Raw genomic sequence first — 72,089 nt, forward strand, 5'->3', positions numbered from 1 at the left:
AGTTTTCACAGGGTCTTAAAAATTCTTTCATAGAACCTTGTATAATTTTGAAATATATATATATTGAAATATATATGGGAAAAACTTGTTGGAAGTTTTAAAGTATTTCGTCTAACACATTAAGTGCTTTTTTTTTTTTAACAATGTTTATATTTTAAAATGCTATGTAATTAACAATGGAATATTATATTCTCTACATCACAGGTGTCAAGCTCAACTGGAAACTGGGGCAACAAGATGTATATAAGGATCCCCGTGGGCTACATATTGACTTAGAAAACCATATATTAACATTATCTATGGTCTACTGTATTTTATTTATTTAAAAATATTTCCCAACTACATTTTAGTTTGGTACCGGTCGCTGAGTGTTGTAGGCCACCATGCTCCTCCCCCTATACCTCTGTTCTACATCACCTCCTCCTTATCTCACATCAGATGTCTTCCTCCACTATCCCTTTTACTCCTGTCTCACGTGAACAGATAGTTCTCCTTGCCAAGGCAAATTCTGAGTCATGTACAAGTGATCTGGTTTTCTAGAATAGATTGCCTAATCATCCTCACTCTCACCTTCTATATCTGGCTACTGGCTACTTCCTTGCTATCTATAATTATACCTGTTCATTTCTCCAATCTCAAAAAAAAAAATCTGTGCCGGATTTCTCCCTCCTGTACATCACCTCTTTCCTTCCTTTCACAACCTGGGAATGCTATTATAAGTATTTCAACTTCCCTTCCTCTCTCAACTCTAGTCCGTTCAACTGAAACTGCTATCTCCCAAGTTACCAATTATCTCTTAACTACCAAATGTAATGGCCTTTTTCTCAATCCACATCCTTCTTGACCTCTCTGTAGCTTTTGCGTCAATCACCCTCTTCTCCAAGATGAGACTGACTTCTGTCTAGGTTTTTGTGACCCTACTACTTCCTAGTTTTCCCTCCCAGACTTTTTTGCTGAACCTTCATGCAGAGTGCACCCACTACCTGGTTATCTCTCAAGGTTTTGTCCCGGACCCTCTTTTCCTCAACACAATTTTGCCTGATCTAGATCTTCTTAAAGCACGGGACTGACCTCTCCTCCATCTTTTTTTTTTTTTTTTTTAATAAACTTCAGTACTTTCCTATTACCTTTAGGATCAAATATAAGTTCCCGTTTGACTTCTAAAGCTCAATGGTCCCTTTCTACTTTTCCAGTCTTCTTACACATTACTTCACAGACCATGATAATGACCCTGACCCCCTTGCTCAAGACACTATCACCTCTTAACTCTGTTGTGCCTTTTTATTGGTGTCCATGCCAGGAGTGCTCCCTCATGTGTCTTCCAGAAAGTCTCAGGAAAAAAAAGTCCACCTTCTACAAGTTTTTTTTTGTTTTCCTTAACGCTAATGGCTTCTAAGATTACCTCAAACTTATCCTATATAAATTTTGTTCTTACATATTCACATGCTCTCATTAGAAAGAGTTCCTGAGACCTGGGCCTATCTTTGTATCTCTAGCACTTCGCACAGCACAGGACTGTAATGTTAATGTAAGGTTAATGGTGGGGGTGTGGGGAGAAGAGTTAAAGATCTTCCAGGTTCATTAATAGGCCTCACACACCTTTTAATTTCTAATGAGGCATGGGGTCATAAAGGTCATGCCCCCCAGCCCGGAAAAAAGTATATACGCTCTGAGGTGAAGTTTTGCTTTGGTGTTTATTTTTTGGAAGGTTTATGTGCCAGATAAGAATCTGGGCAGTCATTTCAAAGCCCCTGGGCTTTTAAAACCCACATGTTGGTGCTTCTGTCTGGTAATGATGTATTGTCTACTGTCAGACAGTTGGAAGCCCTGTTTGTTATTTATGTTTGTTTTTTCTCTGAAGTTCAGGGTGCTGACTTTTTCCCTTGTACTAAATGAATGATATATGTGCTTGATTAAAATAGATTGTTGACCCCTCAAAAGTTGCTTTCCTTTTAGAAAAGCAGATCTAAAAAGGTGTACAGCAGCTCTCATGTGTGTCAGGGTCCTTGCTGATGCAAGGGCACACAGTAAAGGCTTAATGAATGCTTGACTAGAAAACTATGTTTAGGCCAATATGGCTGGAACAGAGATACAATACGTAAGATATCTGGAAAACAAGAATGTGGCCAGATGGCAAAGTGCTTTAAATGTCAGAGGAGCGTATATTTGATCTTAGTGAGAATAAGAAGCCACTACTGGAGGCTGATGAATGGAGAGAAAGGGAGGGGAAGGAAGGGGAAATTTCATCAGGTAGAACAGTACTTTGTACTATAGACTGTGTGAGAGGGTCAGTTCTGCAAGAAATATTGTGGAGTTATTAATGACCAGATTTGGCAAATGCTTGGACGTGAGTGAAGAGTTGAGGATGCTATACTTTTTCTATGAAATGTTAAAACACAAAACAGAAGATAGTGTAATCACTAGCACACTGGAAAGAGCTTCTGGAATACTTATAGGTTAGGATAACCAGAAAATATGTATAAGCTGAGAAAAGTTTCCAATCTGTACCATAACAAGCACATACTACATACAAACACTTTGAGGGTTGGAAAACAACATTTTAAAAATCAAATTGAAATGGTGCTTAGATTTAACTATTTTATTGCTAATAGGTTTTACGTAAAATTATTTTTCACTTCGCCATTTATCGTTTTAAAAGGCATAAAAATTTCAAAGATTAGAGATGCTACTCCTTTCATTATAAAAATCAGAGATACACTCTTTGGGGAAAAAAGCCTGGCCTGCAAGGTGTACTAGAAAGGATGCTGGATCTGAAGTTATGGGGCTGGAGGTCAAGTTTTAGTCTTGTCTCTTACTGCCTTTAACAAGACTTTAGAACCTCTGTTTTCTCATCTGTAAAATTATGAAATTGGAGTAGATGATCTCTAAGTTCTCTTCTTACTTAAAATGTAATATACTAAAAAAATTCACATTATGCAGCAAACCTATCAAAAATAAGGTATAAAAGTATTACCAAAAAAAAATCCCAATCCCAATACCAAGTAGTTATGATTATTTAACACTGTAGCTTAAAAGACTAAAGGGAAAAAAGTCAGTAGAGTTTGATCAGACTTGATTGCTACACACATTCCATCTTCCATATTGCTGAGTAGATATATAACATAATAATAATACAATATAATTCTTTGTAGTTTAGCTTGTGCCTCATAGCACCCTATGGGAACTGCTAGCCTTTAGAAATAAATGTCAATAGTATATGTTAAAAGTGGGGAAAAACCCAAAACCTAAAACCACTTAGGCATTCTTCAGTAACTCTGGCCTGTACTGCCCTTTGCTGCTTCTCAATTATATCTCACATTTAAGCATTATATCTTAGCTTATTACTCCGTTTTATTGAACAAGTCTCATCTCACCAAGATTATCAATTCCTGAAGGGACTATGTCGTATGTATGACTCTTGTAGCCATGGCACACTTTTCTTTTTTTGGTCCCCAGCTTGAGAAACACACTAGGTACTTAAATGCTTAAGTTTCTTTTCCTAGTACATTTTAACTTTTAAGAACAGCCAAGAATATGAAAATTCTAAGTCTTTGTATAACAGATATTCCTATGATTTATATATTAAATGAAATCTTTCTGACAAGTCATAATTAGCTGATATTTAAAATGATATTTTGCTCATAATTTCTTTCAATAAAGTGCATTTCATTTAATCATTCAACTGTGAGGATAAAAATTATCTTCAGAATTCATTTTCAAATATGAGTCATGTAAACTCTACTTTTTATTGCACATAATAATCACAAAAAATAGAGTAAACCATGTTAAATGCTATAAAGTACCTTTTAAATACAATGAAAAATGAAAATGGACTCAATACAGAGAGCTTTACAAAAATAAATTTTTATTCAAAGCCGTAGAGTCTGAGCAGGAAGACAGTACAAAGAATGTAAACATCACTACGTTCAGCTCAGGCTGATTGGACACTGTCAGAAGACAACACAGCTCTAAATGCTAGCGACACTCTAGCTGCTTTTACTAGCAAGACACAGTAGAAGGTTACATTGTACAAAGAAATTTTCTACTTTCAATTAAGAAAAAGTAATTTATCGAAGTCTATCCCAGCGCCAAATGCTAGCATCATCACAAACAGCTATAAGAATACTGCTATCCCTGCTAAAACTGGTTTGTCTAATGGCAGCGACACATTTTGGATGAGTAAGTGTGGTACATCTGTGGAGACAAAAACAAGAACCGTGACTGAAGGTTAAACCAGCACACAAAATACTGGTAGTGGCAATCATCATTAATTATTACGTCTACAATAAAACCACAAAATGAACAAATGTTTAACAATAAAATAAAAAGTACTTTAGTTAGACAAATCACTTTTATTCTAAGGTAATATAACCACTTTCACAGTTGAAAATTAACCTTCCATAAAACTTAAGGGAAATTATCAATTAAAATAAAAATAAGTTTTTAAAGAATCCTTATATAATCATAGTTCAACAGAAATAAAAGCACATTTATTTAACCTATCAATAGCGCTTCAATGTAATAATGTTTATGGACATCAAACATAAAAGGTTTCTTAAAGATAACAACGTACTGTTTACGGGTTCCTAAATTATTGGGGAGATGGGAATAGGAAGGATAAAGAGAAATTACGAATACTCACTTGGCCTTATGAGGGTCTTCTACTTCTAAATCCCAAACATAAAGTTTGCCAACTTGATTGCCCAATGCAAGCATCTGAAGAAATAATTATAAATACATAAATAAAAGTTTCTGGGTAGAAAGCATCCCTGAAAAGTGTAGAAAACCAGACAATTTATAGTTTTTTTTATTTTAGAAAAATATCAGCATCTTTCTGTGATTGTATTCTCAATAATCTGAAATTTGTTACTTGGATTACATGTTAAAAGAATGGCAACAAAAACTAAACAAAGTGATTCTTTCACTTTGTCTTAGTGAAAGACATTTCAGGGTAATTTGTTGCCAACAGTTCTTAGCAAACTTTTATTATGTTTAAATAATTAACATGTTTCTCATCACCTCCTCCTCTACAATTTCCTCTCAACTGTAAGAATTTTTCAGGCAAAGGGCAAAAAACTGCTAAAGAATAACCCTTTAATCTTTAGACATAATAGCTTAGTAACAGAGGTTATCTGAACAAAACTTAATACCCAACTGCCAATTTCACTCATAATAAACACTGCAGATGGTATGTAGACCCACAGAGACAGCACCAAATATCCTCTGTAGGTAAAGAAAGGAAATCAATCCACATACCCACATGAACATTCTAGATAAAAAGATCAGAGGCACAATAAAATACAAAATGCACTACAATTTTCTAAACATAAATCATTTTAGAAGTATGAAAACAAAGTATTACCTTCTGCCAGAAATCCATTGAAAATCTCATGTACCAAATATCACACTGACTATAATCAAATCGCCCAAGAATAGTCACATTTGACTCGCTAGGTTTAATTTTATCTATCTCATCTTCCATTTTGCCAGGTTTCCAGCACACAATGGCATTTTCACAAGACTGAAATACAGAAAGATGATAAAAAGAAAAAAATTTAAAACAAGTTTTTTTCCCTCAATTATTACCTTAAATTTATAGAACTGTAAAATTTTCTAATAAGATGGAAGCTTAAAGCTAGTTCAACCCCTTCCACACAGCAAAAATTCCCTCTACTGTGAAAAGTGACTGAAGTAGGAGATACAGAAATTAACTGATTTTGAAGTTCCATAATATTTAAGATATCTCATACCTTATATCATCTGTGATGTAAAGTATGAGAAAATGGTTATAAGTAGTCTGCTTTGAACCTCTGATAATTCTCCAAAGCCAAAATTTTTTTTAAGTGGGATAAACTGTAGTGACTGACAGAGCCATCCCTCTGCGGCGGTATCTGAACTGCAACCCTAGTTTTGATATAAATTGAATGTATTCAGAAAGACTTTCACAGTCCCTAAGTGAAAACAGTAACACTTTATGATTCTATTTTAATACTCATTAATATCCACAATTATACTACCACATACCTTTTCCATGATCCTTTGGCAAAAATCCACCATGTTTTTAAGACTGACTTAAAATAGATGAGATTTTAAAACAGAAAGGTTATGATCTAAAGAAGGTTCCTACAAAGGGGCTGAGAATAACTAAAGTTCAATGCTCTGATGTTTTCTAAAATAATTTTGCAAACTTAAAAAAAATCAAGGTACCTGGGACAAATAAGTAGAAAAATAAAAGAAGTCCAGCAGAATACTTGCTAGTCTTGACAACCATCAAGATTAGTTAAAATAGAAGATTATACTTTGCAAAACCAAGTATTTGCTTCTGGTCAAATAAACTTCCTATTTTTTGGCAAAGAAAGGGACATGGCATTTATAATTTGGAGACTGTTATACAATTTGTCAAGATTTATAATCAAACTAACTGTATTCAATTGGTGAACTCCCTAAAAAGGAGACCCAACACACACAAAAAAATACAGCTTAACAACAGCTACTATACCTTGGAAAGTATCAGATCTCCTAACCATCGCACACAATCGACATAATTCCTATGTATGTCTCTGGTTGAAAAGTCAGGGAAATGAACTTTCTGAGAAATAAATGGCCTGCAGGAAGAATGGATATGTCAAAACTCAAAAAAGGAGAACAGCAGTGGCACATTCATTTTCACTGTTTAGAAATGTAAAAGTGTGAAAAATAAAACACAAGAGGAATATTAATTTCTCTTTGTTCTGGCATTCTCCAATGGCCGAGTCCTTACTCCTTTCTACTCATGGGGAGATGCCTCATTAGTATTTTCAGTTTTTATACTCTATTTTCTTCTTTCAACTTAATATTTTTGAAAACCAAGCTTGAAAGAAGTAATTCTCTTTTCTTCTATTTAAATCTAAATAGCTTTAATCTAAATCTAAATCTAAATACCTTTTGGGACAGCCTGAAGAATTACAAATGTTACAGCTAAAAATTTAGTTTCACAGCTTTTTGAATAGATTGTGTAGATTTACTTTGAACAATAATTGCTATAAACAAATCCCAGACAGTGATTAAAAATCTAAAGGTATAACTATTTCATTTTAGGAAACTATGAATAGTGTCAATTCCCTAAAGTCATTTTTATGTTATTCTTACTTTAGAGAAGATTAATGTAAGCAAACCAAGAGTAGACTGACTCTAGCATGGAGGGGAGGGCAGTTTGCCTTATATTTTTAAACCAAAAATGTTGGGCCTTCCGGGTTTTTTTGGTAGTTCAAACAAAAGAAACTACTATTTTTGCTGCTAACTACTATGTGGATTTGTACATGTCACATAACATCTAAGACTTTTAGTTTCTTCCTCTGTAAAATAAAGTTATTTGCAATGTCATATAGCTCTGTGATTCTATGACTCTTAACTCTGATATGATACCATGTCAAGATTAAAGGCCAAGTCTATCCTCACAATGCTTACAAAGAGCTGATATATACAAAAACCTGGTTTTTATGTTATTTGTCAAAATTAAGTAAAATGCTTTTTTTGGCAAGCAAATTAGGGACTTACTCTTACTCTAAGTTTTCATTGAAAAACGACCCTAACTAAAAATGGAGCACATAATTTTAAGTGAAATTAATTTTTCCTTTACTTCCAAAAATATAATTTATTGATAATATTTCTAGTTTAATTAGGCAGATGTTGCTACTCCCCCATTCTTTAGTTCTGAATTAAGTAAAGTTATTGTAATTCTTTAGGCCACTAGGAATTGAGAGACCCACACTAGCTGACTCAACAATCAAAGAGAATTTAAATTCATGTTCTTTAGCACCTCTAGGTCTCAGTAAGATATTATGTGAAAATTTAATACAGATAAAGGATATATACTCTCTACAATGGAAGAGTCACATATAGCCTTTCTAAGTGAAAATAACTCATTAAGAAGTTTTGACAAAGAAGAATAAGGAAAGGTCAACCCCTTCCCATCTGAATTCCTATGGAATCTCTTCTGTTTTACATCTGGCCCAGTCTTTAAAAAAATGGGAGATAATTTGGCGTAAGTCAATAATATTTGCTAGAAATTGAGACCTAAATATAAAAACCATGGACTGTTTTTTTTTTAAAATAATGCTTTCTATGGTATATGGTTTACACTATGCATGCAGACATAATGGAAATAAACATTTTTAAAGTAGTACTGGAAAAACTTATTTTGAACAACTATGTCCAACATGGTATCCAAAGTCTCTAGACATTAAAATTAAAAGTTTAAATAATACTTTTCCCTCAGACCATTGTTGAACAGAACTTGAGATTTTATTGACTTATAACTGATGATCCTTTTAAATTTCTGAATTGCCATTTACTGTCTCCTATTTCTTGTCAGCAAATAAAATATGGTAATATGAAGGTTTTGGTCCTTTATTTAAAACATCTAAGGACAGAAAGTGAAGTGTGATATCTAATTAAACAAAATTTTTTAAAAAATGAAAACAAATTCTAACAAAATAAATTGAAGATGAATAAAAAACATGAAATAAACCAGACCAAACAAATTATTCCATTAATAAATTATTTTTTAAAAATTACTTTCCAAATTTGATTTTTTGAAATGTTAAAAATGATTTTGTGAAAGTAACAACTATCACCCATACTTGTTTTACACGACAACAGTATTGTTTATTCTTAAATAAAGGTCACAAAGGTTACCTGTTAGTTTTATTTGGATTATAATCATAAGAGTCCTTAATTGCATTCATCATTCTTTTTGAATTGATCCTCCAGAGTTTGAGGGAATGATCCATTCCACAGGACATTATTTTTTCACCAAGAAGATCATAATCCTATACAGTAAACAGTTTAAATCAAGAAAATAAGTCACAGGATCAAGTTACACCATTTATCCAAATTTACCTGATGATATTCAAAATAATATAAACTACACCACAAACTGTATTTCTATGGCTAATTTTGGGGGGTCTTTTTCCAGTTTAGTAACAAATTATAGATATGCCCACTAAGGGGATCATTCAACCTTTGCTGGAAGCCTAAATATGCCTTTTTGCAAATTCTGTCCTCTGGGGCTAAGCAAAACAAGTCCAATCCCTATTCTATTTAACCTTCAAATACCTGTAGTTGTAATGTCACCATCCCCAACATTTTCTTATCTCCAGGTTAAGTACTAAAAACTCAAACACTATTACTTCAGCTGATCCACATACAGCATGAACTTGAAACCCTTCACCTTCTAGTTGTCCTCCTGTGCAGACTCTCATGCATTTTCTTCCCCTCAGATGCAGTCATACCAAGTAAGTTCAGCAGGCATTTCTCCTCGATTCTTGGGAGCTAGTCTCTCTTAATGCAGTCCATGATACCATTAGCTTTAGCAGTTATGGAATCACACTAATGACTCCAAAACCCATTTAATTGTTTTAGACAAACTGCTGCCTTTCTCCCTCTTGTACTTAAAAAAACCATTTTTTCAACCAAATGTAAACTTTTACATTTATCACTTTAAACTTAATTTGTTATATTCAGGACATTTTAATCTGTCAAAATATTTTGGAAACCTAACAAGGGTATCCAAGAAACAAACATTTATTAGGCATCTACCATACTAGACACTATGCGAGGCCCATTACAAATAGTATCTCATTTCATCTTCACAACCACCCTGGGAAATAGGTGCCATTATTATCACAACTTTACAGCTGAGAAAACTGAAGAAGACAAGAGGGTAAGTGATAGTACTACACTGCTGCTAAGTGTCAGCCCCAATTTGAACTTGGGTTCTTCTCACTCCAGGCCTAGCAGTCTATCCATTCCAACACTTAGCTGCCTTTAGAAACTAGGAGTATATATTCAAGGGCAATTGTATCTGGTATCTTAGTTATCACTTCTAGCTTTGTGTCAACTGCAAATATGATAAGCATGCCATCTCTGCTAAGTAAGTCATTAATAAAAGCGTCAAAGAGAATAAAATCATACACTGATCTTTGAGACATGAGACATCCTTCTGATTTTACTCAAACCATAACCCTGCCAAGTCCAGTTACTTGACTATTTCCAAATCTACTTACTTGCATAATCATCTAGCTCACATATTTCTATCTCTATGGTAGAAGAACAACATAGAACAACATTTTGCTTTGCTAAAGTCTAGGTAAGTTTTATCTACAGTTCACCTCTGAACTAAACTTAGTAAGGAAATAGTGTTGCATGAGCTGCTCTTGATGAAAAGCAGGCTAATCTTTGTGATCAGCACTTCCTTTTCTAGATATTCACTGAAGTCTCTTTGCTAAACCAAAATCTTTTCTCATGTGACAAGCATCTTTTACAGAAGAAAGTAAACGATGAATTTTCATTCATTTCTGTGTGTTATGAGACTCTCACTAATGATGCACAACTGTGTACTTAAAGAGAAAAGTCAATGCTTAACTATGAAGATCAAGAAGGTACAAATACACACAAAAAATTTAAAATAAATTTTAAAAAACCTGTAAATTCAGAATCTTCCATTTTATTTCCTATTAACCACATTTAAAGTTATGAAATAACCAAACTGACTGATATGACTCAACTATTCTGCTTTTCATTCTCACTCTGGTGGATTGGAGATGCTAAAGACATGTCAAGTGGCTGCAAAACTACATTCATGAACAACGGGTCTGTGAAGAAGTTATTTCTAGTAATCTGCTACGAGTTCATATCTTTACTAAGATTACTGCTGGGATGAGGGAGCAAAATTATCACATGCTTATGGTTAAAGGTTTGCTTTTTTTTTTTCCAGACAAGATATCTGAAATCAACATAACTTAGCATGCCGTTAATGATTACATACTGGTACAGAAATAGCATTGCCTGTGAAAGATTAACAGATTAAAAGATACATTAACAGGTATCTGCACCAAAGGGCCAAAACAACAACCAAATCAATGCTAAATGCTAACCTTAAAGATACTAAAAATAGGTTTTCCAAATAATATGTTTAATAAGAACTTCAATTCAGAATTTTCTAATGAAGAGTTTTCTATTAATAATACATTAAAAAAAGGGGAAGTCACTGGTTAAAAAATAAACACAATTTCATGTCTATTTTATAGCATGAGACTGTTGCAAACATAGTGACAAACCATTAATTTCAGAAATAAGTTGCCTGGGTTAATCCTGCCTCTTAACTCAGTTCAAAACAAAGCAGTTTAGGAGTTCAAGAACTGAAGATTTTGCATCAATTTCCTTCTTTCTCATCCATTTACTCATATGATCTTGTAAATTTTCAAAATATCAAGAGAGGTGACTAAGTTTCAATGGAACAAGACTAAGTTGACAACCGTAAAAACAAAAGAAAAACCTTAACAGGTTACTTTTTTCATTTTAAGCACTACATTCTTAAAAAGCTGTAAATAGTATCTCTCAGACTAAACCTGAAATCTAACAGAGTCATGTATACTTAGTTTTTTCCTAATGTAAATTACTTTTTTTAATAACAGAAATGCACCAAGTTCATTGCTTATTAGTTGCAGAGATGAAAGCATGTCAAAACATGTAAATCAAAAGTACAATAAAGGAAAATTCTAAAAATATCTTATTACCCACTCAAAATGCCTATGAAGCTGGCCTATCTGCCTGAAGTTGTCACCATCACCCCCAGGTTGCAGTCTACAATTTCAGCATATCATGACAGAAGAGCCAATGCCAAAACCAATTTTTAATAATCCTGATACTTCAGAGAATCTTTTTAAAGCATCTTGGAAAAATGAAGTTTCTCTTGCTATCAAATAACTATTTCTTCAAAGAACGTTACTTCCTTAAAATTACAGGATGGAAGAATTCTTAATTGGATGTTCATAGAAATGTCATAGTACTTAAAACAAGACACTTCAATGCTCAGAAAAACAAAGTAGAGCCTTTCTTTTGAGAAATAATTTCATAACCTACACTAAAGAATCAGTCCTGTAAGATGAGCCACAAGCTACTGCAATCCAAAAAAGTAAAACTTTAGTATACAAGCCTGACTGCTTGGTTTCTAATTGTTTTACTTAGGAAAACTGTTATCAACAAGGCATTCTTCCTTAGCTAGTAGCTCTTAAGTTATGATTCATGACTTAGGGTGCTAGCAGCTTGGGTTCTTCCATGTTGAGACTACTCCACAGTTCTGTTGCCACCTCCAAAAACCTTTTGTATGATTTGTGGCTGAGTGTACCTGACTTATAAACCCGAGTTAGGGATATTAATTATGTACCTGATGCCTGCACTCTCTAAAATCCAGTTGTTTCTCACAGAAGCATTAGATGGGATAATGTTGTAATTACTCCAAGAATTATGCCACAAAGTGACCAAAATCAAATTAAAAATCATAATATATGAAACAAGTTTTTTTTTAAAGTTGAAAACTGTTTTGAATATGTTAAAACAGAGAACAGCACCATATGTGCTCTGCAGAGACTGGAAGCTACTATATCCCTAGACTCACAGAGACATATAATTCACACAGAAGAGCTGTAAATAGTCTTCTCTTTACAACATGATGGCAAACATGATGTTCTCTAAATGTAATATAAAAACCAATTGTTTGAGGTACCAGACTTGTGATTTCATTGGTTCAGGGAATTCCCTCTGAAGAAACTTCTTCATCAATCCACATTGGCACCTGCTGTGCAACCGATAGTATTAAAGAGCTGCCTGGGTCACTGAGATGTTAAAGTGACTTGCCCAGAGTTACACAGCCAGTATGTGGCAGAAGCAGTAATTGAACTGAGGTCCTGTGGATTCAAAGGCCATTCTCCATCCATTAGGCCCATTCTATAACCTCACAGAAGATAGAAAAAAATAAGATTCATTAGGTAAAACCTATTCTCTTTTTTGCTTTCTTTCATTATTTTCTCAAGAGTTATCCTAACACAAATGAAGAAGCACCACAAGTATTTGCTTCATTCAACCAAAAAAATTAAAGTATATATTATGGGTAAGTGAAATGATGGCCTGAAAGGCTATATCATAGAAACATATGCTTTCTTGTAAGTAAAGCTATCAGTGGTAATTATTTACAAACAAATCTTAAAGTCACAAATAAATAAATCACTGCCCTGTGGCTTTCTACTTACAGCACTTAAAACTTCATCTCTGTGCCCTTCTACACCTCCAAATATTGCAACCAGTGTGTCTGTCTGGATGTTCCACAGTCTCAAAGCATGATCTAGTGTAAATGCAAATAATTAAGATTAACCTTTATCATTTATAGTTCTGGTCTTTTAAACCTATCCTATCTAACAACAGGCAAGAACTTCTTAAGGTAATTATCAAAATCAGACTTGCATTAGGCTTTCCTTGTACAGTTAAAGACTACTTTAAGAATGGGAATGAAGACTGTAGGCTCAAAAAACTTCATAATTTATAGACTAACACTCCTTTTCAATTTCTTTTCTCAGTGTCATCTTAAATCCTGATGAATCTGAACAAATTTCATTATATGACATGATAATGCTTACTTATTGAGCTCGAAGTTTATCTTCAGAGTAAGTTACTTATCAGCTCACTTGTTCTGAGGTACAAAGTGAAGAATGAAGATCCAATCACATTTCTGAGTTATAGTTTTAATTCTCATAGCTTACAAACTTTTTTCAAAAATAAAATGGAGACATTCTACACCAGGAGAAAACATGCTTAGATATTTTATTAGAAAATAATAAGAAAATATATTATGCTGCTTATCATTAGACATTCTTCTTCACACTTATGCTTATACTAAGAAACAGATAAGCCAGTTTATAAGACATCTATAATAAGCTGAAATTATGACTGACATAGGTCCAATCATACACAATTCTGTAGTACACAGTTCTTCATATTCTAAAATCATAAAACTTTATTTCAAATTCTTCAAATATTTCATTTTCTTTTACCATGAATACATGAAAAAATACAATAATGCTCTAAATCAGAATTTTAAAAAAAGCCAATCAGGGAATGTCAAGTACAATAGCAACAATGTTTAACAGTGTGTATCAATAGTCAAACCTCTTATCGATCATGTCAGATTTTTAAAAATAGAGGACATGTGGCATGCTTAGGAGCTGGAGGGTCACAGAGGCCTAAGGCATGAAACTCACAAGCATGCTTCATATCCATATGTACTTTACATAAAAACATTTCTGAAAAAAGGTTGTCTATAAATTGAATCATTTAAAATTCATTAGGACATTGCTTCACAACCTCTTTTTAATCTGTAGCACAGTTGGGGAATGAGTCTGTGAAAAGACTACATACACTAGACTATGGCCACAGAAAAGAAAAGTGGGATGAAAACACACATGAGCACAGACCCTGTGAGCATGACTGTTACTTGTGAGTATGTCAGTTGTCTTAGGGAAGCAATGGTCACTCATCACCAACTTCTATGAACCCAAGATGAGTTTGAGTGGGTTTATATTTAGGAGAAGAGACATGGATCAATGGAAAGGAAAGCATACACAGATGTGATGTCCTTGAAAGCACAGAGTGCTAGACCTACACACTGTCTAATGACACTTTATTGAAAACCTTTTATAAATCAATCATATTGTAAAAATAAAATTGCACTATTTTAGTGGTTTAGTAAGTACATATTTTCATAAATGTGAGTTAGTCAGGTCACATTAATGTTATCATGGTATACAGATTATACCTATATATAAATTTAAAGAGTTAAATTACCTTTGGTATGGTGGTTTGTAAAACATGCTTTTAAAATGTCTATAACATGATACTGACAACATACTTCAAATTATTAAAATTTCCAAATAACAATTCAGTTGCAGAAAAATTTGATGACTTTTAGCATTTTCACAATTATCAGTCTTCTCTTATCAACTACATTATACTGAAATCCCTAGCACCTTTAGCTTCATTTACTTCGGTAAAATGCCACAAGTAAAAATGTCTTCTTTTCAGAACTTACTTTTAGTCTGACACTTTATCTAGGCTTATGTTTTTATTTCTCATTGCTGTAAAATTTCTAAGATTTTTCAGTATAACTATCTAGAATAATTCATAACTAAACAGAAAGAACATATAATTCATTCACATATAAGTAGATCTAAAGAAAGAGTTACTTGTCTTACCTTTGCTTACTGAGAGGAGGAGATTTGGATCTCTTGGATGAAATTTCAGTTCATTAATAGCATTTCCATGACCAACATAGTGCTAAAATAAAATTTAAAGATAAAATTCATATCCCTAAAGACAAATATTTTTCTCATCTCACAAAAATGGAAATCACTTTCATTTTAAGTTACGTGTGCATTAAACATGTCTTTTTGCTTAAATGGGCCCCATGTGATCCTTTCTAAATATAGATCCAAGCATTTAAAACTGAGAGGAGCACAAACAGAATAAAAAAGGCAGACAGGAGGAAATTAAAAAAAAAACACCCTATATTTTCTTCTTTCCTTTTCTTTAGTACACTTTTCCCAGACATGACAAAAATATGAGACTAAAAAATTGGGAATCCCATGTATTTTTCTACAACTAAATATGTACAACACAAAACACTTTTGAGAATATAAAAATTCACTTTAAGTATGATTACTAAATGCAGTTTAAATTATCTTAGTCCCATGAACTCTTAGAAAAACATAATCATTCTATCTAATACCAAAATTCAAAATTTCACTAGTTACAAACTCTTCATGACAAAGCTCTAAAGATATACATTCAAGGAGAGTAAATTTATAGTTTTAACATTCAACTTACCTTTATGCATTGCATTGTTATGGGATTAATTATCCTAATTATGCCTCTAGATCCAGCCACTGCTAAGAGAGGATGGCTTGTATTGCTATCGTAAGTCCAAGCGCAAGTATAAAAGTTTTCATCAGCCTAAGAAAAAGTACTGTTAAGGAACATAAATTTTAAAAACACAACTTCTAAACCCACTCATTTCATTACCTGTGAAAGATATATCGTATTTAACACTTTATAATTTGATACAAATATACTAAAATTGTCACAGTTATATCACTGCCTCTGACAAGTAGTAAAATCTCACTTCTTATCCTCAGAGAGTAGGGTCTAAAAATAACAATGGAGCAAAAAATTCTAAATCAATTAACATAAAAGCACAATGTTTTGTTTCATCACCTAACTTCCTATTTCACTTTAGTTAACTTTAGTTCCAAAAGATTCTGATGATGTCAAACCATTTGTGGTCAACTAATAATAATTAGTAAAATTCATAGTGCTTTAAGGTTTGGGAAGTCATTTACATATACTAAAAAGACAATGCTGAGTGAAAACCTAATTCTTCTGTTTTAGTCATTAACAATGCAGATATAAATTTTCCCTTTGTGTTCCTGTTTCAAACTAAGAATCTAATCACCCTAAAATTCTAATTCTTCACTATAATAAGAATCTGAATTTACGGACATGGCTAAGAATCATTTAATTATAAAATGCTATGGTCAGAAGGGACATTTCAATAACTTTACTAAGGAGATATGAGATATTTCCAACCTCACTGGGCTGCTTATATGGTCTCATTTATTTCCTCATATCTTGAAACTACTTTGACATCTCTGGGTCTGTTTCCTTACCTGTAAAATGGAGGACTAGATAACCTCTACAGTTGCTTCTACCTCCAAATCTAAGCTACAAATTTGAATTAAACATGCAGTCTGAGTCTGAGAATACTCACCTAGATAAATCTCAAAGCCAGAAACAATAGAGTTTTTTGAAATATTAGGTATTTATGAGATCAAACCCCTTATAAAGTCAAAGATTTTTTGTCTTCATTTAAAGTAAGATTTTCCTTAAGATCACAAACTTGTCAAAGTAGAAATATACTACCAAGATTGATCCTTAGTATGGCCTATAGATGAGATACCCAATTAGCTAAATTGGTTGCAACCTGAGGACCTCTAATATCCCTTTCAACTCAAAAGCTATGCTTGTATGTTCCCATCCATCATCTTGTTATGGATCAATAGAGTCATCTTTATATACTAAAGTCAACACTTAGCATATCAGTTGATGGACTTAGACATGTTTAGACTGGAGAAGAGAAGGCCCAGGGAGAATGTAACAACTATCTTTATGGTAGCTGAAGCGAAGACTTGTTCTATGTGGCCCCAGAAGTAAAAAACAGAAATTGCGAGGAAAAGTTAGGCTTAATATAAAGGAAAAGTTTGTTAACAAGAGCTGTCCAAAAGTAGGACTGACTAATCCAAAAGTTGGTGCTTTCCCTCTCCCTCAAGGTCTTTGAACATAGGCTGGACAACCTCTTGTAAGCCATGTTGTAGTGGAGATTACTTTAATGATGGGGTTGGACTAGATAGCCCCTGAAGTCTCTTCAAACTCAAATTCCGTTATTTTGTACCAAATTTAGAAAAAATAATTTTATTGAATTAATTATGATGATAATGATACATTTTTAAGCAGTACTAGATCTCAAATTATACTACAAAGTAGTAACATCCAAACTACTTGACACTGGTTAAAAAACAGAGACGTCAATCAGCAGAAAAGAGTAGATACACAACACATAGTAGCATGATCTTAGTTATAAGGGAAAGGGTTCATCTGATAAAAATTGCTGAGATCAGAATTACTATTTAAGTATAAATGTTAACAATACTAAACACTTAAATCTGAGAAATGATTCAAACTTTTCAAGATACAAAGAATCACAGAATGCACCCAAGCAGCCATCTAGCTCAACATCTATAGCTTCATTCTACAGAACTGGATTCTAAATGTCTAGATTTCCATACTTAGACTATGGAAGGCACACAAGAACCAGAGCAACGGGCAGACACAATAGAGGCAATGAGGTCCCTGCCCAAGATGGAGGTGCCCAACACCAGCAAGGGGAGCTCCCCTAGTGTTTCAGACGGCTGCTTTCCCACTTGATGCTGCTGCTCATCCTCCCACCACTCTGATTAAGGACTTGGTTTCTCAGATGCTTTTGAGAATAATGATGAACTTAGAAGAAAGCTAATAGTGCAACAGAAGAGCGTCCAACAGCTGGGTAACTACCATTTTGCTACAAATCAATGGATCTTCTGATACTATTTTGATACTAATAATCAAAGGGTGGTTAAATCATTACTAAATTGAAGCAAATATCCTTCAGTTAATATTGCAATGACTTTTCTCAAATATTTAATGGCTTTATAGTGGCTTGATAGAATTTTACTCAACTAGTATCTGTGTACTTATATTAAAAAAACAGAAAAATAAAAGAGTATTCTCATTCTAAAAAATTCCAAGGTAACAGGACAGATACTGAAACTAGTATAACTGTATTATTATTTTAAAAAGTAACCCAGTATTTAGATGTAATAAGAAAGTTACCTTTTCAAAATGAATTGTTTTTAATGTTGATATTCTAGGGGAAAAAAATCCTTCACAAAGTCTACTATGATTCCTTATTATGATATAGTGGTGGGCATGGGTTCTTTAAAACTTCATCAGTGAAGTACAAGCCTAGGAAGTCTTATTATGCTGAGTAAGGTGCCAGTAACAGACTAAGCTTGTTTCTGATGAACATTCTAGCTAAGCACAGAGAAGCTCATGTAAGGCAAGTCACATGAAAGTTAATTTTTTAGTTGTGAGTCTATGAAATAAAAGAAAATACAAAATGAACCTCAGTTCTGTGAAGTTTCATTACATTTTTACAGTAAAGGAAGCAATGGAAGGAGAGGGAAGGAGCTAAGAATCATAGTTCTGAGACCATCCATAAATAATTACGTTGCTGGTAATACTCTAAGCGTGAGAACCTTGCGAAACAAACAAATGGATGTGCTTCTGGAATAACAATCATATAATTTTTTTTTTAACATTACTACTATGAAGGGAAGAAGATTTAAAAAAAGTTGTAGCTAAATAGAAGGAGGTCTCCTTCAAAATTCCTTTAACGGTGAAAATCAAAAATATATCAACAAGTTTTTAATAAGCATTTACTATGTGTCAACACATAGTAACCTCTTTCACTGATAAACCTCATTTGAAGAACCTTTGATTATGAAAGTCAGGCAAGACATAAAACAGACCAATATATGGTCAATGAAGGCTTTGACCACTGCCATGGTGGAAATCTAGCACTGAATGGAAAGTAAAGGGGTCTCTGTGAATGATGGTAAGGCTCTCCAAATGTTTATGATGACAGCAAACAAGATGCCTTCCCCTCTAAAGCTACCTTCCCTTTCATTCAATTTGTATTTATCTTGTATGTACTGAATTACATCTATGTTGTCTCCTCCATTAGAAGGTAATATCCTTGAAAGCAGAGAACGCTTTTACTTTTAAAAGAAATATTTCTTGCACTTCTCATAGTACCTATCACATGGTAGAGCTTGACCCACTCAACCAACAAGCACTTATTAAGATTAATAAGTGCTTGTTGGTTGAGTGTGTCAAGCTCTAGTACTTTGTAGAGTATTCTGGAAGAAATCCATAATAAATCAAAGGAGTTAAACTTAACCACTGACGCAAGAAATCCCAAATGGACTTAGAGAAGTCACCTGTCCAGATTATGACATGCAATCGCATGGATCACCTATAAAGTCTATCCATCAGCAGTATGCATCTCCTGAACAAACACTACACAAATTGGACCTAAAATTAAAAAAGCAGATAAGCAGGATATATTGTCTTGAGGAAATTCCAATGTTCCCTCTTAGGGGCTCTAAAACAAAGTCCCACTGTTTTAATAGCAATATCTTACCAGTATTTACAAGCTGCTTTAAATAATAGAACAGGTTCCAAAGTATTAAGCATAAATACCAAATAGAAGGCAAAGAAAACGTGCATGGTTGGTGTCTGCAGGCTGCAAAAATACGTAACAGATAAGAAACTTCAAAAAATGAGAGTAAAGGATATTATCAAGGAAATGATTGATAAAGTTGAACATGCTGGTCAAATGAAAGGAACAAGGGAGAACCAGTGGACAATCTGTACATTTCACGGGTATCCTCAAGATGACAGAAGTAAGCAAGAAAAGTCTTGGTCATGTTGCATAGCGCTCCTATGGTGAACTTATCACAGGGCACAGACTACAAATGTGTAAAGTATGGACAAAAATTGATGGGTTTCAATCTGAATTATTAATCTCCACATTGATGAAAGCAAAGATCCATTTGAATAACGAATACTTAGGTATTTAAGAAAATGTCAAAACAAAGCAGTAATTAAACAGTTTTTGAATAATGAAAAAAAAAAGATAAATGGGAGAATTCTCATTTCTCTAAAAGGATTACTCTGCATTGGCCTGCAGTACAATTCACCTACCACTTTTTCTACCTACTCATTAGACTCAAAAACTTTTGCTGCAGTCTAGTCCCTTAAATTTTACTTCATTTAAGTGGGAAAATGGCAAATTTGTTTGTAGAGTAGTGGTTCTGAAACTTTTTGGTCTCAGGACTTTACCCTCTCAAAAATTGAGAAATCCACAAAGAGGCGTTTGTGTACCATATACCTACGATTTTCACACTGGGGACCCCCTGAAAAACTCTTAGGAACCTCGAGGTACCTGGATTACACTGAGAATCTACAGCAATTAAGCAGACACATCTGCTAATGTTCTATAGCTTTAAGAATTGTTAAAGCACCAAGGCAATCATCACTATTCAATAAATCATGCATTATCTATCTTAATACAAAACTATAACTATGCCATTTTTTCACACTAATATTAACTACCTTAATGAACTCACTGGCTAAGTTCCCACATTTCAAGGAAATAAACAATGGACCAGATTAAAATTAAGTAACAAGGCCAAAGAAAAAATTAATACTATTATTTCTTCAAGATCTCTCTTCCCTTCCTGCCTCCAGTTTTTTCTCTTTCTATTCCCTCAGGCACACAAATTGCAAAAATAACGTTCCTAGGTCAGTCTAACTCCCCTGCTCATCCTGTCACTTTTAACATCACCCATTGACTTAAAAAATATATATAAATACGAGAACAAAGAGTATAGCATTTTTCACCTTTGTGAGCCCAGTGACTAACACATCATAGGTATTCAATATTTGTAGAATTGAATGTGATTTTCAACCAATAATTCAAATGATTCTTCTGAATTCAATTAAATTCTTCTGGAGACTTATCCAATTAATTCTACTTCCAATTTCTCTGTCATTATCACCTCAGCATATTGATCTGAACAAACTTTTCAACTTAAGAATTGTAGAATCTTAAAGAGTTGGAAGAGACCCTACAAGTCATTTACCTCTCCCTACTCAATTCTAAGGTTGTAATCCATTTTCCTATGCAGCAATTTCTTACATGAGCACATACCTAGAGGTCTTCATCCTCTGAATACTTTCAAGTCACTATTTCAAAAGGTAGCCTGTTTCTTTAATAAGAAATTCAACTGTCAAAAATAGCTAACAATAGATATCAAGGGCTAGACTATATAATATACATACTATTTATAAAAGTTTTAGAGAAAGTAGACAAAGAAGACAAGAGCTAAATATGATGGCTAAATCCAAATATCTTTATTTACTTACACGAGAGCAACTCAGAAGTGGACAAATGTCAGAAAGGAATAAGATTATTCTAGGGAAAGGGAATAATATGAACAATAGTTCATAGGACCATAGATCTAGTACTGGAAAGGAGTTTGGAAGAGGTCACTTGCTCCAAATTCTTGATTTTACAGATGAGGAAATTGAGGCCCAGAGAGGTTAAGTTTCTTGCCCAAGGGTCATATCTGTAATATGATCTTTGGTAATAAGCAATAGGTGTCAAAGGACAGATTTAAACTGAGGTCCCATGACTTCAAATTCAACATATTTTTCCCCATCAAGCTGCCTCCAGAGCAGAGACAGGAATAAAGTACATTCAGTAATCAGGAAACTAAACCTGAGGGTTTATGTTGGTGGGTAAAAGGATATAAGGCTAGACCAGGTAAACAGAGCTAAATTAGAGATGGCCATGTACCCCACTAAAGAGTCTAGGATGACATTCAAATATTTCATTATGAATTATTAATGCTCTAGGTTATTAAGGTTGGGAACAACAGAAACTTTTTAAAGCTTCCTGGATTTGATCTTCACAGTATTGTTATTGACCATTTCAATCAATTATCAAGCATTTATTAAGCTTTTATTATTCCTTAGCCACCCTGCTAAAGAACTGAGACAAAGATAAAAACCTGTAAGAAGTTGATGGTTATTGGAAAAAGCAATATGTACGCATAGGGGCAGCTAGGTGGTGCAGTGGATAGAGCACCAGTGCAGAAGTCAAGAGGACCTGAGTTCAAATCTCACCTCAGACACTTGACACTCACCAGCTGTGTGACCTTGGGCAAGTCACTTAACCCCAACTGCCTCATCCTGGGTCATCATCCAGTCATCCTGATGAAAATCTGGTCACTGGATTCAGATGACTCTGGAGGAGAAGTGAAGCTGGTGACCTGCACAGCCCTCTCTCACTCAAAACAAAGTCAAGGGCAAGTCATGTCATTATTTCTCAGATGGCATGGTCTTCTTCGGCGACAAAGGACAATATGGAACATAAATATATACAAATATTTTGAGTATCATGACACATAACCAGTAAGAAAACACTTTTTCACAGGCTCCTTTAACTCTCTAACCCTTAGAAAGAAAGAAAAAAGAAGAGAGAATTAGGATCCAGATGTAGAGCAATTACAACTCAATCTACATTAAATAAGGAGTCTCAAAAGGCTAAAATACTCATCAACGAACACTAGGGAAGTTTAATCCCTAAAATGCTAATTTTAAGCACTTTAGCCACTAGCCAACATATTTATCTGGCAGGGACACTAAGTGAACTCCAGCACTTGTGCCTGGATCTACGTTGGGATACACACTCCCACCCCCTACTGATACGGTCAACACACTCCTTTCCCAAGACCATAGACTCTGAACAATCACGTGAGGTGGAAGGGAAGGGCTGAAAACAGTGTAGTCTTCTCAGTGGGGCCTGGCCTAGGTTAGAGACTACCAAGACTTTAGACACTCTTCCTTGAAAAATCTACCCTACCCTGCAAAGAGGCATAAGACAATGACTCAGACTATCCACAAGAAATAAAGGAGAGTTAAGAGAGGGTCTAGGGCCAGGGAAATCTGTGTATGTGGGGTGGGGGTCAGGGGGGAACCCCGCTGTTCTAGGTCCAAAGGATGGGGACTGAGGACAAGGACCTTTGCACCAAAAAGTATTCAAAATAGGGACCTAGACTAGTGAACTCTATATTCCTCACTATGGGAAGGCTAGGGAATAGGAAGGGTGTGCCCACCAGCAAACTGAGATAAGACAGAGATTGTCTAAGACTGAGATAAGACAATGAATACATAAAAAGGCTGAAAGACTTTAGGAGAAAAAAAAAACTCAATAAAAGTTCAAAACACAAGAAGATAAATCAGTTGAGAAGATCAAAAAACCAGAAGGATGAATACTAAATCTTTAAAGAGATTACAAAGCTCTCATCAAATTCATAAGAAAAGTTAAATGACTTAATGTGATGAAATCCAGAATCCTATGGACTCCCAAGAGAGAAGAGAACAATAAGAAACTCTAGAAAGGCTCAAAAGAAAAAAAAATTCATAGAAGAAATAATTAGTAACAAATATAGATCAGAAATTAAAACTCTCAAAGCAGAATTTCTGCCTCTGACATTTACAAACTGTACCATGGCAAAATCACAAGCTCTCTGATGCTGTTTCCTCTTCTCTAAAATGTAGGTAATGATACTAGTAATATCTTACTACATACCTACCTCACAGTGTTTTTAGAAAGAGCAAATGATATGTCTGTAAAATGCTCTGCAAATTTTACAACACTACACTAATTCCGGTTATGTTATAGGGAACCACAAAGTTATGGAAAAAGAAATGACATAAACAGGAATTAATGAAGATCAATGAAAATTTTAGGGAAATAATTAACTTAAAGCATTTCCCCCCCCACATGACATGTCTATCTCAAGTCAATTCACATATCCACAAAAAAATTTGATGTACTTTAGAGAAGGATACATCAGCATCCACATAAGACTGCAATAACCGGATTTCTCCTTGTGAGTGGCATTCATATAATGTAACCTGATAAAACAAAATGAACAATGTATTTAATCTTGATAAGCATAGAAGCTTATTCTGCAGCTTTTGAGTAGGTTTAAGAAAATATGTTGAAACACTATAAAATGTTGCTTTAGAATAGAATCTCTATGAAGTCTTAAGTCAACCATGATAAAGTCTCACTTTACAATACATATGATAAACAACGTTATAAGATTTTTCCCTTCTTTCAAACAGTTTTTACAAAGTTCTTATGTAACTTGAAACTTGGAGCACGTTGACTGTGTGCCAAATAGAAAACAATCAGTAATTGTTCTGATAACAAATGAACATTGTAGATCTCAAGTATGCTTTCCCTACGAAAGTATGGACTAGTAGATACAACAGTGACCTCAGAGTAAAGAATCTGGATTCAAATCTCAACTCAGACATTTACTGTGTGACCCTGGGAAAGTCACTTTACTTTTCTTTGGACTTTCATCATCTGTAAAATGGGGATATTCATAGCACTCAATTTACAGGGTTATTGAAAGGATCAGAAGAGATAATTATGTAAAGCACTCTGCAAACCTGAAAGCACTATATTAATTCAACATTTAAAACATATTCAACTTTTAAAACATAACTTGATGAAGCTCATATGTATAATTTATCACTATTCATTAAGACTCAATGAGTTAGCCACATCTGCATTAAGTATATAAAAATACTCCTTTTTGAGATAACTGTTTGGTTTTATCAAAATACAATTCTGTTCACTTTATTTTAGAACATATAACAACAGAAACTTTGACCATTTTAAACCAATGCCTTTCATTGACAACAACCTTCATCTGAAAGCTTGGACCAGGACCTTTTTCTTTATATCTAACACAAAACAGCACCCATCTGATAAATCACTGATGAATTAAATTCCTCTCTGTAGGTCAAGCTTCGAAAAGGGAAACTGAAAAAAATGATGCCTGGCAAAACACAAGATTAGAAGTTGAATTTTGGTATTAGTAGAAGAGGCAGCATGATGAAGTAGAAAGACAGCTGGCCTACTGGCTACATTATAATTCTAAGTAAGTCACTTAACACATCTCAGCAAACTAGGCAACTTTCTAAGACTATAAATTGTAGTGCAGTTGTTAAGTTGTGTGTAAAGGGAGTTTTCTAATATGGAATTCCCTATACTAATTTTAAAAAAAGGTCCAGTTTAAAAAACATGTATGTTCAATTGAGTGGTATGTAATTTTTTTGTTCATCCTGGGGTTCACAAAATGTTTTAGGTATCCTCCAGGTAATTAATGACTACGTTTCCCACAAAGGGTACTGAGTAAGTTGCCTCATTTTCTCTGCCTGAAACTATTTTGTTTCTCTGTATTCTTTTCAAGATCAGAAAACCAAAGGTAAAAATTCAAATTGAAGAGGTACATATTCTATTTGCAAACTACACCTTTTAAATGGCATTTCACCATGATACCAACTCCAGCAATGAATCTTAGGAGAATATGTATAAACTAAAATTATATCAAGCAGGAAGAGAGTAGGAAGCCTCAGTATCCATGCAAGAGGATTCCCTTTAAAAGACAAGCAATGTCTTTTTAGTACTGCAACAAATCTTATCTAAGAATCATGAAGCATCTACCTTACACCAAATTTCACTTTATAGGAAGCTATAAGGAATGAAGCAGGAGTTGTGCATAAGAGCTTTTATTCTTACCTACTTTAAAGTTTTCATTTAAAAAAGGAAAGGAAGAGACTTTCTGGAGACCTCCTAACTTTTCTCTTGAAGTGACAGTTCCATCTCTCAGCACTTAGGTGATGTTAAAAGTGAATCAAAGGAACTGAAGTGGTGAACTTCAAGTTTCCACTTGAAAAAACTGATAACAATCCTTAAATTTTGGGAGCTCAAAAGCCTACAATTTGAAGCAGTTTAGCTTCAAGTTTCAACAATCCATGGCAGCTGAGCCACAAATGATTTTTTAGTGGTAAAGGTTCTGAAGCTGTAGACAAAATAGTGAAGCTGATCAGGTTTGTCTTTGCTGTTCTTCCAAATCCTTGGTTAATTCCCTTTCTACCTCCTGATACCAACCAGCCCCAACCCAGAATCTCCAACAAAGCCCAAAGTACTATCACAGTTTCCCAATCCAGTTAAACTTTTTCAAGGTGTTAACTGATTACCTGAACTGTCAGCAGACAAGGGGTTTAGGCTTAAAGATCTACATTTTAATAGGATATTCACCCCACAAGGTAGTGCCAAGGAAATAATGTCTGCCAAAGTGAAATGATTGGATGGTGATGGTGATTAAAATTAAAGATTTCCTGAAATACAGTGCATGGGCTTTTGCCCTACTCTATCCATTCATATTAACAACCATCCTACAAATAAACAATGCTTAGGGGTCCAAACTTTGGCTTCACTTAAGATCAACAATAAGTGTAATAACATGGTTCTTTTTCAAACAATTCTTATGCTTCTGGCCTATTTTGATTAGACTTGCTCAAGGGAAAAAAACCCAAATATTTATTGCAAATTAACAGAATAATTTTTTTATCTTATAATTTTTACTTAGATTTTTAAAAAATCATCTAACATCTTTAAATTTTTGAGTCAAAATTTTTCCTCAGTTGGTTTCTAAATAACAATCTCAAACTTTCTTGATGGTAAAGTTATGTCTACTAACTTCTTTCAAAAGTAAACCCATACATAGTGAATTTACTTAAATAATGGGGGACAATCTAAATCTACTCACTCAAAAACTTTAAAGTATGTTTATAGTTTGCATGAAAAACCAGCAGATATTTTTGAGTAAGCAATTTTAATTTGAAAACTTTTCATATACATTTACATTAGGGAATTTTTCTGAGTGTTCAACTATAGCTTATTTTTTAAAAAATCTCACATTATTTATATGAAATTCATTATTTTGAAACCATCGCACAAAACTCCAGTAAAACAGAATAAACTCCTTCAGGACAAGGACCATTTTGTTTGTCTTTGCATCCTCAATGCCTAGCAAAAGACAGGCATTTATTTAGTAAATGTTTATTTAATTCCTAAGTTGAAAAGAAAACCCCTTTAATATTATACTCACTCTGTTACTCCCTACAGTTGCAAAAACTAAGGGATCTCCTTCCTTACTGTGCCAATTAAATTGCACTCCAAATAATGGTTGGTTGTGGTCTTCCTGTAAGAGAAACAAATACCATGAGAAAGACTAATATGGTTTAGAAACCTAAAACTTTATATAGCATATTACATATCACTTTAGTATCACATATGAATCAACTTAATGAAAAATAGTAAGTATTTTAACTGTATGTCAAGCTCACATATTTCCAAATAGAGGGTGGGTAGATTAATCAAAATATTCAAAACTCAAATCATATATGTGTGTATGTATGTATGTATGTATATATATATATATATATATATATATATATATATATATACATATATATATATAAAAATAAGCTAACAATTATACATTTATCCAAAATACCTGAATATATCTTATTTATATACTTGGACCTAAGTTGAAAAACTAAATGCAGTATTTTCAGCTGTACAAACTATTTTCACCAAAACTTTATCATATTGCATTTTCCAGATCATATCATTTATTTTCTTGGAACAAGCAATTGTGAAATGGTTGTTTCCCTTATAGAATAAAATATAACAAGTTCCTCTAAAACAATACATTGAACATGCAAGCTGCAAAAATTCACAACCTTGAGTTCAGAACTTGAGAAATACATATAAGACTCAAAAAGGTTTACTTGAAAAAAAATCATTACTTTCACAAAAGCAACTTAAAAGATGTATTCAACTTAAAAGGAAAAAAAGAGTTATCAACGTCATTCACAAAAGCTTTTGGGGGAAATAGGAATTTACTGACAATATAAAAAAGTTATTTTGCCCCTGTTCATTCTCAGGGCAGTTTAGCTGTAAACTTTTGTGCCACTTCATAAGAAATACCTGATTTCATTTCTCGTCACTTGGAAAGCAATCATTTTAGTTTCTTAAGTATTTAAATGGTAACTTAAAGAACCTAAATTGTAAAGAAAAATTTTCAGAACTGCCATGCTTACATTAACATATAGAGCAAAGTATAATGATCATTTCTAAAAATAATCTACAATTATTACATTCTGAAATTATACTTCCAAAGAAAAGCAGTTTCAAACAAAAATCAGTTACCATAAATGTCTACACTCTTGCCTTAAGTATATTAGATACTTAGAAATTAAAGCTAATCTAGGTTTTAGTTTTATACATTTATATGATTTAAATTACTAATAGAGAAGAGATGAGAAAGAAACCATGTTAAATTTAAAGTTAACTTTAAAAAGTTAAATGAAGATTCTAATGCCATGTTGATGACAAAAATTTGGTAATCCTGAGTATAGTAGATATCATCTAGCCTTACAAAAAGAAACTTGAAAACAAATGACATTTAAATTCTACCTTATCCTTTAAAAACATATATACACACATATCATAAATAGATGAAAAAAAAAACCCTTTATACAAATTTAAGCCATCTGGTTCAATTTATGCTGACTTAAAGCAAATGCACTAGGGTTAGTCTTTTCAATTAGCTGGTGCCAGGAAGTAAGGTGTTTTGAAAAATAAAACATTAAAAGAAGGAAACTTGGCCAGTAGGAGGTAAAATTAAATAATAAGCAGCCTAAGTTACAAAAATATACATTTTATTTTCAAAGTAATCTTTGATAACATGTGTAGGACACTTTGAACATAAAACATTAGCCACTGCAAAATAATTTTCAAGTTTATAATTCAAGCTCACTGGGCTGTACTTCTCCCACATACCTTGAGACTATTTACACATTTGAAAGAATATTTGCACTTCTTTGACTTCCATTTTCCCTTCCCCCAACTCTTTCTTCCAGGAGCATTTGGAGTATTTGTTGGAGTATCAGGTCGTTCAGTGTTAGGACCACTTTCTATACTGATAGCATCATCCTGCAAAGACAAATTAGGAAATATAACTAAAAATTACAGAACTGTATTTAGAAGCAAATGATTTTGTTGTGGAGAATGATTATTCTTAATGAAACAATTCATTAGCAAGGTTTGCAAAAGGATGAAAGATATCACAAATCAAGTTTAAAATTTACCCCACCAAACATAGTGGGAAAGGCAGTTTAAGATAGGTACAAAGATAGGTACTGGGAGTGGGGAGACTTAAGTCTCGATCTAGTTCCAATTCAGTTTTTTAGGGTCATTTAACTTTTTGTCTCTTTCTGTGTATGGAAAACAAAGAAAAAGGTCTAGGTTAGTACTTCCCAATCCAAACTATATATTAAACAAGCAAAATAGCTAAAAAAACTCAAACACTCCCCTATAGCCATCCCTCACGATTAGGAGGTTAAGGACCAAGAATCAAAGACAAAGAAACCAGGAATAGAAGACAAATAGTGGAAGAAAAACAGAGTTTTAAAATTCATAGTCTTTAAGTTCTAAAAACAGTTAACAGTAAAAGTTTTTGGTAAAATGCTGCTACAGTTAGTCCATAGGGCTATACTTCAGAAATATTTGTCTTAAAAGATGATCTCTAAAGACCCTCCTAGCCTTAATATTCTATAGTTCTAAATGTGTTATATATGTGCCTAGCACAAAGTACTGCACCATACACTTAGTAACGTTTGCTGAATTAATCTATCAACATATCAATATACTACCAAAAAAGTCAATGAGAAAATAAAAGTTGTTATCCTGCAAGAATTTAATCATGTGAATATTTTTCAGTTAAAAATGCATCCCTGTAACTATCCTGCAGGTATCACAAATGTAGTTTTCAGATGCTTCTGTAAAACCCTTGCCAACAGCTATCCTAGTAGAGACTTGCTTATCAGATGAAGCCACTTCAGATAAGGAAAATTCTAAGATCTTAAAAAGAAAACAAAACTTCTACATTTATGACTGAAACCTACACTGAGCACTCCTGGTGTAGTTTTTTCAAACTAGTTACCAGGAATGGGTGAATTTATTTTATTTTTTAATAATTAATTTGTTTTCCATTTTCAACAATCACTTCTGTAAGTTTAAAATTTTCTCCCCTCCCTTCTCAAGATGGCATTCAATCTTATATAGGTTCTACACATACATTCTTATTAAACACATTTTCACATTTAGTCATGTTACATAGAAGAATTAAAACAAATGAGAGAAACTAGTAGACAAACCAAACCAAAACATAACAAAAGAGAAAATAGTCTGTTTCATTCTGAGTTCTGTCTCTATAGTTCTTTCTCTGGATATGGATGGCATTTTGTATCAAAAGTCCTTTGGAAATGTTTTAGGTCCTTGCATTGTTGTGAAGGGCTAAGTTTACCAGACACAGTCCTCATACACTGTGGCTCTTACTATGTATAATGTTCTAGTTCTGCTCACTTCACTCAGTATCAGTTCATATAAATCTTTCCAGGTTCTTCTGAAGTCCTCCTGTTTATCATTTCTTATAGCACAATAGTATTCCATTACATTCATGTACCACATCTTGTTCAGTCATTCCCCAACTGATGGACATCTCCTCAATTTCCAGTTTTTGGTCACCACAAAAAGAGCTGCTATAAATATTTTTGCACATGTGGTGGGTGAATGGGTGAATTTAGTATCAGACATGAGAATTATAGAATTCCCAAAAGTCAGGTCACCAAGGTAAGCAGTTCTTATAATCTCTTAACTTCTCTTTCAAGTTCTACTTGAAGGTTGATTCAAGGTTTACAGAAACTGTTTGTGATGGGAGTTTGTGTGTTTATTTTGAGAGAAGAAAAAGAATAACAAGAAAAATTGAAAAACTCTGATGACATTATGGAAACATTCAAAACTAAGTGAAATCTATATTCCATTATAGAATCTGACTCAAAGAGGCCTTGAGAAGCAAACTACTCCACATTCTAGAATATAATTAAGTCTCCCTGGGGAGATACCTACCTTTCCCTCAATGTACAGAGGCAGCTTCCTAACTGTCCTTGATAATATAGTTCAGTGGCTCAAAAATCTTACAATCATGAATTCCTCAAAATGTCTAAGAGTTTGTTCTTTGTGATACAATTTAAGCTAATTTTGTTTCATACTTTCTCAGTGGAATCAAACTATTAGTTCTAAACTAAAACCATCAAAAGAAATCCCCCCTAGGGTTATTTCCTAAATTAGTGATTCCCAAAGCTACTTTTGTGACACAACAATGTTTCCCCAACAGAATGGGTATCATGAACTATTCAAAATAAAATTAATTTCAACTCAATTATGCCATACAATGCTTTTTTTAAATACTGCAACTCTTACAACATTAAATACATAGTGTTTCAATTATGAATACCCTAATCCAAGAAGAAAAAAATTAGATAAATGAGGTTTATTTTTTAAAAGGGCATAAAACATGAAATTTTGAAGTTAGGTACATGAAAGAAATTAAATTCTTCCCTGAGCATTTCTCTCTTCTTTCACACATTTAAAACCTACCACACTAGCCCTTAAACTGAGGCATGGACCCTGAGGTGGAAGGGCCTGCAACAGCAAGGGCTGTATGTCATTAATGACTATGTAATAAATAAGCAAACATACCTTTTCTAGACTGAATAAATTATACTTCTCACACATGTTTTTCTACTATTTTTCAAACGTATGATGATGCTGTTGTAAAAATACAAATACATTTAAACTGTCACTGAACTCATACATAATGATGAATACTACCTATCTTCTAGTACAACTACTACATATAAAGGCAGGTCCCCAAAACTCAAAAAGATTAGAAACCACTGAGAAACTGAATTTGTAGGCAATTACTTTACATTTTGGCTAAAATGTCCTGTCATCAGTAGCCTGGCAATTTTTTTCCTTTTTTGTATTTCTCAAAATTCATTCTTCTTCCACTAATAAGTAAAAATCATCGAATCACAGAGCTAGAGATTGAATGGATCTCAAAAGTATTTAGTTTTAAGATGCTGCTCAGTCACTATCTTCCACATGAAGCCTTTCCTGATCTCCTCAATTGCAAGTCCCTCCCTCCCAGACTATCCTGTATTTAACTACTTTTCCTAACTTTACGTTTACACTGTATATATTTTATATGTGCTTGTCCCCCTAAGTAGAATGAATTGTGTCATTTTTGTACTTGTATCTCCAAGCACAGTGGGGGCCTAGCACTTGGGAGGCTTTTAATAAATACTTGCTGCTGATTGATGATCCACTCCCTTCATTTTATGATGAGGAAACTGAAGCCCAAGGAAACTGTGACTCATCCAAGGTCACACAGGAAACAGAGAGAAAGGACCTATATGATCTTTCCACTATACCACAGTAATCAACCTAATATCTTTTCTTTCTCTATAAGGCAGTAGTCAACTTAATTATTTTGATTTATTTCTCTGATCTCTTTCCAGTGGAAAAATGCATAGATGAGATAAAAAGAAACATTTTATATTCATTAAGCACCTAACATACATATGCATATATGTACCTGTGTTCATGTGTATATGTGTACACACCCACACCCACACACAAGGGGACCATGTGCCAGGTATTAGGGATAAAATGACACTAGGCTTCAAATAACTTACTTTCTGCCAAATGGAAACAACAGTTACATAGAAAAGTAAATATAAATATACATGAAGCCATTTTAGGATGGGGACAGAGTGAATCAGGAAAGGTCTCTTGAAAGAGGTGGTGCTTGGGCTGAGAGTTAATGGGAGTTATGGGTTACAAGAGGTAGACTTTAGCTGAAAGAGCACCATCCAGGTGTGAAGCACAAGTCTATGCAAAGTGTGGACAAGACATGAATGTTAGATTCAAGGAAACATCAACTAGATTGGCACAGCTGGAATAGAGAGCACTTGAGGGAGGTTGGAGGTGGGGGGTTATGTAATCAAACTGGATGGAAAGGTTAGATGCAGATTCAAAAAAAGCTTTAAATGTTAAACAGAATGGTTTGTATTTGATCCCAGAGGCAATAAGAAACTACTGAAACTTTTATTAGAAAATGATGTGGTCAGACCTGTACTTCACATTCATATAGAATATAAGCTTCATATCTGTGAATTCATTTTATACTCCTAATGAAACATTTAACAAGTACTTAGCAGGTGGCCAAGGAGGAAAAGAAATAAAATAATAGCAGTATAAGAAATAGTCTCCACTATTTTTTTTTTAACAATAGCACATGCATGACTGTCCATATATTCTCATTTCACAGATGAAAACAGAATGATTGTCTCTAAAACTCATCACTTATTTCCTTAAACTAGAATTAGATCTAGAACCCAATTCTCTTAATTCTTAGTGCCCACTTTCCCCCCCTAAACCAGGTATTATTTTTATTTTGGGGGGATATAATCAAAGTTAAGTGACTTGTCCAGGGTCACACAGCTACTAAGTATCTGAGGTCACATCTGAATTCAGATTTGCTGATTTTGGGGCCAGTGGTCTATCCACTGTGCCAGTTAGCTGCCCTGAATTAGCAGTAGAGAGAGAGAGAGAGAGAGAGAGAGAGAGAGAGAGAGAGAGAGAGAGAGAGAGAGAGAGAGAGAGACAGAGACAGAGAGAGAGACAGAGAGACAGGAAGAAAGAAAGAGAGAACTGCTTCCCCTTCTACTTCCTGTGAGCTCAAAGGTTTTAAAATGACAAAAAATTCCTTGTGGCTAACTTAGTACACTACTCACAAAATACTCATGGATCTATTACCATATATTCAGACCTTTATTTAAAGTTATCAATAAACATTTACAGTACTGAATATTTCATATAAAACTCCAAATAAGCACTGCCATTTCATTAAATAGATTAGGGCTGGTTTTCCATTAAGGCAACTGTCACCATCAGATTTCTACTGGGATATTTCTATCATACCTTTCCACTATTTCTGGCATTTTTTCTTCTTCTTTAATACTTCAACTCAGAATTGTAAAATTATTTTATTTCTACTCTTCCCTCACTCTTCTATTATTCTTTCCCCTAACCTATCTCCCTAACATATAGCTTTTCTTCCATATATACATCTGTTAGGTTTGATTCCAATACTTATAATAACTTCTTTTAAATTAACTCAGTTGAGAATGTTAACATTGTCCTCTTTAAAAAGATCAGGATAAAGCAAAAAAAAGGTCATTAATCTCTTACTAATTAATCACATGTACAACTGGAATATTTCTTAGTCTAAAATAAAGGTAATTATCTGTAAAACACAAGCTTTGCTCTCTCAGCACAGTAGGACAGAGCAGGGAGTGTAGGACTTGGAAGTAGAGAACTTAAGATCTGAGTCCAAGTTTCGCGATGTAAATTTTTCTGTGATCTTGAGAAGTCATTTAATCTCTTCAGCCTGTTTTTTTCATCTGTAAAATAAGAAAATTGTACTAGATGACCTGGAATCCCCTTTTCAACTCTAAATCTATGATTCTCATTTGTCTGATTATCAAGTACATTATGGTACCAGCAATAGAATCTTAACACCACAAAAATCAGTTGCTTTGAAAAACAAACACTAAAATGATTTTGAGACATATTGTAGATAAACTGAATACAAGAATAGAAAGAGGGCCTATCCTGTGATTTTCCTGCCACAGGTAAATATCCAGCTGAGAAAACTCCATTTACCAAAGCAGGTTGACACAATCACAGAAATTAAGTAACATGCCTAGGGTCACCCAGACAATGTCACAGACCCAGGAATTGAACCAAGGTCTTCTTGGCATTGAGGCTGGCTCTCTATCCCACTATATCATATTGCCTCTGTCATAAGAAGTCTGGAGAACAAATCATTTACCCCCCGATTAAGTTTTGGTGTGCTAATCCAAATGTTAAGTTTTGTGGCTTCTTAGAGACCCCAACCACCTATTTCTTTCAGTGATCCTCTGGAGGTTATAGATTTCTATTACACAGTATTCCTCACTACTCTTATTTAAAAGATTCTTCTTTCTCTTTAGAATGAGGAGTGGAAAGAGGGATGGACCTGGATTTAAATCTCAGTTCTGCCACTTAACATGTATAACCTCAAGCAAATCATTCCCTTCTTCATGGCCTCAGTTTCCTCATCTGTGAAAAGGATTAGATTGGTTGGATTGGATGGATAGATTGGATAGATTGCTGGATTAGATGACCTCCAAGGATCCTTCAAGAAACTAATTTATTAATTTATTTATTTATAAACTAACTTATTAAACACCTAATATGTGCCAGGCACTGTGCTATTTGCTGGGATACAGAAGTAATAATTAAAATCTGTGCTCTCAAGGTGCTTACAATCTAGCTATGTAAGATGTGTCTATCCATGCATGAATGTAAGCATACGCATTATATATGTATGCGTGTATATATATATATACACGAGTAAAAATGGGATGAGGTGAAAGGACAAGCAGCTGGGGAAAGGCGCGGGGGTCCCGCTGGTGCTTCAGAAAAGACTTCAGGTAGGAAGCCGAACTTGAGCTGAGCCTTGGAGGAAGGAGAAGAATTCTAAGCCGTAGAGGTGAGAAGGAGGCACATTCAGGCACCGAAGGTACGTCGGCGCAAAGGCAGAGACAGGAGATGGGAGCACGCGCGGAGAAAGTGAACTACATCCACACTGGAAGGGGCGCGTGGGCAGCGCCCCCAACACCGACTCGCTCTCGGTCTGAAGTTTTCCGAAGAGAGCTGAGCCCTTCTACCACCGTCCCCTCTCCCCGGACGCCCTCGTGGGCCAGCCCTACACTTCGTTGGGCCCCAGTGTGTCCCACTAAAACGCTGGCGCTGGAGGGGGGTAGGTGGAGGGCAAAGCTCCGGGGGGCGCACTACCTGTCAAGCGCACGCCGGGCCCCACGCTCCCCTCCGCGGCACCCGAGAGCCGCACGCCCACGCTACATCACCCCGACCGGCTCCCACCCGGGCACTCCGGGCGCTTCCTCCTGCCGGGGTGGGGGGAGGAGGCGACTGGTGACTCAGGTGAGGTGCCCTCCCCCACGACAGAAATATTCCCAAAGAGCCCAGGGGTGGGGGTCGGACACGTCGTCATCGCCTCCCCACCCGGGGGCTCTCCGCGCTTCCCGACGCCCCCCTTTCCGCGGGATGACACTCGTCCCGCCCGGACGGCGGGGCCACGCCGGCACAGGCGCCCACTCACGTTCTCGTCCCCGGACAGGTCCGGGTTGCTGTTCTCGTCGCTGCTCAGCTTCTGCTTCTTGGCCGCAGGCATGTCGCTTCCCGCCGGCGCTGTCGAGACTTCCCTCTCGGACATGTTCCTGCGCCTGCCCCCGGACTCCTGTCGTCGCGGCCGCGGCCTCCGCCACACCGCCGTCAAGCAAGCCCGGCCCGCGCCGGCCGCAAAGCCGCCGCCGCCGCCTCCTCCACCACTGCCGCCTCCTCCGGCCCCCCCACCGTCGCAAACCGCGCCCAGCCGCCGAGGCGGGCGGGCGTGCGGCCCCGCCACACTGCTGAAAAAGGGGCGCGCGCTTGCGCGCGCCCGCCCGCGCGGCCTCCGCTTCCCCTCCCCTCGCGGCTCCCCCCGCCCCTCCGCGGCTCACCCCACTACCCCCACCAACTCCCCCGTCGCCCGCCCGGCTCCGTTCACGCGAAAGGGCGTCGTGGGTCCGCGGGCTTTCAAGAGCTCTTTCCCGCGTGTCCCTCCAGACCCTGGTCTTTCTGCCCCGTTCCTCACCACCACCTCGAAAATGAGTGGCGGGAATGGAAGGGACTCTCCCTCAACCCTTCCGCCTCCCAAAGCCGTTTAAGCAGCAATTGGCCGAAACCCTGGATCCCCTGACGGGTTTCAGGGGACTGAGAGCCGCCGGAATGGACCAGACCATTGGGCCGCCAACGGCGGGGAAGGAGACGAAGAGATGCCTCTCTTCCTGGGAAATGAGGCGAGGGGTCGCAGTCGTGCCTTCGGCACTGAAGTCGTCATATCATTGAGTGTCGAAGGACTATGGCAACCTAACTCCAGATGCTGGAATGGAAGTAAATAACTGGAGGTATTGATACTTTAGGATCCTCCGCCGAAAAAAATGGAAGTTACCTATGAAGGAGCACGCATGCGCGAGGATGTCGTATGATACTGTCTCCGCAGTTGGACTGAGCCCCGCCCATCCCCGCTGGCCCCGCCCTAAAGCTAGTAGCTCCACCTCCTCCTAAACTGCACTGGTTTAGCGAGAGGTGTAGTGATCGTTACCCTGCTGAAGTTGTATCTGGAAAGCACTGGCGCTCCTTGCTGCAGCCTTAGGGAAATCTGCAGGCTCTTATTTGCTTCCTTTCTTTTTGCCTGCTATCACTTGTTTCTTTCATAGTTACCGTTCAAAGAGCTTCACCGGACAGAGCGCTGGGACCGGAGTCCAAAAGACCTGAATTCAAATCCAGCCTCAGACACCTCCCAGCTGTGTGATCCCCGGGCAAGTCGCTTCACCGCTGTGTGCCTCGGTTTCCTCAGCTCTAAAGTGGGGATAATAATAGCACCTGCCTCCCAGGGTGCTTGTAATTGTACAGTGGTGCTGTATAAATACTTATATTAATTATGCTTAGCATGGTACCTGATGGTCTGGAGATAAGAGTCCCTTCTGGAGGCATCAGGAAAACTCACTTTCCTGAGTCGAATCTGGCCTCTGACACCTAACAGCTGTGTAAGACACTTAACCCTGTTTGCCTCAGTATCCTCATTCTTAAAAAGAACTAGAGAAGGAAATGGCAAATTACTCCAGTATCTTTGCAAAGAAAACTCCAAATGGGGCCATGAAAAGTCCAACGACTGAACAACAAAATTGGTTCCTGGCACCATAGTAAGCTCTTACTAAATGCCAATTTCCTTCCTTCCTGATCTGACCCCCAAACCCCTTTTCGAACCTTATTGCATAGATTTCCCTTCCCACAACAAATACTACTAGGTTTGACCAAACTGGCCTTCTTACCCATTCTTTCTTTATATATACCATCCTGCTTTTTTGTTTGTTTGTTTTTGGGGGTAGGGGTGACTTTGAGACTGACTGTTCTCTATGGTTGAAATGCATCCCCTTCTCATCTCCATGTCTTAGAATCACTAGTGTTATTCAAAACTCAGCTCAAGTGCTATTTTCTATGTGAAAATATTCCTTATTCTTTCCCTGCCCCTTGTATCCAATCCTATTGTACTTTGCATCAATTTAGTAATTTTATATCTATATATTACTTCCCCCAACCATACTGTAAGCTTTTGGAGGATAAAGACTGCTTTACTTCATTTTTTGTATCCCTAGGATGTATGTAGTACAGTACTTGTTCCTATTAAGCATATAGAAAATGCTTAATAAATGTTTGTTTATTGATTGAAATGATTACTGCGTTTTCCTTCACCAGTAAAAGCCCTTCAAATCTAGAATGTTACTGTACTTCCTTCTCCCTCTTCAAAACCCTCCCTGAGTCCAGGCTCTCAACTAAGGCCCCATTCTCTCCTTTACATCTCAAAACCTCTTGATGTCATCCCTCAGTCTCTTATACTTTAATTTAGTCTGTAATAATGATGTTACCCTTACACAAGTCCAGTCCCTTTTCCAAATCTCTAGTACTTTGCCCATCTCAACCAATTCTTTTTTTCCCTCTGTACTTCCCTCCATCTCTCCCTTTTTCTGTTTCTCTCTCTCTCTCTCTCTCTTCTTCTTCTTCTTCTTCCTCTCCCTCTCCCTCCATCTTCAGGTTCCTTCTCTGATGCCAACAACCCATGCATGTACCTGTATCACCTTCATCCAGAAAAAGCTTTCCCTAGATGCTACCATTCATTCCTTTAAGCTATCATTTTGATCTCTTTTTCAGCCAAACTCCTAGATTAAAAGCTGTCTATACACACTGCCTTCACTTCCTTTCCTTTCATTCATTCCTCAACCCTTTACAATCTGGTTTCTGACTTCATCACTCAACTGAAGCTGCTCCCTCCAAATTTGCCAAAGTTGCCAAACCTTATGAACTTTTCTCAGTCCCCATCCTTCTTGACCTCTCTGTAGCACTCAACATTTTTGAATACTCTCTCCTCTTGTATACCCTCTCTTCTCTGGATTTCCATGACACTTTTTTTCTTGGTTTTCCTGTCTCTCTGGCTGTTCCTTTTCAGCCTCCTTTGCCGGCTTCTCATCCATATGGCATCCCCCTCCTTCCCTTCTCCCCCTACCCCAGACACCTGTGTTCCTACAAGCTGTCTTGGGCCTTCTCTTTAAAATACATTTTCATTTGATGACCTCATCCTTTGCCATGGGTTTAATGATCATCTCTATGCAAATGACTCTGAGATGTTTATACTTAAATTCAATCTCTCTCTCAAGCTCCAGTCTCACATCCCCATCTGCTTATTGGACATTACAAACTGGATGTCTCAGAGCGATATCTTAGACTCAACATAAGCAAAATCTTCCCTACCATCCCTATCCTGCTTCCTTGTTTCTCTGCCTCTTCTAAGCTTTTACAGCATCTTGCTTTAATCTTTTTACATATTGCCACGTATGAAAGTTATTTTTGAACATGTCTTATCTGTCCTTTGTTTGTAGAGCTCTGACAGGTACCCTGATTAAAAACAATTGATTGAGTTTGTCAAGTGCAGAGTCCTCTGAAGGAAAATAATGGTCCCAGTCTTGATCAGAGAAATTAAAGGAAGACCTCGCAGTTTCAAGGCAGAATTCATATGAGTACGTAATCCAAAGGGCAGGTCAAGAAGCTGAAAAGAGTTTGTATCAACATTTTCAAAGCAGAAAAATCAGTGAGGAATATATAAAGTTTTGTACATAGGTTTTGATTTGGAAGATTTGAAAGAAATTATCTAGTCCAACCCTCCCCTCCTCCATTTTGAAGTAAAGAAACTTAGGCTTACAAAGGTGATATGATTTGCCAAAGACTACTCAGTCATTAGGCAGATATTTGAACTCCTGTCTTCAGATCCCAGATCTAACAGCCTTTCCACTTACCAGGGTATTGTACTACTCTTGAAAAAGATAACGGGCTGATCCTAAGGCATTAGCAGAAGATTGTTGGTGGACAGCCCCTGTACTGTACTGTTATCCTGGTGATATTAGGAGAAAGAGAGGAAGCCATGCACTCCACACGCCCAGTAGGTTTAGGTGGACACCCTGTGGCAAAGGCTATAGCCAAGGAGCTCACAATCTAATGGGGGAGACATCAAGTAAACAGCCAAAAACAAAAAAAAGGCTACATACAGGATAAATTTAAAATAATCAACCGAGGGGCAGCATTAGAATTAAGATAGGGATAGGTTTTCAGTAAAAGGTGAAACTTTTAGTTGGGACTTGAAGGAAACCAGGAGGTAGAATGAGGAGGGAGAACATTCTAGTCATGGGGGACAGCCAGAGAAAATGCCCAGAGATGAGAAAATGAGTCTCTTCTTTGTGAGTCAACATGGAGGCCAGCGTAATTGAATTGAATAGTACACAGAGAGCAGTAAGGTGTAAGAAGACTGAAAAGGTAGGAGGGTACTGGGTTAGGAAGGATTTTGAATGCTAAACAGAGGACTTTATATTTTATTCTGGAGGTGATAGGAAGACAGCAGAGTTTATTGAGTATAACAGGGCAACATAGTTGGACAAGTGCTTTAGGAAATCACATTGGCAGCTAAACAGATGATAGGTTGGACTGGGAAGAGACTTGTAGCAGAGAGAGACTTGTAGCAAAACGCTATTGCAATAGCCTAATTGTGAGACAATAAGGGGCTGCACCAATGTGGTGATAGTATAAAAGGAGAGAGGGAAGTGTACTTGAGAGATGTTGCAAAGGTGAAATCGACAGACCTTGGTCACCAATTGGATAAGAGAAGTGAGAAGTAGTGAGGAATCAGGGATGACTCCTAGGTTGTGAGCCTGGGGAACTGAGAGAATAATGGCACATTTGATAGTAAGAGGGAAATTTTTAGCAGGGGTAGGTTTAGGGGGAAAGAGAATGAGTTCAGTTTGCATTTAAAATATCTATGAGATAACTAATTTGATCTGTTTGAAGAAGGTTGGAGATGCAAAACTAAAGATCAGCAAGAGGTTAGGGCAAGATAAATAGATTTGAGAATCATTAGTATAGAAATGATTGTTAAATTCTTGGGAACTGATGAGATCAGATCACCAGTGGAAGTAGTATACAGGAAAAGAGAAGAGAACCCAGGGAAGAGCCCTGTGGGAAACCCATAATTAGTGAGCATGATCTGGATGAGGATCCGCAAAGGAAAATGAGAAGGAATAATAATCCATAGGCAGTAGGACCAGCAGAGAGTGGTGTGCCCAAAATCTGGAAAGAAGAGATTATCAAGAGGGTAATCACTAGTATCAAAGTCTGCAGAGAGGTCAAGGAGAATGAGGGCTGAGAAAAGGCCATCACTGGTAATTTTAGAGAAAGTAGTTTTTGGTGGAATGATGACTTTGGAAGCTGGATTAGAGTCAGTTAAAAGAGTGAGATAGTAGAGGAAGTGGATGGAGACACTTATTGGAGGTGGACTTCTGAAGGAGTTTAGCCACAAAAGGCAGAAGAGAGATAGGATGATATTAAATGGAAAGGATCAAGTGAGAGTTTTTTGAGGATGGGGAAGACATAGGCATGTGTCTAGGCAGTAGGGAAGCATCCAGTAGATTGGAAAAGATTGCAGATATGTGAAAAAGTGGGGATGACAGAGGGAGCAATCTGTTGGAGGAGATGGGATGGAATGGTATTGCTTGTGCAGGTGCAAGTGTTTGCCTTGGTAAGGAGTAGGCTCACCTTTTTTATGTGAGACAGAGGTGGAGGAGATAGTGGCAGAAGACATCTGAGTCATACAAGATGAGTAAGAAGGCAGAAGGGGGAGCTTAGGGCAAATGGCCTCAATTTTTTTCTGTAAAAAATGAAGCAAGGTTTAAGCACAACAGGTACATACGCTATACAGGGTATTTAAAACGTTTGGACCTTTAGAGAGGAAATTCCAATTTTCAATTCTTGCCACTGAAATTATCTAATCAAAGCTCTGCTTGTTCACAAGGCAATAATTATAACATCTCCCTGATGATTTGCTTCTGCAAAAATGAGTGAGGGTTTGGTGTGTGCAAGTGACAGAGGTTTTAAATAACCACCTATTTGTAAATGTTCCCAATATAATTCTGTTGTGTATATGATAACTGTAATAATAAAAGTATTCTCAATAGAAGCAAAAAAAAATGAAGCAAAGTTCTCAGATGAAGGGGAAAGGAAGGGGGAGCCATGAGAGGTTTGAAGAGGGATGAAGAGGTCCAGAAGAGCCACTGTGGAGAGTGGGATAGTGAGTTGATAAGGGAGGTATAGAAGGGCTGCTTAGTGGTAGGAGGAGCCCAGCTCAGGTTATATAATATAAATCTGTAGTAGATCCAGTCAGAATAGTTGCATGATTTTCTATACTTTTGTTCAGCAGTATATATATAGAAGTGAAGACAGGTTGGTAGGAATCACCCAAGGCTAAAGTTTGGAAGAAAGAAATTGGCAATGTGATGATGGGGCCAGGGACTTGTGAGAATGGGAGGGTATAGAGCTAAACTGGTTCACCAAGAGATCAAGATGGGAAACAAGAAGAACATGTCTAATTCAGGGGTGATGGCCTTGAAGAGAACAGAGGGGTTGAAGGATTGGATTGTTATTATTGTTTGCCCTTCATCCTGGACCATGACACCAGGAAGGTGATGCCATGACTTGCAAGTGAATTAGATTTAAGTCAGAGAAGGCTTTACAAAGTCACCAGCCTCACTATCTCCTGCAGAACCTCCTGGATCCAGTGGCAAGATATAGATCAGGAAGACTGGAGATGGCCGCCTGAGGGATTTGGAGGTCACAGTGTGAAAAAAGAGTAGGGTTTGGTAAGGGCAGGCAAAGGAAGAGGTAGAAAACCAATAAATTTTATGATCAGATAAGGAGATTTCAGAATTCTTGAAGGTGGAGGTGTGCATTTGTGGGTGATGGCAAAATCTAGGGTATAACCATTTTTGTGTATAGATAATATAGGATGGAGGAGTAGGGAAATGAGTAGGTTGAGTAACTAAATAGTTAGGTTGTTTGAAGGAGAGTCAGTATATTTTGAAGTCTCCTAGTATGAGGGTAAGAGTTGGAGAGAAGAGAAAAATTGTGATCCAGTTACTAAACTCATTGAGGAAGGAAGGGAGAGTGACTTGGGGGGGGGAGTGTCTGTAAACAGGAACTATAAGGATTTTAATTGGATAGTAGATGTGGATTATATGGATCTCAAAGGAGAAGAGGTTACTGAGTAAAGGAGGTGGGGGAGAACCAGGAAGTGACAATGGAGAGCAAGGAGTATTCCAACTCCTTCACCTTCATCAGAGAGCTGAGGACGGTGAGTGAAGGTGCAGTTAGTACTGGGAAGAATTTTCAGAGAGCTGTGTCATCAGTATGGAGCCAGGTCTCAGTGATTCCTGGAAGACAGAAGGAATGGGAGGAGAAAAGATTTAAGATGAAGGCAAATTTATTGCCTGTTATCCAGGCATTCCAAAGGGTACAGTGGAAGAAGTGATTATTATCTGATTTGGATTTTGGAATAGAAGGATTCAGAGCAATAGTAATAAGAAATTGGAAATTGAGGGATAGGGACTGGGGTTCAAATGATGAACTGCAGGGATTCAGAATCACAGGTGTGTAGAGTATGACCAGTGTGAGTGTGTTAGTCATTGAATGGAAGGTATTATTCCTCTTCCTAGAGGAGTCTGGAAACAAAGTAGCAGGAGATGGAAATCTAAACTGTATAGCAGATGTTGAAAGTCCCATTCCCCACTAACCTTCCTCTTCCTCTTCACTCAGGGGACAGGCTCCTGGTGAAAGGGAAGGTCACTCCTCTTTGTATATGGAGGCTGGAGATCAGGTGGTTGGGGGTATCAGGAGGTAGAAGTTGCCTTGAGCTGGCGCAGATGGAAGTTCAGCTGCCTCCCCTCAGGGGAAATGCACATCAGGAGATAGAAGGTATATGGTCAGATGAATCAGTAGAAAATTGAATCCAAAAAGCCACCAAGGAGCAATGGGACAAGTTGGGCTGGAATAGAGGAACAAGTCTTACACTATACACAAGGACTATAAATCTATGGTCATGTGCAATTTTCTATCTGGCTAAGAAGTAATCTTGTTGTAAAGCAGCCATATGAGAAACAGAAGAAAAATAAAACCACATGTAGTTAGTGAAAGTTGAGCTCATCGCACAGGCTCTGGGAGCAAGAGGGGCTGTTAGTTTGGGGAAGACAAGAGGGAACTGAGTGCACAGGCACAACATCATTTCTACAGGTGTTAGCAGATGCAGGTAGGAAGGAGAGTAGCCAGGTGCCTCAGCTTAGCAGGTAGTTTACTAACACCCAGGGTTTGACAGCCTTATGTCCAGCTCTTTGCAATTTTCCCTTACAGGGAATGATGACTGTTTATAGGGCATACAATGGGGGAATCTTGCAGAAGAAGGCTGCTTGAGAAACTAGGGTTCCATCGTTGTTTTTTTCAGCAAGAGAGTGAACATCTGAGTGAATTAAGTATGGGAGTGAGAAGAAGTAGGTTTCTTTGGCACATAGTTCTGGTGCCTTAGGGAGTTTGGGTTTCTCTACCCTCATCTGAGTGTTTTCTTTGCTCCCTGTGGGGTTTGGTCAAGTTGACTGAACACCCAAAAAGGCATTTCCATATCATTGTTGCCCTTGGGGAAGTGATTATATAGATCTGGGGTATTAGTAGTATTAAATAATTCAAATGTCCACCAACTTTTGTGTTAGCCACATGTGTGATATATTCTAAGGTACTGAACACTTTAGTTGTCAGACAGACCAGCTAAGATGATTTCCCTTTACAGCTTTTTTGCCATGTAACCAATGGTATAATATTCCCTTTTGGCTTGTCCCTGTGAGTTTATATATTTCTGGGCTCCTGTGCTGCTGGGCTTGATGCTAAAAACAGGGTCCTGTTTGTGTGTATCTAGAGGAAAACCCTCTGAGTAGAAGATTTATAGAATTGTGGGTCTAGAAAAAATCTCTTCCAATCCCTTCATTTTATGCATGAGGAAATTGAGGACCCAAGAGGTGAAGTAACATTTCCATGGTAATACATTTAGTGTCAGGAGTAGGATTTGAACTCAAGTCTTTGGACTCTAGAATCTGTCTTTCCTTTGTACCAGGCTACCTTTGCCTAATTAATGAAGAGCAAGATTTTGAACCCCTATCTTCCACCTTTAGACCCAGGGCATTTGCAGTATGTGTTTCTGGGTAACAAAAATTGACCATGGAAATGGCTTAGGATGGTCAGATCACCAAGATAGGAGATAGGCTAAATGTACATTTTTGAAGCTGCACACTATTGAGATGCCACACCCAGAGGAAAGAGTAGTTTCTTTTTGAGGTGGGATCTAAACCTAGAACAAACATTACTTGATTTCTTGAGGATTCCTTAAGGCTCTTATTTGCTAACAGGTGGTAGGACAACAAAGATGGAGTCCTAGAATACAAGTGATTTTTGAATAATGCTAACAACAGCTTTACCAAGTTAGGTGAATATCCAGAATCATAGCAGTCTATTAGAGCAACTGTAGTTATTATAAAGGGAGCTTTAAGCAGGTAGGCTAAAAGAAATGCATCAGAAGTTAAGGTTGCCTGGAAGCACAGCAATGGAAAAGCAGGGACTGCTGGGAATCAAGAATAGCTTGAGGCCGTATGTGCCTTCTAGGTCCTTGGGTGCAGTCTTTTGACTGAGTCCAAGTTTTACAGAACAAATCCTTTTATTGAGGGGATTTGTTCTATGAAATTTAACTTCAGTCAAAGGGCTTGAAGACCTAGGGGGCCTCACGTGGTCTCAAGGCCAGAGGTTCCCCACCCTTGCATACCATGACACAGGTAGGTGGTACACTAGATTGAGCGCCTGGCTGGAGTTAGGAAAATCCAAATTCAAACCCAGTCTCAGATACTGAAGTGACTGTCCAAATCACTTAACCTCTTGTCTTCCTCAGTTTCTTCATCTGTAAAATAGGGATGATTATAGAACCTGCCTCCTAAGGTTGTTGAGTATCAGATGAAACAATAATTGCCAAGTGCTTTACAAACTTTTTTCTTGTCCTCTTGTTCTCCACCTCTTCCTCCTTCTTCCCTTCCTATATAAGCAGCAATCCTGAGCCCTTTTTCTTATATTTTTCACATATTTGTTGAGATTTTATTTCCTGGACTTGCCTAATTCTTGATTTGACATTGCAAATGTATTAACAAATGAGATTAACAAGTCCATAGGGACTTGGAGCCGCCTGTGTTGGAAGGGTATATTTAAATATGTAAGATCTATACACTATTGCCAGTCTCCAAGGGAGAATTTAACTTTTATCTTTGGGTGGAGTAGGAGGTGCTTACTCCTTCATTTTCTTATCTCCAGTAGTGGTAATGAGCTAGAATTATATCAGATATTTGCAGTTTAGGGACATGATTTTCTTTTAGGGGTTCAGTACAAAATTATTTTTTCACTGATTATTCTAAAGGAGAAGATAACAATTAGTCTATGTTTGGCCAGCTTAGCTCCTTCCTACCAACTACTTAAGTGTACAAAAGAAATTAACAAGTAACAAGCAAACATACTTATTCAATCAGTCAGCAAAATAAAAGTTGGGACAACATACTTCTTAGGTTAGAGGACAAAATACACAAGAGTAAATGGGTTGTTCAAGTTGGGAGCAAGAAAAAAAAATCTCAGCTCCACTAAGAGAGAATGATTTCACCAGAGAAGTCTCCTCTTTACTGTCTTGGGTGTTGTAGATGCTATGAATTAAATTATATGTTGGAGGGCAGATTTCCCCTATTTATGGCTCTGGAGGTTTCTGTTCACTATTCAAAAATTCATGCCTTGCCTGTCTGGCTCACCCTTTCTTTCCCTCAGTCTTTGCTTTTTTTTCTCAAAGTCTCTCTTCTTCACATACCCAGTTGTTGCTTGCCCTTTGTTCTCAAGGAGGACCATGACATCAGGGAGGTGATGCCATGACTTGCAAGTGAGTTGGATTTAAGTGAGGCAGGGCAAAGTCACCAACCTCACTCTCTCCTCTGGAGTCATCTGGGTCCAGTGGAAAGATATAGATCAAGATGACTGGAGATAGCCCAGGAACTAGAAGGTATCAGCTCAAGAAGATAGGAAGTGGTTGCTTTGAAGGAAGCTCAGAAATTTACAAGGGGGAAGGAAGGAGTACATTCCAGTTCACTCCAGTGAAAACAGACTCCTAAAAAAGGAGAGTTTTTCACAAGTCACATCTAAAGCAAATAAAAAGATCATTTTTACTTCAAGGCAACTACACATTGTATAATCTGTATCAAAGTGCTTGCCTTCTCAGGGAGGGAGGAGGAGAGGAAGGAAGGGTGGGAATTATGTTGAATATGTCCCCAGTGCCTAAGCAGTGGGTGACATCAAAGGAATGCTGGCAGAATGGACAATGGTGGTATGTAAGGACTGATTTCTAGATCCAGTGACCTAGCCTGCATCCTCAGAATTGACACTTTGTGCACCAAAACTAAAGAACCTGTCTCCAAGTGTGTAGTCTTTCATAAAAGAGTATGTTTCCTTAAACACATTGTTGCCAGGATGTGAATGGGCCCCTCTTGAGAACTGGATTTAAATTGGATCAGATTAAATAAGCATTTATTCAACAAGTGGATAATGTCATTTAGTGGAAGATAACTTATTACTTCATGAAGTTATAAGTGTTTTGTACATTTGTCAGTCCTCTTAAGGAAAAATATATTAACAGCTTCCTAACTAGAGAAATTGACTTTCAGGTAATACAAAATGGGGTTAAATGTTTTTCTTCTGATAATTTTTGTTTAAAAAGTAGCATCAATAAAAGTGCTTTGCAGCACTTTTTTTCCTCAATTTCATGTAAAACATAGCCTGTACACAGAAGAAGCTCAAAGGTCTCTCAACCAATCAGGAATGATGTCTCTCTGCACAAAATTAGCATCACAGGGCCGTCCTCCAGGGGATTGCCAAACTTGCCTGGAAAGGGGGTAGTATACAAGAATATGGTTCTATTAGTATTTGGGCTCTCATTTGTCACTGATGGGGTCCAAATATGAGGTCAAAATAGAAAATAACAACAATAATCTCATTCCTGTCTATAAAGTAGATACTATGGAGATCTGATGAACAGTCATAACTAGCAAGAGGTTTTCCAGAGCTTCAGGGACTCTTCTTTCCTTCTTCCTTTCAGGTGCCAACATGAAGGAGCCTTCCCTTCTCAGAGGACTAACTAAGGAAGCATGCCCTGATGTTGGGATCTCAGGAAGAAGAGATATATGGAAGCATGATCTCCTCTTCCCTCTTTGAATCCAAGCATTGCTAGTCTCCTCAGGGAAAATCCCTTTTCCTGACTTGAGAATCTACTTCAGACAGAATGTTCTAAGTTTGCCCATGAGCTTCAAGATGCCCTGAATTTTCTGTCTCTCCCTTCCCTATTGAATTTGCCCCATGTGCCAGATTCCCTAATATTGACTCTGCTAGTTAAATAAACTCCTGGTGAATATTAGGTTACTGCAACAAGCTAGATAAAATTGTAACTATTGCTAAGTTATGAAATGGATACTGTACAATTCCCATGCTATGCAGCACATGAATAAGAAAGGGGTTCTCCCATTCCTTTGGGGGAAACTCTAGGAATCTTCAGGCCTGTGTATGGTTTTTTTAGTTTCAAAGTCACAAGGAGCCTTGTGAATTTTTAAGGATAAAGCGTGTCCTAAGTATGGAGAGATCATTTTATAACCACTTTTCTCATTCTAGTTTCTTAGTAAATCCCTAATTGGTGTCCATTTGTTGATTAATATTGAGGAGCACATTGAAGGGGGACAAATGAACTATTGTCTTAGAAGCTTCAGCCTATAAAGATCACCTTTTGATAGAAGCCTTAGAGGAGAAGTAGCTAAATGCCATGTGAGAGTCAGTTTATCTGTGAGATCAGGGATTAGGGAGGTAGCCCAGAGGTGGTGCTACATGGGACATATAAGAAAATATGGATAAAGTCATAAAGGATTTAAAGCACACAGTATAGGGAAACAGTTGAATAGCTGTTAGAATGGAGACTTCATGTTAGGGGAGTAGAGGGACAAGCCCCAATACAATGTCTGGGCTATTTTTTTTTTTTTTTTGGTCATGGCATTCAGAGGGTCCATGACTCTTAAAATTGTTTTCCTGATGACCACAGAAGCCAAGTGTTTAAAATGAAATTCAATCCAGCCAGACCTTTGATTTTCTGCATCTCAAAATATGAAACAAAGACATTAAATAATAATGAAGATATTCAATCACATAGCTTCACTAAAATACCATTATTAATCATAATTTTATAACACAAATATTTTTGCATCATTAATAAAGCCTTATTTCACCCTTTTATATTTTTGTCCATTCTATAGTACATAATAATATAGTACAATTGTACATATATTCTTTATAAATAAGTGGATATATATATAAATATATATATTTACATATACACATACTCAAAAGTTTTTATTGGTGAGGTAAAACATTTAGCTTGGATCCTCCTATGAAGGGAGGAAAGAGAGGTTAGAGCAGTAGTAAAAACTTGAAGTATTGGGTATTGCAATGGATAGAGTGTGGTACTGAGAGTGAGGAAGACCTGAGTTTCTATCCTGTCATAGACACCCTGAGTAAGTCACTTAAACACTCCCCCCCACCCCGCCCCTCCATTTACTTATCTGTAAAGTGGAGGAAATAATAGCACCCACTTTGCAGGAGTGTTTCGGGGATCAAATGAGTTAACATATGTAAAGGAAACTGAGGCTAAGGGAGGAAATGACTTACCACCATTCTAACCTTTTTATATAACTCCTGACTCCTCTAATGGCTTTCAATTTGTGTTTGATCAGGATTTTGATTCAGGTCTATCCAATCCCAGGATTAGCACTCTACCCAATATACCACCTAGAGAAAAAAAGTTCTAGCTACCCATCAGGCAAAATACCCTTTCTCTGCCCTTGTTTGGAAGTGAGCAAGGACAAGGATCTCTGTGTGGGGAAGGGGCCTTGGGCTCTCTGCCATCTGGAGCCTGTTCTGTTCCTCAAATAAAGCATCAACAGTACCAAGAGCCTACTTTTACTTCCTGGGTCAACATGAAACCATGATTAAATGGCCCTGTTATTACTTTTGTCTTTTTGCCTCTATTTTTTTTCCTATTTGTAGGGGGAGTATTGAAGATGTCTGTGATCTGATGAGCTTTGAGAGGTCAGAAGAATGCCAGATTGGATAGGAACTAGAGCCCATGCCAATTTATGGGCAATTTATTTGTACCCTCTGAGGGCAAGGTTCCCATTGTCCACTTCCTATCCACTCCTCTTCCCCCCTTTCCCCCCCTTTCCCCATTTACTCATTCATTTACAGACCTCTTTTAGCTCTGAATGTATAACTCCATGCATTCCCAGGATACTGAAACTTGGACCTCAATCTTTGATGACCAATATATTTTGTTTTTAGAAACACATTTAAAAATGATCTTGTTACTGCTTGTAAAGTTTCCAATGTTCCATCACTGATCCCAAGTAGGAGAGAAACACTAGGCCACGGAAAAGAATTTAAGTTCTGAAATGAATCTTAGAGGCTGAATCTGGCCCTTCTACCCTGTCAACCCCCAGCTAGAAGTGATTCATCTTGGACTCTGAAGTCCTCTGGCCCTGCATTCAATCCAACTCAACAAACAATTAAGAATCTATTCTGGACAAGACACTGAGTACATGATGCTTTATGTTGTTACTTATCTTTTCAGAAAAAGGGAGAATTAGAATGGTGAAGTGACTTTTTCAAAGTCCCAAAAAGAGTGACTGGCAGGACACGGATTTGAACCCAAGTCTTCTGCCTCCCAACTTAATGCCTGTTCCATTAGTCACACTTCTGTACCCTTCAGCCCGTTCACATCATATCTTGAACTATTAGTTTTCTTTAGAGATGAAGAGATTTCTAAAGAAGATTACTTTATAATTCTATAGTGCCTTTAATCTGAGACTTTAATGCTCTTTTTTTAAACTTCAAATGAAAACAGTGCCACTAAAATGTAAACTATTTCCGTTAGTGTTTTCAAATGCTAATTCCCATTCTCTCCTTGCATTGAGATTTGGAACAAATTTTGATTCTGAGTACGTAGTACAAGGACAGTGTCTAATGAATTAGGCACCAACCTTAAGTACTTAACTGTTATCTATAGGGTATAGACTATGTCTAATTTAATTTCAATCATACTAAATAGCACTATATTAATTAGGAAGCTAAATTCAACAAATATTCATCTATTATAAGTACCATATAAATGATTATTTATCAAGATTTGATGACCAATCCCAAGATGAAACTTTTTGTCACCAACAGAACCAGGGATCCAGCTAGAAGAGAAATTTGTGGGTTGGTTTTCACTTTTCAAAAACATTTCTTTGAATAGTCTGAAGAACTGAAAATCAACTCTAATACCATCTACAAGGCACAGTCTTTGCCTCAACTACAGAGATAGTGCTTAACTAGAGATCAATAAGGTTGAGCCTTTATAAGCAGAAAAGCTACTCTTTGAATTTTTGTCAATATTTGGTTTTCCTTCTTCCTATGTATCTATTGGCTTACTGTATTTCACCACACAATTGTCACAGATCTTATGACAAATTTTTTTTTGCAAAAAAAATGAAGCTTTTTTAAAAAAAATTGTGCTGGTATTACTTACCTTTTAGTTTCTGCCAATCTCACACTAACTTTTCACTCCCTGAAAATTGTCTTTCCGTAGTTGTTTCCATGCTGTTCAGTGAACACACTTTTAGCTTGAAGCCCACACTATAGTTTTTATATTTACCCATAATCAGAAAGAAATGCTTCAAACATTAATTTATCGCTGGCAGATGAACTGTACAGTTTAGTTAGCTCACTAAGGTGTAAGTAACTTACTCATGGCAGCTTCACCTGCCTGCCAGCTCCCCTTGTTCCTACGGCTCTTCATTGGATTGAATGACAATTCCATTAATACTGCAGCTCTCTAAACCAACCATGCAAGTGCACTTTCAGAAAAATACTGACTGTGTGTGCAATGAGAATTCTAGGCTCCCTGCTTGCAATATGGAAGAGATAAATGTGTATCCATATGCCACTGGTGAATACAATGCTGCTGTTTTCCTTTAGAGCTGTGTAACAAACAGAATTATATCATGATTGAAAGGTTCTAAATCAATTCTTGGACTAGAATACCACCCCACCCCACCCCCAGGGTGCAATGATTATATGGTGAAATATGGTATTATCTCAGCATCTTTCCAGAGTATTAACCTGTAGGATTGGATTCTCTTGATACTGCTAGAATAAGAAAACAGAACTGAAATTTGGTGTTGAAACAGAAATATGTAAATTGCCCAGATTCTGCAAAATGACATGAGCAGTTCCCTTAAAACAGATGGCATTTGAATCAGTTGGACTTGATAGCATGCAATCCACAAACAGTCCCTGTAACCAAGGAAAGAGAATAAATATTTCTGCATGACTGACTATATGCTGCTTTGAGTTTGGAAGTGTGCATATAAATGAAAACATAGCTAATGGGAAAGGATCAAGGGCGAAGAAGAGCCTATGGTCCACATGAAGATGAGATTAAGATTGCCATAAAAATGCAGGCAGCTAAGAAGGTGTGAACCATTTGAATTGTGGATCATCAGTTTATAGCCCCCTCTTGCTCTGGTGTTTGTTTCATTTCAAACCTTTGGGGTTTGAAACCTTCGGAGTTCATTCATGGCAAAAGGTGGTTTCCTGTTCCTAAGAACAAAGACTTTATCAACTAGCTAAAGGATTCTGGGGTAAGACTTAATATCAAACAGAGCCTTCAAAATATTATTTTGATAAATCAAATACAAATTAATCAGAATCTATCCCTACAAAATGAACATTGGTTTGATACAGTAAGCACTTGATAAATGCTATTTAAGGATTAAGGGGAAAATTCACTTGGTAAAATGCTTTGGGCAGTTTTTTACTCCCCACCCCTTCTTTCTTTAAATAATGCTTAATGCATTAGGCATGCACTAAGCGAGGCCTTGGAGGCCTATTTCCAGTGTCAACGGTCAAGTGAATTGGAGTTCACTTGATTCAGTTTCCAGATTTTACAAACCTACACCTAGGGATTAGGTTCCCAAGCTAACTGTCGTCAGGCCTGTCTTACTGAACCTGAGAGCTGGAATAGAAAAGTGTCGCCTTTTTTAGTCAGAGAGAGAATATAACCACAGATTTTTTACATCTGGAAAGGAAACCTAGAAATAAAATTAGTTCAACCTTCTCATTTTATACACAGGGAAACTGAGTCCTAGAGAAATGAAGTGATTTCCACATCTTTCATGTGGTTCACTCTTCAAACCAGAAAAAAATAGGAAAAATTGTTTAGATCAGAAGATTTTACATTAAAAAATAAATCCATGGTGGTATCAATTAAAGAAAGGTTTAAAACAGTTAACAGGAAGCAGTTAATGCATAAGTTCCTAACACTACCAGGGTTTTGGTTAACACCCATTTAAATTTCCTGGTGTTAAATTGGGAACAGGTGAATCACCCTAGTGTTAGTTCAGTGGTTTTGAAGCACTCAATTAGTGGGAAAGCATTTCATACAAATAGAAACACATGAAAATATCACTGCTCTGCTAGATTGAATGTGGCACTTTTGATGTTGATTGCTAACTTTGTGTACATAAGTATGTGTTAAAAGTCTAATCTCTGTGACAGAGTCTGGTAGAAAGAGCACCAGAGAGTGGCAGAAGATTTGGGTCGAATGCCCTGTGCTTAGTCTTGGCTTGACTTTTTCACAAACTGTGTCCTGACTTACCCATAACCTAGCTGTGTGACTTCTTTTTGTCTGTTTCCTCATTTGTGAAATGGGAATAATGTGTACACTACAATCTCATAGGATTATTGGTTGGTAAGTACTTTATAAATTACAAAGTGCTATGTAAATGTGAGCTGCTGTTATTAATATAAGGATTCTTTTGGCTATAAAAGATTAACTAGTATTTATTTAGTATTTCTAAAGTTTGCAAAGCACTTCCCATGATTTCATTTGCATCTCAAAGCAACCCAGTGAGTTAAGCACTACACATTTTATCCTTATCTTACAAATAAGGAAACTGAGAATGGGAATCTGAGACCCAAAGAAATTAAGTGGATCACCCAAGGTCACAAATAGAATAAGTGGAAGAGCCAGAATTAGAACCTGGAGCCTCTTGCCTTCATATTCAAAGTTCATTCCAACAAAGGTGAAGGTGGCCCTCCCGTAGTCACACTCCCTGCCCCAGCTTATATGAACTCCTTTAAAGGTTATAGACATCCTTCCTTAAGTTGTTGCTATCACATAGGACAAATAATCAAGAACTGCAGAGCCTGGTCACATGAGAACAGCTCTGGGCATCATCTCTGCCTGTCCCCCTTGCCTGGAATGCTCTCCCTCTTCATCTCTACCCACTGTTTTCCCTGATTTCCTTTAAGTACCAGCCAAAATCCCATCTTTCTTAGGAAACTTTTCCCATCCCCTCTTAATTCTCATACCTTCCCTCTCTTAATTATCCTATTTATCCCCTATGTAGCTTACTTGGCATGTATTTCTCTACATGTTGTCCCTCCCACTAGATTATAAACTTCTTGAGGGTGGGGACTATCTTTCACCTGTTTTTGTCTCCCCAGCACTTAGCACAAAGTAGATGATTAATAAATGGCACACAGTAGGCACTTCACAAGTGTTTATTGATTAATTTCACAGTATACATTTACATAAAAAAAGGCCAAACCTTTTTCTCTAACAAAATTTGTTTGGAAATTCGATAGTCATATTCTATGAGGGAAGGGAAAGAAAATAAGCATTTATATAGTGCCTACCATGTGCTGGGGGGCATAGGGTATGTTCAGGGAAGACTAGTAACTCTGGTGTGAGGGCTATTGAGGCCTTTTCAGGGCTGCTTTTCACTTTTGGTGTCCATCTGATCCACCTAACTCTCACCTGGGGTTCCAGGAAGCTATAGCATGCTTAGCAGCAACACCTGGGTAAACCTTTTTGGCCAATAGGCTAAACCAAGCTCAGGGGAACTGAGGAGTCTCAAACCTGTTGGTGAGTTGGAGGATGTCTATCCCAAGTACGGGAAGACATCCCTTGCTGGAATGAACAGATGAGAACAATTTTTTCCAGCTGTCATGAAGGCAGCTGAAGCAGGCGCTGTGGAGAATTTAGAGCTTGGATTAAACATCAAAGATCCACTGCATCTTGAGCCATCACCAGTCATCTTGCCTCTGCCCTGTCACTTAATGGACTTTGGAGGAGAGAATGAGGCTTAGGACCTTGTGCAACTCTCCCTCACTTAAATTCAGTTTGTGCATAGATCAAAAGACATCACCTATACCATTTTACCATTTTTGCCTATCTCAAAGGCCTGTGGTAATAGGCAAGTGATGAAGCAGCAGGTGCAGCTACAGTGGGAGGTAGAGTCACAACCCTGCACACAGGTGGCTCAAGCCAGAGTCATCTCACTGGAAGCAGCAATTCCCCAGGTGTCTGAGCAACCTTTTAAAGACTGCACTGCTTACCGCATGGTGTGAAGAAGGAGCTAGACAAGGTGCCCTAAAAATTGTCTGCTTATCCAACCCTGGCCTGATTACTGAGGCAGGTGTGAATCCCACCCCGTAGTCAACACATGTACACACACAAAAAATGTACCAAAATGTCAGGCCTAGAGGCCTAAGGGCTACCCGAGTTTTTCCTTACCTGTCGCAGGTCTTCGGCTGGCCAAACCGGATAAACACATGAGAGAAGAGACTTTCCAGAGTCGAACAAGGGTTAGGCTTTATTCAGGGTCTTGGTTACATGTGCAGGGTGAATTCTTCCTCAGGAGAGAGGAATCCTCCTCCTCCCAAGGAGGCAAAGATCTTACAGCAAGAGAATGGAAGCGGGAGAGGGGAGGGACCCTCTGCCCTCTAAAGGCCCTTCAGCGCAAAGAGCACCTTCAGGCTTTCCTGACCCTACTTAAGCTCTCCCGCTGCATAGTTTGCACGTGAATACCGGGCGTGCTCTCAGCCTTTAGCTAGTAAACAACAGGTGAGCTCAGACCCCGGGCCAATCTCAAGGGTGGGATGCTCTCCCCAGCACGTATCCCACGGAGAAGAGGCAGAGATGCACGAGATAGCCCGTGTCTCACGCCTCAATTCCCAGCTATTCCCTGGGGGGGCCTCATGAGAACTCTAGGGTTTAGAAGTCCTCACTTTTACCTGCCCGAGACTGTCCGTATGAAACTGAGCTTACACCCCCAACACAAAAATATCTGCAAAGATGATTCCACTCACCATCAGTACATGGAATGTGCACACACTTACAGACAACACAGAATCTAATAGACTGGAAAGATGAATAGCTCTTGTTGCAACAGAACTCAGCAAGTATTACGCAAATAGCAGCCCTAAGTGAAACAAGACTGGCAAATGAGTGAAACAAGACTGGCAAATGAAGGCCAGCTTACTGAAGCCAGAGTTGTATACATATTTTTCTGAAGTGGCCACAGTGAAGGGGAGCGCTGTGAAGCTGGTGTAGGTTTTGCAATCAAAACTAATTTAGTCAACAAGCTTGTATGCCTGCCAAAAGGACTGAAAGTCAGGCTCATGATAATACAATTGCCACTTGCAGGAAAATGCCATGCCACCATCTATCAGTTCCTGTGCTCCTACCATGATAAACTCTGATGAGGTCAAAGAAAAATTTTATGAAGACCTAGAGACCCTTATCATCAATGTACCAAAAGAAGGCTAGCTTATAATTCTGGGTGACTTTAGTGTTAGAATAGGCTCAGACTACCAGATATGGCAGGGAGTCCTTGGAAGGAATAGAGTTGGAAACAGCAACTACCATTGCTTGGTCACTTCCTACTGAAGACATGCATCTCATAACCTTTTCATCACCAGCACTGTCTTCCATTTACCTAAATACCTAAAAACTTCATGGATATGCCCTCACAGAAAACACTGGCATTTAGCAGACTATGTGATTGTAAGAAGAAGAGAAAGACAGGATGTGAGAGTGATGAAGGCAATGTGTGTGGCAGAGTGCTGGAGTGATCGTAGCCCAAAATATTCTCCAACCAAAATATTCTCATTCAATAAAAGTGGTGCCCCCAAAACAAAATTACTACCAGAAGAATTAATGTCAATAGATTAGAGTGCTTCTCTGAGTGGAAACAGTTCTTATCTTGGAGGAAAAGTTGAGCCAACACACAGTTGGCAACAGTGAGCAGAAAAGAAGTGGGCCGCTTTCAGAGATTTGGTGTACAGCACTGCATTTGCTCATAAGGGTTGGAATACTCACAAACATCAAGACTGGTTTGATGAAAATGATGGGGAAATTCAGGAGTTGATAAATGAAAAACAAGAACTCCACCGGGTTTATCAGCAGGATAGTTTATCTCTAAGAAGGCAGCATTTAATTCCATCAATAGTAAAGTACAAGTGAAGCTTAGAGAGACGCAGGATTCTTGGCTCAGTAAGAAAGCAGATGAAATTCAGTTTTATGCTGACAGTAACAATCCAAAATGATGCTCTGGCAGCTATTTATGGGTTAGAGGAGATCTATGGTACATCTCAACTACTCAGTGCTGATGGAGCCACAATGATTAGTGATAAGGACATGATAGAGATGGGCTAAATATTTCCATGGTGTGCTCAACAGAACATCATCAATCAATGCTTAAGTCATAGACCATTTGCCTCAAGTTGAAGTCAATCACTCCCTAGCTGAAGTTCCAACTGAAGAAGAGGTTTTGAATGCCATTAGGCTCCTTTTTAAAGCATCTGGTGTAGCTTCTATTCCAGCTGAGATTTACAAGGTAGGGGGACCATTGCTCATACAAAAGCTGATTGAAATTTTCTGGGTTATATGGCAAGAGGAGGTTATCCTCCAGCAGTTCAAGACATGGATGCCCCCATGGTCTCTATAAAGGTAGAGGAAATAGATTGTCCTGTGACAATCACAGGGGGAGGACAGGTCTCTCTTTTAGTCATTACTGGCAAGATTCTTGCCAGAGTCCTTCTTAATAGGCTGATCCTTCATCTGGAAGCTGGTCATCTACCTGAGAGCCAGTGTGGCTTCAGAAATGGCCAAGAAATAGTCCATATGGTGTTTGCTGCCCAACATCTCCAGGAGAAATGCCAGGAGCAGAACAGGGGTCTGTACACAACATTTGTAGATTCAACCAAGGCCTTTGATACTGTCAGTCATGAAGGCTTATGGAAAATTATATCAAAATTCGGTTGCCCAGAAAAGTTCATCAATATTGTATGTCAATTTCACAATGGCTTGCTTGTCCAAGTTCTAGATAATGGACAATGCTCTTGTGCTTTCTCAGTCACTAATGGAGTGAAACAAAGCTGTGTGCTTACATTTGTGCTTTTTAGCATGATGTTTTCCGCTATGTTGTCAAACATCTTCAATGAGGATGAACATGGCATTAAGGTCAGCTAATGCACTGATGGTAAATTCTTCAATCTGAAAAGAATACAAGCCAAGACTAAAGTGGATGGAGGGTTAATGCATGATTTTTTTGTTTGCAAATAATCATGCCCTCAGTGCAGCCTCTGAAGCTTAGATGCAGCAAGGTATGGATTGATTCTGTGCTGCTTGAGCTAATTTTGGCTAACAACACCAAGAAAACATAGGTGCTCCATCAGCCAGCACCACACCATTTGTATGTGGAGCCACTGGATACTGCAAATGAAGAAATTTTGAATATTGTGAATAAGTTCACTTACCTTGGCAGTATACTTTCCAGGGATGTACACATTAATAATGAGGTTGACATATGCATCACCAGAGCTAGCTCATTATTTGGGAGGCTCTGAAGGAAAGTGCAGGAGAGAAGAGGTAGTAGACTGATTTCCAAACTGAAGGTTTACAGAGCCATTGTGCTGACCTCATTAATGTATGCCTGTGAAACCTGGACAGGAAACCATGCCAGGAAACTGAATTACTTCCATTAGGAAGATTCTGAAGATCACCTAGCAGGATAAGGTACCAGACACTGAGGTCCTTTCTTGAACTAAACTGCCAAGCACTTTATTTCAGATTGAAACTCCGGTTCAAATGCAAAACATACATTTGCCTAAAAGTCTATTTCATGGAGAACTCACACAGGGCAAGCACTCACACAGAGGTAAGCAAAAGCAACACAAAGATACTCTCAAGGTCTCTCTTAAGAATTTTGGAATTGACTGTGTGACATTGGCACAGTACCACCCAGCATGGCGTGCCCTCATCAGAGAAGGAGCTGTGTGCTCTATGAGAGAAGTAGAATTGAAGTAGCTCAAAAGAAATGAGATGCGCAAATTTAGAGAATCCACCTCAGATGATCATATGGACTATTTGTGCCCAACCTGGGGTAGAACATTCCACACTTGTATTAATCTGATCAGCCACAGTTGAACACATTGTAACTCTACTCCAACATAGTGATGTCATTTTGGTCCTCTTTGAGAACAAAAGGCAATAATCAACCATGTGCTGGGCACTTTGCTAAGAGCTTTTTACAAATATTATCTCATTTGATCCTCACAACCCTGCAAGGTAGGTACTTTTATTATTATCTCCATTGTAAAGTTGTGGAAACTGAGGTAGACAGAGGTTAAATGACTTTCCCAAGGTCACCAACTATCAAGTATCTGGTCTTCCTGAAATGCCTCCCAGCATACTCTATCCACTATGTCAGCAACTACGTATTAGGTAACTAATATTATTAAATGTCAGATTCTACTTTTTTGTATATATCAACATCCCAACTGTCATTATAATAAAAACATTTCTAAATGTTGTCCAGTTACCCATAGTAACAGAATTTTGCTAAATTTATTTGTAAAGAAATTGCTTGCTATTATATGATGCAAAACACAAATTTTTATTTGCAAAAAAGTAATGTGGAAAAATAATCCTCAGATATATGACTGAAAAAGGGGATGAGCCAGTCACGTAGTGAGAGTGACGGAGATAACTAGTGGACAGCCCACATGCTGCATTGGTATCCATCTAATAGCAAGAGATCTAAAGATAGGCCAAGAAAATTTGGGTGGAACCCTTGTGTGGAGGATTTTTGCCAGGCCATGAAAGAGAGTAGCATAAGGTAAGAAGTTGTGGATGGTGTAAGCACAAGCAAGGTGGGATTTTTGTTGTTTCCTTTTTGGAGTTCAGTTTCCCAGGCTCAGCCTAAATTGTAAACATCTGAAGGATTAATCTTCTTTGAACTTTGATAATTCACAGATGTGCTAAGTCATGTAGACTTCATGTCTTCTGACTCTGAGCCAATCAGCAGCTGACTGCATCTTTGTTATATATTCTGGGAGCTTGGCATTTTGCTTTGAGGCTCACTCATGAGAAGAACCTTTTTATTCCCTGGATTAGATTCTGGGTAGCTGTTTGTTAAGAGTCCCCTGACTACTCATATGTTGGTGCTCACCTGCTTTGGTGGTGTATGTAGGTGGTTGTATTATTCTATTAAGACAGTTGGAGCCTTGTGTATTGGATTCTTTCTTAGACTACTTATCTGCATTTATGTCTGTTAATTAAAGTAAGATTGTTAACCCCTTTAAAGTTGTCTTTCCTTTAGAAAAGCAGGTCAAAGAACCTGTGCTAGCAGCCCACCCTGTGTGCTAGTACAGTTGCTAAAACAGATGCTAATACGGATCTGTTCTGTTAGAGGAAGCACCCAAATGGATCATCTCATTTGGTCTCCCTCCCTATCTCTCCTCTCTGTTATCCATCTTCCATCTATGTAGCTGCCAAAATGATATTCTTAAAGCACTGGTCAGATTATGTTCAATAAATCCCAATGGTTTTCTGTTACCTCTGCAATCAAGTACAAACCTACTACTTTGTATTTAAAGTGCCTCACAACCTGGATCCAACCTACCATGATTGGTTTATTACATATTTCTCACTTTCTTGAACTCAGTTTAGCCAAATTGGTCTACTCGCTATTCCCTGAATTCTGCTTTCTAGTTTTGCCTTTGAGTCATTTTCCAGGCTGTCCTTGTGGTTGGCATTTCCTCTTTCCTTCTTTCCTGCTCTTAGAATCAATTTTTGATTTCCTTCAAAGTTCAGTTCAGATGTTACCTCCTCCATGAGGCCTTTCTTGGTCTCGTCAGCTCCTAATGTCTCCTTCAGAAGTCACCTTGTATTAATTTTGTATGTTTTTGTGTAGGCTTACATATGTATACATCATTTTCTCTAATTTCCTCTAAGGTCCTTAAGAGTAAGGGGCAGGCTCGTTTTCATTTTGTATACATATAAATCAACATAACAGATCACTCCAGTGTCTTAGTACAGTACCTGATACTTAAAATGCTTGATTTTGCAAGCAAGTCAATGTTTGATTGACTGATTGATTAGAGTTCAGATGCATTGAAATATTAAAGAAATAATTTGATGCTGTAAATCCTTCTGTCTAATCCTTATCTATATACCTATAATAATAATAATTAAAACCCCCCACTAATATCTAATTGTATAGGGCACCTTCCCTTCCCCCACTCTCCACCGCCCCAGCCCTAGCCTGCTAATTTGTATTTAACGGAGTATGTTCCAGGGGGTGGAAAGAAATCTGAAGCACCTTTATCTTCATGCTCATTATGCCAAGCACTCTTCTTTACCCAGTGTGGATATCAGTTATCTCTAGTGAGAAAGCCCAGAGTCACAGACTTCCTCCTATAAACAAAAGGCTTACTGTTCTCTAATTGCATCCGGGTGATACTAGAACTGTTGGAGGAAGTTTTAAATTGATGTTGGTGTTTATTCTTTATCAAGAATCTAGGTCCTCTTTGAAGTGCCTGTTAAGGGCTTTGGCTACCATCACTGACAGGTAGGTAGTCTGAGACTTTGACAGAGATGTCCTTTCACTCTGTTATAAGCCTCCTCAGCTCATCTTGTTTAATCCTTGTGACTTTTGTCCTCTTGATCCTCCATAAAGGTAGTCACTGTCAAAACCTCGACAATACCCTCTATAGTTTTGTGGGGGGTTTTGCAAGAGATGATTTTCTGTTTGTATTTCAGCTTAGACCTCATGTGTTATTTGCTTTCTCTTATCTCAATAGAACAGTCAGAAATGCAGGCTGGCAAATCTATTTTATATTCTGCCTAATTGTTGTTTACCTTGCAGTCTAGGGCAGCTAAGTGACAAAGTGGATAGAATTCTGGGCCTGGAGTCAGGAAGACTCATCTTCTTGAGTTCAATTCTGGCCTCAGACACTCACTAGGAAATGGCAAACCATTCCAGTATCTTTGCCAAGGAAACCCCAAAAGGGGTCATGAAAAGTCAGACACGACTGAACAATAGCTTTCAATCTAATTTATAAATTCTTTTCTCAGAATCACAGAATTTCAGGGCTAAAAATATTTCAGAACCCACCTACTCTAACTGATACCTCCAAAAGAATCCCAGCAACAGTGTGTCTGACAAGTGTTCACCCCTCTTCTGCTTTAAGCCCTCAAATGGAGAGGAACCAATTGCCTCCCTCCGTGACATCAACTTAAATTTGCCTCTTCACAACCTGCATCCATTGCTTCTGTTTTCTAGGGCCAAGGAGAACTAACCTGATCCTTCTTCCACATCTTTGAATGACCTGGTTTAGTTTGGTTTCATGCCAAGCTTTTTGGAAATTAATAGTTAAACAGTGCCCTGAATTCCTTGTTCTTCTTCCCCCCAATCCCAATGGATTTTCACTGTTTTGCAAAGCAGTAATATTTATACCTGCCATCTTCTTCTGTATTTTTTAAAAAATGGACCTTCTAAATTGATGTTGTCCTTGACTGGCATGTCTCCTAGTTTGCCAAGAAGATCAAGTGTTGGCACACAAATTATTTGGTGGCTTTTTTTAACCTCTTCTTTGTGGCAACTGCTTTCTATTAGTTCAAATGAGTCCAGTTTACTACAATTGAATATGACAAGCAGTTATTTAATAGATAGTATTAAATACCAGCCATTATGGTAAGAACTAGGGGGTGCAAAAACAATAACAGAAAGTCAAACAGCAGCCTGGTATTGAGGAGCTCATATTCTAAAGCATCATGAACCTAGATAAGTAAATACAGCATATACGGAAAAGAGACACAACATACTTTGTCAAGGCAGAGAAGAATACTGACAACTGGAAAGATGGAGAAAGTCTCCTCTAGGACTGACATTTGAGCTAAGCTTTGAAGGGATCTCAATTCTAAGAGATGGAGGGAAGGGGCAGAGCAAGGGGAAGAGCCTGAGCAGATGTAGCAGGGCAAGAGACAGAATGTCCTGAATGAGAAACAACAGCAAGTAGGTCAGTTTGACTGGCTTGTAGAGCACATAAAGAGTAATGTGAAATCCAGCTAGGGAGCTCAGTTGATACAGTTAAACTTCCAGTTAGAACAGTGATGATCAAAGTCAATGTCATTTTCCATTTTCTGCATCAATGGATTGTGTAAATAAGTCAGGATGGGACTGTCGTCATTGGACACATTTCTGTCATTCCCTTCCAATCTCTATCCTCTTCTCTAAGATACAATACATCTTGGAATCATAGACTATCAGGACTGGGAAATGACTTCTCCAAGGTCATAAGGGTAATCAGTGGCAGATCCATAACTAGAACAGAGTTCTCTACTGATTTGTAGGCCAGAATCAGGAGGCAGAGCAGTGGCTCAGTGGATAGAGCACTGGCCTGGAGACAGGAAGACCTAAGTTCAGATCAGGCTTCAGACACTTACTATGACCCTGGGTAAGTCACTTAACCTCTCTTTACCTTAATTCACTGGAGAATAAAATGACAACCCACTCCAGTATCTTTGTCAAGAAAATCCAATGGACAGTCTGAATATGGACATTAAGAGACTGACAGTTAAGGTAGCACAGTGGATAGAGTGTGGAGCCTCAAGTCATTCAGATTCATTTTCCTAAGTTCAAATCAAACCTCAGACACTTACTAGCTGTGTGACCCTGGGCAAGTCACTTAACCTTGTTGGCAAACCCCTCCAGTATCTTCACCAAGAAAACCCCAAATGAGATCACAAAGAGTTGGACATGATTGAAGCAACTGAACAACAAAATCCGGAGTTGCTTTCTCTACCATCTGCCTCTCCTGTTTAAGTATTGTTTGGAAGGATGTGGCAGGGCAGCCAGTGGTGTATGCGTTTTAAAGCTTCCCTCCCTGCCTGCCACACCTCACATAGGATTTAGTTTTATAACATCTAATGTGCTTATCTTCTAATATTGCATATTTTAGCTATCTCTGTTGGTGTCTATCTCCCTAAAACACAGCTAAGAGGTAGCTGGGTGGTGCAGTGGACAGAGCACAGGGCCTAGAGTCAAGACTAGACCTGAGTTCAAATCCCACCTAAGATATGGGGCAGCTGGGGCATGCAGTGGATAGAGCACCAGTACTACAGGAGTCAGGAGGACCTGAGTTCAAATCTTACCTCAGACACTTGACACTTATTAGCTGTGTGACCTTGGGCAAGTCACTTAACCCCAATTGCCTCATCCTGGGTCATCTCCAGTCATCCTGATGAATATCTGGTCAATGGATTCAGATGGCTCTGGAGGAGAAGTGAGGCTGGTGACCTGCACAGCCCTCCCTCACTCAACAAAGTCAAGTGCAAGTCATGTCATTATTTCTCTGATGGCATGGTCTCCTTTGGCAATAAAGGATGAACACACACACCTACTGAGGGCAGGAACTATCTTGTGTAAATTTCCTTCTCCTCCTCCACCTAGCACAGTATTTTGTAGGGTGTAGACACTTCAGTGCTGAACATATGGGAAAATTAAGAGGTAAGAGACTAAAATTGTGAATTTCAACTGGGCTCAAAAGTTGACAAAAGTCATTACCTCTATTCCTCTTCCAAATGCAGTGCCAACAAATTTAATTAAACAGCACATCTGCTGAGTGGTTGCCCCCAACATCTAATTATCTGATAAATAACTCAGAGCAAAATGATGTTGAAATCAACTAAAGGAGGGAGTGCTGTAATTATTGAATAGAGACATATTAACAATATAATTAATTTTCCCATTTAAGAACTAGGTGGGAAATAAGTTGCGATGGAATGCTATTAGAGATAGTGAGTGGAAGCCAAAGTTAAGGCCTTTTTTTCTTCTAAAACATCAGTTGGCAATGTTATTGGCATCATCTTCACAAGCCACTCATTAACTGTGTGCAAGCCCTCTGACTTGTGGTACAGGATGTGGTATATTGCAGTCTTCTCACAAGTCTCACCACCACTAATGTCAAGCTGTATTTAATTCTCAGCCCTGAGACAAGTGTTCTCTTTACTCTCCATTGATTTAACCAGACCATGAGGGGGAACTTGTGGCCTTGAAGCCACATATGGCTTTCTAGGTCCTTGGGTGCAGGTCTTTGACTGAATCCAGACTTCACAGAACAAATCCCCTTTAAAAAAGGATTTGTTCTGTAAAACTTGGACCTGATTAAAAGGCCATACCCAAGGGCCTAGAAAGCCACATGTGGCCTTGAGGCCATAGGTGCCCCACCCTTGAACCAGGCCTTTCAAAGCCCCACAATGAATTCTCCTTTTCCCCATGTGTCATAAACATAAAACCAAAGACTGTCAGAGCTGAAAAGAATGTCAGAAATTGTCTAGTGGCTAAATTCTAGTCCAACTCCCTAGCCCCCTAATTTTATTTATTTTGATAGTTCAATGGATCTAGGAATTCAACCTTCCAGTATTACATTTCACAACCCAGCTACAACTTCTCAAGCTGTGTTTTTCATTTAATAATAATAACTCAAATTAAATGGTGCTTTAAAGTTTGCAGAGCCCTTTGCTTATTTTATTTCATTTGGATATTTTGCTGTAATTATCTACAATTACTTTATGAAGTAGCTACCACAGGTATTATTATCTCATATTACAGATGAGGAAACTGATTCTCAAAGGGATTAAATGACTTGCCCACAATGGGAGGCATGAACCCAAATTTTCCTGACTCACTGGATCACAGAATTTCCAAGTTGGAGGGGCCTTCAGTGACCATATAATTCAACTGACATTTGGAAAATAATCTCCTTTATAACATATCCAACAAGTGGTCATCTAGCCTTTGCCCAAAAACTTTCAATGAGGGGGAATCTATTACTTCCATATTCTTTAAAATACCTATGATGTCCCTCCAAGTCTTTTCCACATTTAAACATCTCCAGCTTCTTCATCCTTTACTAATACACTCTGAACTCAATGCCCCTCACCACCATAGTTGTCCCTTTTCTAGACAGTTTCTAGCTTATCAATATCCTCCCTGGAATGTGGTACCTAGAACTGTTCTAGATGTGATCTGACAGAGTACAATGGGACTAACACATCCTTAGTCATGAATGTTGAATTTCTCATAATTTTGCCCAACATCTCAATAGCTTTCTTGACTGTTGCTGGGCATAGTTGAATGACATTGAGGTGGCAGACTAAAAACAGTGACATTCTTGGTACCTTGTGTCCCTTTTTCTACAACTCTGGATAATCACTTTAGAAGTAGGAAGGGGTCATATGGGACAGGGAAATTAGGAGATAAGGAAAATGAGCCCTTGAGAGGTTGCCTAAGGCTACTATACTGAAAGGCATCTTGGTGGTACAGTGGATACAGCACTAGACCTGGAGGCAGGAAGAGCTGAGTTCAAATACTTAGCTGTGTGATCTTGGGCAAGTCACTTAACCCTGTTTGCCACAGTTTCCTCATCTGTGAAATGAGCTGGAGAATGAAATGGCAAACCACTGTAATATCTTTACCAAGAAAACCCCAAATAGGGTCACAAAGAGTCTGTCACAACTGAACAGCCAAATAATGCTGAAAACAAGCAAGAAGAAGGTGTTAGGATAGTTGAAAGAGCACTATTCTGGGAGTCAGGAAACTTCAGAACTATCCCTAGTTTTGCTACTTTCTTGATTACCTTTGGCCAACCCTTTCCACTTTTATAGGCCCTGGTTTCCTTACTGTCAAATGAAGGGATGGAAATAACTGATCTCAGTGGCCCTTTTCAAATCAAAGGTTCTGTAGTTCTAAAACAATGTGCACATTAAACTCATCTACTTGGTTTGAACCTCAAGGAAAAGAGTGACTATTTCTTAATTTTCTTTGTTTCCCCATAGCTCCTAGAACAGTGCTGAGTGAGTAATACATAATCAACAAATTCTGAATGTTGGACTGATTACAATATTACATGGGTAGTAGAGAGTAAAATATTTACGCCATCAGTCATTCAAAAGCATTTATTAAGTGCCTCATGTCCTAGGCGCTGATGCTATAAAAACAAAAATGAATGCTGGGGTGGATGATGCACACCTGCAATCCCTGTTGCTGGGGAGGCTGAGGCTGGCGGATCAAATTGAGTTCTGGAGTTCTGAGCTACAGTTGGGCTGATGCCTATAGGGTGTACGCATTAAGTCTGGCACCAGTATAATGAGCACGCAGAAGTGGGGGACAACCAGGGTGCCTAAGAAGAGGCAAACTAGCCCAGGTCAGAAATGGAGCAGGTCAAAACTTTTGCATTAGGTAGGGAGAATCTGTCTCCAGAAAAAGAGGAAGGGAAAGAAAGAAAGGGAGAGAGAGAGGGAGGGAGAGTGAGAGCGAGGGTGAGGGCGAGGGTGAGGGCAATCCCTATCCTCAAAGTAACTGGGGAAGGGAGGTAGGGGTTTGGTAGGCATGCAGCAGGTACACAGGTAAGCAGGTAAAAAGTAATTTAATGAGGGAAGTTTTAATAACTGGGGAAATCAGAGAAGGCTTCATAGAGGAGGCAAGACCTCTGCTGAACTTGGTCTGAAAAAAAATCTTGGTCTGAAACTTGATACCTCTAATGACATCTGCACAAGTTCAGTCCATGTAAACTTGTAAATGTGGGATACTGACCACAAATAAGTGGCATAGGATTGACATATGTTAGTAATTAAGGGCAATTAATAGGGCTATACTAACAAAGAATGCTATTGCCAGCTTAGCAGACCAATCTCATATAGACATTTTGTTCTGGAATATCCATATATTTCCCAGGCATCCCAAATTTTTAATTTCTTTGCTTAAAGTGCATTTTTCCAACTTAGTTAATAAATAATGGGGCAAAGGTATCATAAAACCATTCAGACCAATTCATCAGTATGTTGTTAGTCATTTCAGTCATGTCTGAATCTTAGTGACTCCGTTTGGGGTATTGTTGGCAAAGATATTGGACTGCTTTGTCATTTCATTCTCCAGCTCGTTTTACAGACGAACAAGCTGAGGCAAACAGGAATAAGTGATTTGCCCAGGGCCACATAGCAGCTAATTGTCTGAGGTCAGATTTGTGCTCAGGTCTTCCTGACACCAGACTCTATTCAACTGCATCATCTAGCTACCCAATTCATCAGCATCCTGGAAGTAAATGAAAATATCAGCAAGATAAACTGCCCATCACTGACCCAATAGGCCTTGATATATTAAATTCCTGAACCTCTGACCGGCTGCAAGGCACTGAACAAAGGACATAAGGACATAAACCAATAGACATACAGGCCACACAGGGTTTGAATGACCATCTTTCAATGAACAGTTTCCCATACCCAGATTAGACTGTGTTGGGTCTGTAGGTGATATCAGGTAGGGAGGTGTCAATGACATAGGTTGACTAGTTCTGCATGGCCTTATTTTTCAAGGGTTTATAGTCATAACTCCATGCTCTCCTTGACAAATGGTGCCAGGCTTCCCCTGGGAGGTAATGTAGACCTAGATGAACATCTCCTTCTGCTTCTTACATAGAAACTCTTTTTGAGTTATGGCATCTGGCCTAGGCAATGCGTTGACTAGAATTGGTGCTTCCAATAGGAAGCTAATTTGCCCAACCTTACAGGCTATGTGGCAGTGACTACTCTGCCTTGACATCAGTACGAATGCAAGGAAAGTCCTGGGGCTTTAGGCTATAAATAAGACATAACCAGAGGCACTATAGCTGAATAGAAACATCTGCTCCAAATAGAGCTTCTGGCACTAAAATGATTTTCGGTATTATACACAGTAGCTAAAATATGAAGTGGCAGCCAGTGGTTTCCTAATACCACTGAGAAGTAAAGGAAATGGGTTATTTTGGGTCTATTGGGACTCAGTCTCTAGGGTCACGGTTATGATTGAAAGTGGACAGTATTTCATTATTTCAGGCTCTATCCTGGGGTTGCAGGGATGCTTGCTCTAATTGGGGAAGGATAGAAAACTTCTGGGAGCAGCTAAGTGGCAGAGGGCCTGGAGTCAGGAAGACCTGAGTTCCAATCTAGTCTCAAATACTTACTACCTGTGCGAACCTGAGCAAGTCACTTAAGCTCTGTTTTGCCTCAGTTTTCTCAATTGTACATGGGCATGATAATAGTACCTACCTCCCCAGTGGTGTTGTGAGAATTAAATGAGACAAGAATTGTAAAGCACTTAGCACAATGCCTGGAACATAGTTAAGTGTGATATAAATGTTACTTTTTATTATAATTACTACTCTAATTGTGTAGGATGGAATTCTTTCAAGTCTCTGTTAAAATCTCACTTTCTGTAAGAAACCTTTCCTAGTCTCCCTTGAGCTGAGTACCTTGCCCTATGATTATCTTGTATCTACCTTATATGCGCTTAGTTGTTTGGGAGGAGGAGTGGGGGCTTCTTGAGGGGAGGAGTTGTCTTTTGCCTTTGTAACCTTTGAGCTTAACACAATGCCTGGTACCTAGAAGGGCTAGACTTGTCTTACAGGACCCCTCCCACTACTGGATTTCTGGGTGGCTTCTAGCACATTCAAAAGGAGACTTTGTGAAAGCATATGTGACCTCCTGGGTGAAATTACTCAGGATGAGATAGCGTGGATGGGATGTGACTTGTATTAACACAGGAACTGCCACATGAAAGAGATCCTAGATTCATTAAGCAGGGTTTCTTAACCTGGTGTCTGTGAACTTTCTTTCTTCAATATTTTGATAACTATTTCAGAATAAATTGGTTTCCTTTGTAATCCTATGATTTTTATTTTATGTGTTTAAAAACATTCTGAGAAGGAGTCTATAGGCATAGAGAATGCGGAAGGGGTCCATGACAGACAAGAAAGTTAAGAACCCCAGCCAACTAAAGCATAGTATTTCTTTAGATTAAGAAAGTTAAACCCATTTAAAAAATGTTGCTGTACTATTGTTGGGCATTTTTTTCTTCAGACTTTTGCTGATTAATCACATTATTAGTCATAGATAAAATAATCACCAATACAGCAAAATCCTACTTATTTGGAACGGGAGGTTCAGACTTGGACTATGAGATCCATCTCTTACATATTTCAGACCTTAGATATCTCAGAATATGTAAAGCTCTAAAGATCAGGAAGGAGCAGGCACATTTCCTGGCAAGAAAGTGAGATATTTTACACCTTAGGGCCTCACTCAGCCCCACTGACACTCATTTAACCTATAATTCGTTTTCTTTTCTTTTTATCTGGGACCTATGATCTCATTGCATGAATTTCCAATGAGGAAACTCTCTACTCTGCAGATCAGTAACTGCTCTTCAATATACTGTCTTAGAGAAACGCCAAGGTCACATAGCCAGTATGTCAGAGATGGCACAGGAACCCACATCTTTCTGACTCTGCAGGCTTTCTCTTTATCTGCTTGTGCTGCTGCCTTTAACACACAATTCCCAAAGAAACTGGCAATCTGATATGTCATCTCAGAACAGATTAGAAGCAAAGGGAGGATTAGAGATGGGGGAAGGTCAGAGGTAAAACTGCTGTTAGAAACACATAAAATAACAGCAGAATTCGCAACTGACAACCTGATGTTGAAGCAGAAAACGAAAAGAAAAAGACGTAATTATATTACCATGCAGTTACTTGACAGCAGTGGATGCCATCACGGTGACCCTGAACCATTGGGAAAATGTTGATCCTCTGTATCTTCTGTCTGAGAAGACAAGCAAGTACATTTCAGAAAACTTTCCACCAAAAACTGTTGAAAAAAGGGAAGTTTTGGATGTTGGGAAGATCAGTTTATACTTATCTGGAAATGTCACATGTGTGGGATAACTCATTAGATGGCAGTGCCAAGTCAAGGAAGTGTGATTGCAGGAACTCTGTTCATCAGGAAATTAGCAGCCCTCGTGGTCTCTCTTACCGAGATCCTTTTATTCTCTTTATCTGCCACTGTTCAATATTTTCTCCTTTTTGATTGACTTCTAAGTTCTTCTCATCTTCTCTCTTGCTCTGCATTTGTTACAATCCACCTCCAACAAATAATTTTCATGGCTTCATAAACCACAATGTGGTTAGTTAAAAATTTACTGCAAGCATAGCTAGTATACAGTTCTCCTTAATTCGATTCAAAAATAGTTTGTACTGGGATTGAAACTCCTACCTAAGAGGAGCTAGGTGGCGCACTGGATAGAGCACTGACCCTGGAATCAGGATGACCTGAGTTCAAATATGACCTCAGACACTTATTGTTGCATGATCCTGGGCAAGTTACTTAAAACCAATTGCCTTCAAAAAAGAAAAGAAAAGAAGCTTCCAAAACCTGAAGTGGCATAGGAGAAGAGTCCTAGAGAAAAAGGAAGAAATGATCTGATGAGAAAATATTTTCAGGCTGATGGAAAACCCAAACATATAAAAATGCCTCAGTAATGTACCCATCCAGAGGCAAAAAAGAGTTTCCAGCATTTTTATTGATAAAACAAAGAGATCTATATTCCAGAATTTTTCACTATATTGTACATTAAACCTCAAGAGAAAAACTGCTATTCCTCTCCCTACCCACAAAAATGTGCACATGATATAGGATTCCTATCACATGTCAAGATCCCTGGGCAAGTAGATGTTCATGACATTCTTTTTCAGCTACTTTTCTTAAAAGAAAATTCTCAGACCTTCTAATAGTCTGCTGAAGGGGTATCTGGAGAGATCGGCTATTCATATAACAAATTCAATTCTGCATGATATCAGTTCAATTCAGATGTTACCTCCTTGGTGAAATCCTCATTCTCCCTTCTCAAATATTCTTAGTCCATGTTGACTATTCTTTTGCCTGTCTTCAATCACATTCTACTGTTATTATGCTATACTGGAAAAGAGAATTGGACTTGGAGTTAGGAAAGACCTGGGGTCAAAAGCTAACCTTGGAAACTTA

At 37.8% G+C, this 72,089-nt stretch overlaps 1 protein-coding gene and 1 long non-coding RNA gene across 3 annotated transcripts; both read right to left on the reverse strand.

Moving 5' to 3' along the window:
* Positions 1 to 3,848: 3,848 nt before the first annotated feature.
* On the reverse strand, positions 3,849 to 36,412 carry EED (embryonic ectoderm development). 2 transcript variants are annotated; one of them, XM_072610625.1, is made up of 12 exons: positions 36,099 to 36,412; positions 28,808 to 28,960; positions 27,069 to 27,161; positions 23,947 to 24,012; positions 15,697 to 15,822; positions 15,066 to 15,147; positions 13,071 to 13,162; positions 8,677 to 8,810; positions 6,500 to 6,605; positions 5,363 to 5,521; positions 4,643 to 4,716; positions 3,849 to 4,194 (listed from the first exon to the last, which is right to left on the reverse strand). In XM_072610625.1, exons 1-12 carry the CDS (start codon positions 36,210 to 36,212, stop codon positions 4,068 to 4,070), a joined length of 1,326 nt encoding a protein of 441 aa, XP_072466726.1. In that variant the 5' UTR covers positions 36,213 to 36,412; the 3' UTR covers positions 3,849 to 4,067. The 2 variants fall into 2 exon arrangements, with proteins under 2 accessions (XP_072466726.1, XP_072466725.1); XM_072610624.1 differs by lacking the exons at positions 3,849 to 4,194; positions 4,643 to 4,716 and adding an exon at positions 5,751 to 5,904 and having other exon boundaries at positions 5,492 to 5,521; positions 36,099 to 36,411.
* Positions 36,413 to 55,743: 19,331 nt separating this feature from the next.
* LOC140505064 (uncharacterized) lies at positions 55,744 to 71,632 on the reverse strand. Its single transcript, XR_011967338.1, has 2 exons — positions 70,791 to 71,632; positions 55,744 to 58,445 (listed from the first exon to the last, which is right to left on the reverse strand). It is a non-coding gene; the product is annotated as an uncharacterized lncRNA (long non-coding RNA).
* Positions 71,633 to 72,089: the final 457 nt, after the last annotated feature.

This window comes from Notamacropus eugenii, chromosome 5 (genome assembly GCF_028372415.1).
Source record: "Notamacropus eugenii isolate mMacEug1 chromosome 5, mMacEug1.pri_v2, whole genome shotgun sequence".
NCBI lineage: Eukaryota > Metazoa > Chordata > Mammalia > Diprotodontia > Macropodidae > Notamacropus > Notamacropus eugenii.

What these genes read in the sequence shown, in the direction of transcription:
- EED (XM_072610625.1), bottom strand. Translation starts at nt 36,212, where the DNA reads ATGTCCGAGAGGGAAGTCTCGACAGCGCCGGCGGGAAGCGACATGCCT. An exon ending in AGTCTTATGTGGATGCTGAT is followed by an intron (nt 15,823 to 23,946) that starts GTATCCTTCTCT and finishes ACTTTTTCTTAG; the next exon opens with GCTGATGAAAACTTTTATAC. An exon ending in GAGATCTGATACTTTCCAAG is followed by an intron (nt 5,522 to 6,499) that starts GTATAGTAGCTG and finishes TCTGTATTTCAG; the next exon opens with TCTTGTGAAAATGCCATTGT.